This window comes from Brachionichthys hirsutus, chromosome 4, assembly GCF_040956055.1.
Source record: "Brachionichthys hirsutus isolate HB-005 chromosome 4, CSIRO-AGI_Bhir_v1, whole genome shotgun sequence".
In the NCBI taxonomy this organism is placed as follows: domain Eukaryota; kingdom Metazoa; phylum Chordata; class Actinopteri; order Lophiiformes; family Brachionichthyidae; genus Brachionichthys; species Brachionichthys hirsutus.
In genome coordinates this window covers 10,827,806-10,897,777 of record NC_090900.1, presented here as the reverse complement: position 1 = coordinate 10,897,777, position 69,972 = coordinate 10,827,806, and the positions used below count along the sequence as shown (strand labels likewise).

The 69,972-nt window shown below is 42.6% G+C and overlaps 5 protein-coding genes across 6 annotated transcripts in view; 4 read left to right on the top strand and 1 right to left on the bottom strand.

Moving 5' to 3' along the window:
- The window catches only part of fras1 (Fraser extracellular matrix complex subunit 1), a 12,135-nt gene extending 5,045 nt beyond the window's left edge, over positions 1-7,090 (top strand). The window contains exons 12-25 of the mRNA XM_068760877.1: positions 1-10; positions 97-284; positions 668-943; positions 1,027-1,259; positions 1,372-1,532; positions 1,825-2,039; positions 2,260-2,410; positions 2,945-3,052; positions 3,146-3,305; positions 4,044-4,160; positions 4,263-4,429; positions 4,553-4,758; positions 5,613-5,759; positions 6,506-7,090. The exon at positions 1-10 is cut by the window's left edge and continues 191 nt beyond it. Of these exons, the coding sequence (XP_068616978.1) occupies positions 1-10; positions 97-284; positions 668-943; positions 1,027-1,259; positions 1,372-1,532; positions 1,825-2,039; positions 2,260-2,410; positions 2,945-3,052; positions 3,146-3,305; positions 4,044-4,160; positions 4,263-4,429; positions 4,553-4,758; positions 5,613-5,759; positions 6,506-7,090 (2,724 nt within the window). The remainder of the gene's footprint in view (positions 11-96; positions 285-667; positions 944-1,026; positions 1,260-1,371; positions 1,533-1,824; positions 2,040-2,259; positions 2,411-2,944; positions 3,053-3,145; positions 3,306-4,043; positions 4,161-4,262; positions 4,430-4,552; positions 4,759-5,612; positions 5,760-6,505) is intronic.
- Positions 7,091-9,056: 1,966 nt separating this feature from the next.
- On the top strand, positions 9,057-15,175 carry anxa3a (annexin A3a). 2 transcript variants are annotated; one of them, XM_068760964.1, is made up of 14 exons: positions 9,057-9,080; positions 10,118-10,152; positions 10,233-10,280; positions 10,369-10,456; positions 10,733-10,827; positions 11,046-11,159; positions 12,013-12,103; positions 12,297-12,376; positions 12,632-12,688; positions 12,800-12,893; positions 13,008-13,103; positions 13,279-13,337; positions 13,544-13,666; positions 14,944-15,175. In XM_068760964.1, the coding sequence occupies exons 2-14, from the start codon at positions 10,138-10,140 to the stop codon at positions 15,007-15,009; spliced, it is 1,026 nt and encodes a 341-aa protein (XP_068617065.1). In that variant the 5' UTR covers positions 9,057-9,080; positions 10,118-10,137; the 3' UTR covers positions 15,010-15,175. The 2 variants fall into 2 exon arrangements, with proteins under 2 accessions (XP_068617065.1, XP_068617066.1); XM_068760965.1 differs by having other exon boundaries at positions 14,678-15,175.
- A 4,551-nt stretch (positions 15,176-19,726) lies between these two features.
- LOC137893366 (mRNA export factor GLE1-like) lies at positions 19,727-22,211 on the top strand. Its single transcript, XM_068738825.1, has 7 exons — positions 19,727-19,760; positions 19,876-20,019; positions 20,574-20,869; positions 20,957-21,061; positions 21,439-21,521; positions 21,638-21,701; positions 22,042-22,211. Exons 3-7 carry the CDS (start codon positions 20,801-20,803, stop codon positions 22,108-22,110), a joined length of 390 nt encoding a protein of 129 aa, XP_068594926.1. The 5' UTR covers positions 19,727-19,760; positions 19,876-20,019; positions 20,574-20,800; the 3' UTR covers positions 22,111-22,211.
- Positions 22,212-24,106: 1,895 nt separating this feature from the next.
- On the top strand, positions 24,107-57,805 carry bmp2k (BMP2 inducible kinase). The gene is made up of 16 exons (XM_068760788.1): positions 24,107-24,272; positions 36,301-36,419; positions 37,925-38,030; positions 38,449-38,591; positions 41,727-41,848; positions 43,373-43,454; positions 44,825-44,957; positions 45,393-45,496; positions 45,585-45,664; positions 46,017-46,159; positions 46,255-46,418; positions 46,487-46,618; positions 47,840-48,045; positions 48,236-48,409; positions 48,728-48,873; positions 54,767-57,805. Exons 1-16 carry the CDS (start codon positions 24,122-24,124, stop codon positions 56,194-56,196), a joined length of 3,435 nt encoding a protein of 1,144 aa, XP_068616889.1. The 5' UTR covers positions 24,107-24,121; the 3' UTR covers positions 56,197-57,805.
- A 1,234-nt stretch (positions 57,806-59,039) lies between these two features.
- Positions 59,040-64,414, bottom strand: paqr3a (progestin and adipoQ receptor family member IIIa). The gene is made up of 8 exons (XM_068738493.1): positions 64,357-64,414; positions 63,548-63,779; positions 63,289-63,451; positions 62,730-62,885; positions 60,653-60,850; positions 59,963-60,053; positions 59,537-59,717; positions 59,040-59,087 (listed from the first exon to the last, which is right to left on the bottom strand). Exons 1-7 carry the CDS (start codon positions 64,412-64,414, stop codon positions 59,575-59,577), a joined length of 1,041 nt encoding a protein of 346 aa, XP_068594594.1. The 3' UTR covers positions 59,040-59,087; positions 59,537-59,574.
- Between the last annotated feature and the right edge of the window lie 5,558 nt (positions 64,415-69,972).

The window sequence follows — 69,972 nt, the reverse complement described above, 5'->3', positions numbered from 1 at the left end:
TTCACTCCTGGTCAGTCCTAAAATTTCCATTAAAAAAATACTGTAGCTCGTTTGGAGACAAGTTAATATGGTTAATGTTTGTTAAACGTCCTGCAGGAATGGACCACATTCTATTCAAAGTGGAGATTCTATCCAACGAGGACAGGGAGTGGCACGAGTCCTTCTCATTGGTCCTCGGCCCTGACGACCCTGTGGAAGCCGTGCTCGGGGAGATCACTATGGCAACGGTGACCATTTTGGACCAGGAGGCTTCAGGAAGTCTCATCCTCCCTGCTACACCCATTGTAATTAATGACTTTCTCCAGTGGGCTTTGAATAAAAGGTCTTATTTGTTTGTCCTCAAAGGATTTTAGCACCTTCAGACATCCTGAAGCCACAAAGCAGGAACTGCTCCACTCCTGGCAATAGCTCTCGTCTTCTGTCATTCACGATGAGTAACTCTGAAACGGCAGCAGGAGATGTAGGCTGCGTTTCCCTTCAGGTGTTTGGATTTAATACGCGTTGGAGTAGAACCATTTAACTATCGTCAGCTCAGTTACCTTTGGTGTACCAGTGCTTTTTAGCACTTCACTAAGAATCTTGAGGAAAAAAAACCCAAAAACAATATAAAAAAAACAACAATGAAGTTAAGAAATAAAACTCATCATTCCCCATGCTTCGTCCTCAGGTGGTGTCTCTGGCCGACTATGATCACGTTCAGGAGGTGATCAAGGAGGGCAGCAAGAAAATGCCCTCTCCAGGTTACCCCCTGGTGTGCGTCACCCCATGCGATCCGCACTACCCCAAGTACTCATTGATGAAGGAGCGCTGCGAGGAGGCAGGCATCAACCAAACCCAAGTTCACTTCTCCTGGGAGGTGGCAGCGCCCACGGACGCCAGCGGTGCCCGGTCTCCCTTTGAGACCGTCACAGACACCACCCCGTATACAGGCGTCAACCATATGGTCAGTTGTTAATTTGTACAAACTCGTGAGGACAAATGTACGTTTTTAAGCGATGGAAAAGACAGCACTCCTTCCTCTTTCAGGTCCTGGACAGTATTTATTTCAGCCGCCGCTTCCATGTTCGCTGCGTCGCTCAGGCCAGGGACAAGGCAGGTCACCTTGGGACGCCACTGAGGAGCAACATCGCCACCATTGGCACAGAAGGTTCCATCTGCCACACACCTGTTACCACGGGAACCGCTAGAGGCTTCCAGGCTCAGTCCTTTATTGCAACGCTCAAATACCTGGATGTGAAGCACAAGGAACACCCCAACCGGTGAGACCGGAGGAGTGCACGGTGGCTTTTCAGCCCGAGTGAAGGCGCTGGCCTGAAGTGGATGTACTTTTGTTCATGCCATTCCCCTCCTGCTTTGCATGTCTTGTTTTAGGATCCATATCTCGGTGCAGATCCCCCATCAGGATGGCATGCTCCCTCTGGTGTCCACAATGCCTCTGCACAACCTGCACTTCCTGCTGTCAGAGTCCATCTACAGGCAGCAGCATGTCTGCTCCAACCTTGTTACCCTCAAAGACCTGCAGGGTCTCTCCGGTCAGACACACACACACACACACACACACACACGCACACACATTTTGATTGATCCTGCTAACAGAACAACAGGCAAATAGACACAACAAGCTGCAGAATGAAACCATTAGAATGAAAAAGAGTGACAGAACGCGAGCCTCCCGTGGTGAAGGTGCACGATATGGACTAAAATATTTGCTCAAATAGTTTCATTGTAATATGTCTGGATCAGTCGATTATCTTAACTTCATCAGATATTTTGAGACCTATGAAGATCTGTTTGAAATAACAAATTCTGCGTTCATCATTTCAGAGTCAGGTTTCCTGGATGATGTCTCCTATGACAGCATCTCCCTGGGGCCGGGTTACGACCGCCCCTACCAGTTCAACGCCAACGTCCGGGAGCCTAAGAGCATCCAACTCTACAAGCACCTCAATCTGAAGAGCTGCATCTGGACCTTCGACGCCTACTACGATATGACGGAGCTCATTGACGTCTGCGGGGGCTCCGTCACCGCCGACTTCCAGGTACAAAGGACAGTCAGTCAGACAGCAGGGCCAGATCGGAGTCGCATAGAGAATTATGCTGCAGTTTGAGCAAGCCAAAATGATGAGATAAGCCTACTGGCATCTGTGGCAGACACTTGAATAACTCTATCCTGAGTGCTCATATTAAATATGGAACACCAGTGAAGTATGAGTATAATCGGGACAATGTAGCATCAAAGGTTACTGTTACTGCTCCCAGGTCCGGGACTCGGCTCAGTCCTTCCTGACGGTGCAGGTCCCACTCTACGTGTCCTACATCTACGTGACAGCACCAAGAGGCTGGGCGTCTCTGGAGCATCACACAGAGATGGAGTTCTCCTTCTTCTACGATACCGTGCTCTGGAGGACAGGTCTGGACTGAACTCGCTTTCTGAGCCGCATAGTTTAGCAAAAGTCCCCTATTGGACTTTTCACAATGGACACAAGTTATGTTTAATCAGATATCTGTACTGACAGATCTGTGCATGTATGTAAATCAAAAGAAAAAGACGCGTATTAAATAAAATGCCAAAGGAGGTTCTACGTGCATCAATATAAAATGTGATTTGTATGTTTATGAAATGATTCATGTTTACATGTGACGCCCTGCAGGACATTTACTCCCAATCGTTCTCTCCAGATCACTGGATTTGCCAAAGATGAATATAATTACGCTGGTCTTTTTTCTATGTTTTATTGGGGTGGGAAATGTTTTCATTTAGTGAATATGACACGAGACATGTGTTTATATGTTGCATATAGTTTTTTTTATTACATTTGATATACATCATAAACAGACTGAACATCTGACACATTACATGAAGACATGAGTATCCTATAACTGGTTACTCAACCAAGCGTCAGTCTGACCTTTGACCTCCTTGGCTGGTGTTTCTGACCTGCAGGTATTCAGACTGACAGCGTCCTCTCAGCCAGACTGCAGATCATCAGGATCTACATCAGAGAAGATGGACGCCTAGTGATTGAGTTCAAAACCCATGCCAAGTTCAGAGGTCAGTTCAGTGTATCAGATGTGCTCTGTCTGTCTCTAATCGAATAATAGTTACATGTTTATGTAATTGTTCTTCCATTTTTCCTCCATCCAGGTCAGTTTCTCCTTGAACACCACACCCTGCCTGGCCACAAGTCCCACCTGATGCCTCCCGACCACCTTGGGGGCATCGAGTTCGCCATTCAGCTGCTGTGGAGCGCTCAGACGTTTGACTCGCCATACCAGCTGTGGAGGGCGACCAGCTCCTACAGCAGGTCAGTCGGTTCAGCCACACAAATAACCAGAGGAAGTGAAGGAAGACTGACATTCATTGTTGGCTGGAATGGTGCTATTGTTCTAGCATTCCACATTTCACCAAATAAAATGGGAAAAATGATCTCAGATCAGTTCATATTTGGAAAAGTGCAATATTTGCAAGCTAGAAATAAATATCGTTGACCATAAAGATGGTTTAAAATGCAGGAGCGCTTGAATGGAAGTCTAGATGAAATCTTCAGATTGGCACTAACTAAACCGAGCCATCGATTGTCTTGTAGACGAGACGACCAGCTTTAGCCGCTTTGTCCGCCTTGCGGATCCTATCCCAGCTGACTATGGGCGTGATGTGGGGACACAAACAGACAGACAACCGCTCACAATTTGGAGTGATCATTTCCCCTAAATTGCATGTTTGTGGAGGCCTTGAGAACACGGAGAAAACCCACCCGGACACAGGGAGAACATACAAAGGCTGCGCGGATAGGCCTTCCACCCGGAATCTTCTTGCTGTGAGGCAACAGCACTTCATCCACCGTGCCGCCTTTAGCCCTAACTCTACAAACCAAATATCCTAAAGAAGATACCATTTGGACGTTCATCATCGTCAGTGTGTTTGAAAACCCCATCAATTTTTTTCCTCTGGATTCCAAACGTATTCTAGAATGACCCCTTGAATCTTCAGTTTTCCTTTGTAATAATTCTTTTCCCTTGGCTTCATGGGTTTCCTCCTACAGAAAGGACTATTCCGGAGAGTACACCGTCTTCTTGATTCCCTGTACAGTCCAGCCTACTCAGCCCTGGATTGACCCCGGCGACAAACCTCTATCCTGCACAGCTCACGCCCCAGAGAAGTAAGTCCTCTTGTCTCCTTGGGGGACATATTTAGCAGAAGCTGATGACAAATAAAAATCTAGTATGTCCCTGTAATGATGATGCCATTCATCCTCTGACAGGTTCCTTGTGCCGATCGCCTTCCAGCAGACCAACCGACCTGTTCCTGTGGTCTACTCCCTCAACACGGAGTTCCAGCTGTGCAACAACGAGAAGGTGTTCATGATGGACCCGGCTACTGCTGACGTGTCCATGGCTGAGATGGACTACAAGGGCGCATTCTCCATGGGTAGGACTGAAGGGAAAGAAAACTTGAAGCAGATTCTTGTTGCTGATATCGGGAGGTTCCTCACTAAGCTGCACAAACATTATTCATCATGCACCTGGACAAATAAATGAAAACTGTCTGCAGGTCAGACTCTCTATGGCAGGGTGTTGTGGAACCCTGAGCAGAACCTGAACGCAGCGTACAAGCTGCAGCTGGAGAAGGTGTACCTCTGCACCGGCAGGGACGGCTATGTTCCCTTCTTTGACCCCACGGGGACGCTGTACAACGAGGGGCCGCAGTACGGCTGCATCCAGCCCAACAAGCAGCTCAAACATCGCTTCCTGCTGCTGGTACAAATACACATTCTTTAGTTGAATCTATTTTGTCTTTTGTTATTAAAGAGTATCATTTAAAACTATGTTTGCCAACCAGAATGTCATTTATTTACAAAGTTCATATTAAATATAAACAGCGAACAATAAGCACTGCTAACTATCTGTTGTTGTTTTTTTTAAAGAAGTTCATGAGCAAAGACTACCTAATATAATGGTTGTCATAGTGAAAGTACCTAAATGTACATCTCAGTGGCATCAATCCTGTTACTGTTACTTTTGAAAGCGACTCATTTGTGAAGCCGAGCACATTAAACACAATTATTAAAAACTTCACATTAAGGAACTCAAGGACACAGTGAAAAGATAAAAAAGACATTTAAAAAAATTATAGGACCTACAAAAACATGACGCCATGTATGCGATAAAAAAGGACATTAGAAAACAGACCTTTGACTGTCTTTATTAGCGCTAAGCGTTCTTCCCACAACCGGAGAGTCTATGGCGCTAGCCGTCCTTGAGTCCGTGTTGCTCTGAGACAAACCTGCATCTACATTTTCTGTCCTGTAAACAAACATTTTGTTCATTTTTTTCAATCCAGTTCTGATTCTGTGAACCAATGTGCAAGTTTGCATGGCACTCATGCACACACACACACACACAATAGATCATTCTTTTTTCCAGTACTTGCCACACCAGTCTGACCAGTTCTCTCAGTAGGTGGAATGATGCCGGATTGTTGTGCTGTTGTTGTTAACCTGTTTACAACCTTTCGCTATGTGTAAGAGGAATACAGCACTGGATCAGCGGCTATTTACTCATTGAAGCATTCGTCCTATAAATACACTTTGTTCATTCTTCTTGTTTGCTAGGATCGTAAACAGCCTGAAGTGTGTGACGAGTTTTTCCATGACGTCCCCTTCGAAGCTCACTTTGCCTCAGACATCCTGGAGCTGCAGTCCATGACAGCCATGCCCGGGGTTGACGGCTTTACAATGAAGGTGGACGCACTCTACAAGGTGTGTGTCACCACCTGCGCTTGACCTGTCAAGTCAAATTTGCATTTCACAGACTGGCAGATTGGAGCACAGCTATTCAGAAATATTGAGTTACTTTGTTCCCTTAACAGCTATTTTCTGGAAAACCTTTATGAGCTAATAGCAATACAATATGCTGCTGTTACCAAATTTGGCATGGGAATCAGCTCAGAGCAAATATCACAAGACTCATGCAGGAGGATTACATTTTAATTAACTAACTGAATGCTGTCATTCACAACAGAAATGTTGTAAAACAGAAAACATTTTGCCATCTGTAAATAAAAACTGTAAAAAATAAATTTTAAAGCTCCAGTGTATAGGCTTTGGTGGCAGTGAGCCAATTAAAACCAACTTAACACCCTTGTTTCACCCCTACCTTTGGGTGTTAAAAATGTCAAAGGCTCTCTGCAGCCGGCGTTTGGTGTGGTTATTGTGGGCTGCTGTGAAAGCATGACGGACTTCACAGAGAAGTACCTGGTCCCTTTGTAGATATAAAATAATCCTTGCTTGATATACATTATTGGATCTTAATTTTAAATATTTAATGTTGTTAGCCCATGTTTTAATTCACAGTTGTATTTTAAAATCTTTGCATAGTGACTAAACGTGACATTAAAGGCAATGCAAGTGGAATACATTGAACTCATTCCTCTGAAAGAAAGAACTGCTTCCTCCAGTGCAGTAGCTAAGCTGACCCTCCTTTCTCTCCCACTGTGGATAAACAGGTGGAAGCAGGGCACCAGTGGTACCTGCAGGTCATTTATGTGATCAGCCCAGAGTCGCGGTCCAGCCCCAGGATTCAGCGCTCAGTGACCTATGAGCTGAGCCGTTCCAAACGCGACCTGGTTGACCAAAGGGGGCGCCTGACACTGGACGAGTCGCTGATCTACGACAACGAGGGGGATCAGGTGAAGAACGGCACCAATATGAAGTCGCTCCATCTGGAGGTGGGACCCTCGGCCAGTTTCAATGCTCACGTGGGAAGTTCGGTAGGCGGGGGCGTGGCTGCTGTGACCCTTCTGGTCCTTGTTCTCCTGGCCTCTTGTTTTCTGCTCCGCCGTTGCCGACGGTCAGGAAAGAAGAAGAAGAGCAAGAAGGCTCAGGCGGTCTATGAGGAGTATCCCCTCAACACCAAGGTGGAGGTGTGCATGGACAAATGTCTGGAGAAGAACTTCAGCACCAAACACTGCAACGTGAGGAACGTCAACATCCTCAACCGCAACCAGGAATCCAATGGCAAGGCCAAGGTCAAACAGGTCAACCTGGAGGTCAAACTCCACAACAATCTCAATGACGGCACTGAGGTCTGAGATACTGGCAGGGAAGAGGAGAGGAAGAGGAGAAAGTCAAATCAAAAAAGGTATTTTATAAAAGGAAGTTTGTACTTAAGGAACAAGATGTTTGTTAATGTATTTTTGTACCACTTTGAAAAAAGTAAGAGTGTGACTTTGCAGCCTTTGCAGCGTTTTAAGAATTTTGAAACTGGGCTACCTCAGGAATCCACAAACCACTCAGCTGCATGAAACAGCCAAAACATCTGCCTCTAATCATCCAGCCTTCATCTGAGACGATTTTGTTACTGTATAGCATGACGCTTGTGTCTTTTTTAGCACCAACATAGTGAGTGGTAGCGCAGACACTGGTGATTGTTAAGGCAAAAACATTCTCTGCTGCATTGGGTCATTTCGTCACTACCAAATGTCACGACTGCAGTGGTTGCCAGTGTAGAAGGTGTCCTTTTCTGCATTACTCCCAGTCATACACTGTTTCTGCCGATAAATTAATTTTGATAACGCTGAATAAACGGAGCAAATTTCAGCTTTCCTGCTGATTTAGTTGTACAATCGGCTACAGTTACTTCTGACTGCTGTCAAAGTGTTTCATGTATCGTGTGCTGTCGCCTGAGGTTGAATGAGTGTAGAGTGTAATTGATATTAAAGATGATTGATACCTATTCAAGTGCAATTACCGTATGTCAAAACTTTTTCATTTGCATAAAAAAGCCACATATTTCAAGCCTTACTTAACCATTTGTATTGTCTTATTAAAGACAACATAATTCGTTCCAAATTCTACTTGTTGTTTTTACTCTATTTTAACAGCTGCCGAGATTAACTGCCATGCAGTATTTTCACGTTAATTTAAAAATTAATCATCCAAAGTATTTTTTTTTCTCAAGAGTTAGAAAGCATAACTCTCATTGAGTTTCTAATAAATCAGACACCGCCGTTTGGACAGTTCCAGTCCTGTCCACATGACTGAATGCTTTTGCCTTACTGCTGCTCTAATAATCACTTTGGAACATGATGTATTTTATAAGAGATGTGAGTCTACCTGCCTTTTTCTCCACCCAAAGACATAAAATCCCTCACGTATTTATCTGAACTGAAATCTCATGCAAATATAATTTTTATTCATTCATGTATTATTATTTTATAATGTATTATATTAAGCCCAGCTACTGATACCTGTGTTAAAGTTAGAGAAACTTTCTGTATGACACTTTTTGGAGAGAGCACTGTAAACCACTTTCTTCCCATCATAATCTGTTAACATGTCTTTCTCTCCACCCATCTCTAATCCCACATCCTGTTGTCATTGAACCGCGTGCCTATCAAAAACATGGGAACAGGAGACTATGGGAAATATAAGTATATTTTTGGTGCTATGATTTTGTGGAAATAACTATGATGCTATCAACATAATGCCTGTATTTGGTGCCTTTTTAGCAATTAAAATACATTTTAAACCCATATTTGTCCTGTATTTATTTTCATTATTTAAACACAAAATTGTGAAACTATTTTGATGTATAAAGTTTGATGCACTGTCTATTTTTTTTAAATGACTAAATAACTAGATTGAATATAAAACCACTCGCAACAGGTAAGCACAAAGACTTCATGAAGCCAGTAAAGACAGGTGTAGTAGGCACGACTACTTGTAGGTGCTGCAGTATTCAAAGGTTGTGTCAACAAAGAAACGAGTTTGACATGTTTGTTAAGCCTTGAAGTAAAATGTTGAGCTGGTGCTGATGGGGAAAGTTGGACTAAATGAAAGACGGATCCAAAACGGGTGACCGATAGGTTGATCTTCCGATGAAGACGACAGACAGTAGATGACATTTCTCCTCATGGTCAGAAGGAAGACTTTTTAGTGGATATTTGAAATGTATGAGGCATTCCTGAAGGCGGTACCTACCTGTAGAACCGGGGGCGTGGTTACCTGAGTCCCTCGGCCGGTTGAACACAGCGGTTTGAGGTGCGGCGGAACACTTCTCCGGTTCAAGCAACATTACTGGTGAGTGTTTTTCATTGATCTGTTTAAGAGTATTTATTCTGTGTTTCATTGTTGTTGTTAAAACTTCTAATCAGAAATCAGTCCCCTACGAAGATGATTAATACTATCATAAATTCATTAACCTTATTGATCCTTTATAGTCACGCAATGCGTTGAAACTACTGCTTATTAGAAATTAAAATTAATTATTGTCAATTATATTTGTATTTCCTGCTTTAGCCCAACACCCTCTTCCTACTTATATTTCTAAAGGATGTTCAAAATGTGTAGTTGCAGTATGCCGGTGTGTTTTGAACTATTCTCTGGGGTACATATTAGCAGAGTTGCATACAGCAGAGCTCTGGATTCACTGATGAGGAGGGTTTGGTTAATTTAGCTGCTGCAACTTCACAAGAACAGCTGAGCAGAGCAGTAAAAATAATGAGCCTTATAATAATAATGAACTTTGACGTCACAGTCAACTTTCAACTGTTGAGTCAGAATAAATAATGTATCACACATCCTGGTGGAAACGAAACAGACATGCAAAAGCTCACGATTACAGTAACTTACTATGCATTTCCAAAATGTAGCCCTTTTATTAGAATAACAGTGAAATGAGAGTTGGACTGTAGATTTGGAACCATCATTCATTCAATGTTTGTTGTGTAATTATCACCAGTAGTACAAATATTGACTCTAATCTTCATGGAACACTTGCTCATGCTGTTGATTATCAATGGAACAATATAAGGTATTCCACAGAATGAAATGTTTCATATCATCTCAAATAGGCTGCACGGTGGCGGAGTGGTTAGCGCTGTCCACGTGGGTTTTCTCTGGTTTCCTCCCACCTCCAAAAACATGCAAATTAAGTGAATTGGTTACTCCGTAGTGCATGATTGTGTGCGTGAATGGTTGTCTGTTTCCGAACACTTGATTTGAACTTCAGTTCGTGGAGAACACAGTAAGAATGGAGGCTCTGATTGATCTTGTCACCATGAATCCCAAAATATCAAGAAAGCATAACTATGAATGTTTTGTTTTTGTTTTCCCAGAGGAACCTCCTCCTGTCATCATGGCAGATCTATGGGTACGTCCTTTTTATTTTTTTTTGCTTGCATTGTTTTATCAGATTGTGCATTTTGAACACAAGTGAAAAATATTCTGCAGGAAGACTTGGATGCTCTTGTGAAATCTCCATCCTCTTTCTTTGCAAAAGTAGGTCCAAATCAAATATTTATTGATTTTGACACAATGTCAAAAAAAGAATAAAAACAAAACAGACTGATGTCTCCATGTTCTTCAGACTGGTGAGAGAGGAACCATTAAACCCAAGTCTGGATTTGATGCTGAAGACGATGCTGTTATTCTGCGGAAGGCCATAGAAGGGCTTGGTACTTACACACATACACACACACCTACATACACACACACACTCGCATGCAAACAGGTTTGTGCAGCTGCCCTGGTTAGGAATGAGAGATAACAAAAACAACACATACTAAATTGGAGTTTGCATTAAAGTTGGAGTTGAAAATATATTTAAAAAAATATTTGTTTATGCATTTGTCAGTTTGATAGATTTCGTTTAACACTATTTATGCGCTCATTAAAAAAAATAATTGGTGCATCTTTTTTGCCTATTGATGTGTTTCTCGAAAATGTTTCAGGAACAACTGAGAAAACGCTGATCGACATCTTGACCCACAGAAGTAGCGCTCAGAGGCAGCTCATCTGTGAAGCTTATCTGAAAGCCACTGGCAGGGTAAGATGTCGCCCATGTTGTTTCTTATCGGCATAGGAACAACTTGTTCTGGTTGTTAATATGTGACATTGTGTCTGTTTTTAAGCAACATTAAAGTCAACATTTTAAAGCCTTTATTTTCTTGGTGAGAGACCTTTCATTTGCGTGGCTGTGGCTGTGTGTTGCACGGTTACGCCTCTGTTGGTCAGCTGACCGGCTGTGCTTCCTCTCTCCTGCAGACACTGGTGGATGACCTGGAAGGGGACACCGATGGTGAGTTTGGGAACCTTCTGGTGGCGCTCATCACCCCCCCTGCGACGTATGATTGCCATGAAATAATGCGGGCCATGAAGGTTGGTTGACTTAAACTATTTTATGTTTGGTGTATTCACATGACCTGATAGACAGAAGTCAATGACATTCCACACGTGCATTTTTAGGGCCTTAAATGTGTGCATCTCATAATTGGTTTCTTTGTTCATCTGGTTTTTTGGGGGGGGGTTTATGTTACACATGTAAACATGACATTTCTGGTCTTGTTTTAAAAGCTATTTACTTTTCTGGAATGAATCATTTTAAGTTTTCTGAAATTAAATTGCGTGGAGAGATTTTTACTGGTGTTAATCCATGTTCACCTAAAATGCAGTATATTTCTATAGTAGAGGTCCCCCACCAATGCAAATATAATCCATAAAATATGTATGGATACATTCAGTCTGTAGACCACATAACCAAAGCAAGAACGACGAGTATTTAAATCGGAATACTAGATTTTGTTTCTCAGATGACCTAAGTGAAGCCGGAAATCTTGCTTATGCTTTTCAATTTGATCTTAAAATAAAGGTTACGGGATTTCACCTGATTACTGAAGTTGTCTTTATTTAAGTCTATAACTGCCTGGTTTTATGGGAAATCTGTTCAAAAGCATGAATATCAGTCTTTGCTTTACATTCAGCTCCACAAAACTGATGTGATGCACAAATAAACCATCCATATCTGTAAATGGTAGAACTGGATTGTATTCCATTCAGCATTGATTTGGACAGTGAGTGTTTGTCATTCCTTCAGATTGAGGTATTTTGGAGCATAGCTCTGAATCAGTGCACTGTGTGTTTTAAATCTGGCTCATGTTTATTCTCTTCATCTCTCCTGATGCAAAAACAGTTGATCCACTTGGTGTTGTGTGATAATTGTGTAACATTGCAGGGCATTGGAGCAAAAAGCGACGTCCTGATTGAGATCTTTGCCTCGAGAACAGCAGAACAAATCGCAGCTCTCAATGATGTCTATTTGAAAGGTAAAGAATTTAAACAGCAAATATTCTAAAGTGAGGCCAGTTAAATGGTTTGATACGTAAAAATGAAAATGGATTTCATTCGAGGAGAATGACGTGTTAATATTATCTGTTCAAATTCACTGGACCGATTTCTCTTTCGTGTGACTGTCCTGCTTTGTGATTCATTGTGTTGGTAAATTGGTCTTGTTTTTAGAGACGGAGAAGAAATTGATCTTTGACTTGAAGAAGGAAGTTTCTGGAGACTTTGCCAAAGGGTTGCTCCTCGTGGCTGAGGTTCGTCATTCGGATACAAAAGACAACTGAAAAGTTTTTTCATAAATAAACATAATTCATTTATTTTCCAACCGCAATCATGCAAACACTTGTTAACTCTGTTGCCGTGGTTACTCTGCTCTGATTCTTCCACCCTTCTCCTCCGACAGGTTGATAGTCTTAGTCAATGTTGCGTTGTGTTGTGTTGAACAACGGATACTGAAACAAAGCATCCAAAATACCTGCACTGAGTTTTAAGTCTTGTTTTTTTTGCAGGGCAAGAGGGATGGAGGCACCACATTAGATAAAGATAAGGCAACAGAGGACGCACAGGTGCTGCATCACATTTGTTTAATGTATATTCTGTATTAAACTCTGTGTCGTTTTAGGGTTAATCTTAATGTTTAATATTTTAAGCCACATCATATTTCTTTTCCTACTCAGACCCTCTATAATGCTGGAGAGAAGAAGTGGGGCACAGATGAATCTCAATTTATTGACATTCTCTGCCAAAGAAATATATGTCAACTGAGACAAAGTATGTCATATCTCAACTTTATGTAGTTTATATACTTGGATAAAATAAATTCTGGAAAATTCTGGTCAGTTTGGACTAATTCAGAATGTAAAAACATTTTGGCTTTTTCTATAGTTCTTGTTGAATATAAGACCATCAGTGGAAAGACTTTGCAAGAAAGCATCAAAAAGGAGATGTCAGGGGATCTGATGGAGCTGCTGGTGGCTATCGGTATGTGTCCCCATACTTTTGGCCACTTTTGTGTATCTCAATGTCAAAAGTTAATGAGCCTTTTGATATCTAAAAAGTACTTGCTAGAAGTTTATAGAATGTTGTCTAATAAAAATGACGGCTATGTTTGTAGAAATGTTTTTAACCGCACTGCTGACTTTTGTCACTCCTCCAGTGAAATGCGTGAAGAGCGTACCGATCTACTTCGCAGAACGTCTCCGTGAAAGCATGAAGGCGAGTTTAGTGTTTTTATTGCATGACTTCACAGACAAACCTTATCCTTGAACAATCATTAGATTTTTCTGCTAATACAAATGTATCGGAAAGAAATTCCGTAGTAGTGGACAACGACTTCCTCCTATTAAATTAGGTGAATGGAAGGCTAATAGGCTACATTAGTGCAAGTGTGTGGTTGTGCTGTTATTCCCAATCATTCCCAGGGCGCAGGAACTGACGAGTGTACCCTGAACCGGATCATGGTGAGTCGGTCTGAAATCGATCTGCTGGACATCAGAGCCGAGTACAAGAAACTCTACGAGCACTCGCTGCACTCTGCCATCGAGGTCAGGAACCTTTTTAACTCAACATTTCATTGCAGTGAATCCTTAAAGAATTCTCATCCGCACATTAGGTTTCATTCAAATGAGTATCCAGCTGGGCTTGCTTCATCACAGCACATCTCAGTCGCAGATCCTTTCACATTCTGACCACTTCAATCGTTCAGCAGCTTGATTTCAATTGCAAGATGCTCTAAAATCTGTTTATAAGAATAACACAAAACTCCAGTGATCCCCTGAGATGTACAAAGATGTAGAAAAAGACTCGAGTGCAGGATAATCCGAGTTTTGTGAAACCATAATCTGTGCTACCCTTCGATGGTAACTCTTTCAATCACAGTAGACCTCTGTTCTTCGGGTGAGGGCTGCAGGTTGTCTGGGTGTTTTCCATCCCTCACTTTATTTTGAACCTTGTGCTTTCCCAGCTTGGTTTGGTATCTGGATCAAATGATGAACATCTTTGAAAGAGCCCACCTCCCTGGTGCAGCACAAGAGGCAAAGGAAAGGGCAGCTGATCAATAAGTCCACCAGTAGTTGATGAAGGCTGTAAATACATTTATAAGCTTTCTTAAACACTCTGACGACCATCCATCCTTTAGGGTGTGTTGTAGTTCTCATCCGTAACCCTTGCTCAGGGGCCGAGTTATGAGTTGCTGGCTCCTCTATAAAGAACTCTGTGGAAGGAAAAATGGATTGAGTTCAGCCCTTTACCTGGTTCCACTGAAAATGATAATGATGATGCTATACCTGTAATAATACACTTAAGGCTCATTTAAGATTTGGTTATTGAATGCTAACAAAATAATCATGTCAAATCCAGATTTCCCGATCAGTAGGATATTAATACACATATGGGTAGACAACAACAGCATCCTGTAAAAGCTCATAAATAAAAATACGAAATCTTTTTTATGGAAAAACCCATCAACTAGGTTAGCTGGTTCTGCCGGGCCGTCTATGAACTCACTGCTCTGAACTGGACACGCCTCTCCTCGTTTGTGTCGCTGTGTTCTGCAGTCGGATCTTGGGGGGAGCCACGCTGACTGTGTGACGGCCATCTGTGGAGGAGATGACTAACACCTGGGGGGCGAGAGAACTCCTGACTCGCATGACGGGACCTCTTTATTTTCTGTTCTTCGACTTGATTGTCATCTTGCAATTACTAACTGATGACTCTTAGTAGTGCATAAGCACAAGAAACATAGACGTTGCATGTGAAATCAGAAAATGTGTGAAGATCGTTTACCAAGTGAAGGCTTTAATTTGTTGTTTTTTCCTTTTAGTCTGATTGTGGAGGGGATTATAGGAAGACTCTGCTAAAAATCTGTGGAGGAGATGATGAGTCTTAACATCTGCGTCGGTGAAGCTCTCGCTGTCAGAGTCTTTCTTTCCCTTTCTCTTACTCTATTGTTTTCTGAAACGGATGATGCCGTTAGCGATAAAGTTACTAAAGGAATGTTTTACATACAAAACATGAGTTTGTTAAAATAAAAAATTATGAAATGACTACAAATGTACCTGTTTGTAAAGTAATAATTCTAGATTGTAAGTACTTTTGACATTTGTTTAAGTAATGTTTTGCTAATTCTTTTAATTAAATTAACTATTTAAAGCAGAATTTTATCTGTAATGCACAGTTTTTACACCCTAAAATTATTCTTATTGTCCACCACTGAGTGACTATTAACAGAAAGCATCACTGATCTTGTGCAGTTTTTCCTATTCACTCTAATACTCATGAGTATTTTCATTTTATGATACTTTGTATTTCTATTCCACACGTGCAGAGAAATGCTGCTTCTTACTACAGTACATTTTACACTTATATTTGAAAATGAGTTAAGGATTACAAGTTACATATGACTTCACTGCTCAGTGTTGTGATTTTCCCATTAACTCGGGTTGTATAAATAGTCTAATTGAATTGAAAATGGAAATTGACACCTCATCCTGACACGAGCTTGATCAATTCTTTTAGGAGGAGCAGATTAAAGACACAAATCAGGACTCGTTTGCTACAGTCATTTGTTTGGAAAAGATAGAAAATATCCTCTCCTACTGACTCGGGCATATGTGAAGATTGAAATGCTCCATAAAGGCATCTGATATTTATCAGATTTTAGGAATGTTGTTCACCGGACATTAATTTCAGTTTAAAGGGGTTTTATGGAAGAAAAAAATAAACCACTTTCCCCATGTTTCTACACTCATATTTTGGAGGATTTGGGTCATTACCAACTCAAAAACTTGAGTTTCCTGTAACTTTAGTGTGTGCTAAAAGAATCACCTCAACGGTTACCATGGTAACGTGCAGCTGTGCCTTGCTCCTTATGAATTTCATTTTGGTTTCTGACCTGCAGCTTCTGTTTGCTATTTTGGCCAAAGACTGTCACATATATTTTACCGAGTTAACTTGTGGGAAAAAGGGTATAATATTAATATCTGACCTTTTAATGGAATTATTTCAGATAGTTCCAATTAAAAATAAAATGCATCCACAGTGCAGGCTCAATTTCATTTCAAAAGGAAATAAACAAAAACAAAAATGCAGAATGAGAGGCATAGCTTAATTTTTTTTCTTTCTCAAAAGACATCTTTAGCAGCTAAAAGTTGTAAAAACTGCTCAAAAAATAAGTTTAGGAAAGTATCAAATGCAGTCATTATCTTCATAAATTACTAGTATTGGAATTGGGATCAAATCCATTTTCCCTCTAGTTCTTCCTGAAGATGGAGACAAAGTACAGAAAGTTTTAACTGGAAATGCAGGCACATGTGACTGGTACACTGTATTGTATATTTCACTGCATAATAACATATCTTGATACAAATATACATAGCCTGAATATACCTGTAAGTGTATTTTATTTTATGCTGACAATAGTGGGAATTTCATATTTTAGTAGCATTTTGGAATTGGATGATATAATTATCATTCTAATAAAATCTATTGAAACATTTCCCATATTTAGAACTAAAGCTGTATGACCGTATCAGCCTCCAAGTGAAATCCACAGACATGCTCATTGTCTTTCTGCAGATCCTCTTGTCTTTATCTACTCCAGTCCTGCAGAGAGCTGACAGTTGAACTGAGGCCAGACTATTGAGGATGATGAGAGCCTCGGGGCGAAGACATCGTCCTCATTATAGCCAATGTAATCACAGCAGAGCCCTTCAACCTGCACCCCTCTCCAAACAATCCATGTCTCCCGTCTTTATCTGAACTAAAAGGAAAATAGGTAGCAGCCCTCTTGACAGCTTCCACTAGAAATCCCTGTCGAGTGCGGGTCCACGTGGACAAAGTAGTTTATCAGCAAATAAGTGATTTTGGAATACATTAATACAAGCCATCTTTTTGTGACCCATTTAAAATCAGAACTGCTCAAATGTTTTGACTTTACAATAAACCGTAATTCAGCAGATAAAAAATATTTATAAGTCATCAAATGAAGAGAAGGAGATTCGACTGCGGTTCGTAGTCCTTCTTTAAGGGCATGACGGAACATCAATGGTTGCTTTGCTTTGGGGTAATTAAACACTGCGCCCTCTTTTCCTCAGTCCAGAGTGTTTATTTTTAGATCACTGAAACATAATCAAGAACTTGCATTCTACTCTTTGACAGATACGGTCTGACAGTACAAACAGCCACAAAACACATTTGTTTTACATTTATTATGGCTACAGTGAATGAAATATTTTAAAGAAAGAAAAAAAAGCTTAAATTATGTATAGAGGGCAATGAGATACATTTTGGAAGACATTTGATTGATATAAATTGGACTGTTGAACATTCTATGGCATCACTAGTATGGGTTCTTTATCAAACATTAATGTCTTGGGGAGAAGAACTCCTCCACAGAGTTCACTCATCACTCCAGGTTGATTTCAGCCTACTTTATGTAGTCCTAGAGTGTTTTCGGTAACATCATGCATGCATTTCTCATTCCCAAATCAAATTCCCTCAGACATTCCTCAATGAACTGATGCCTTTGTTATGCTAATTACATCTGTGACTAGCATTACAGTGGTTCTTTGTACAGAAATGTGTGCTTTGAAGCTTGTATTTTGTGACTCATGCTTCCGTGATGTGTGCTCTGTCAGCTCTTTTGCATGTTGTGTCCCACTGGTGAAAATGAAACTCACGGCGAAAAACTATGAAACGTGGGCCAGGCTCATTCATACTCAATAAGCTTCACACTCCAGATGCCAAGAGTAAAGTAAAACAGACCAGAATTAAAGAGCAGAACTTTTATCCATCCTTAAATCCAGGAAGTGGGAGCTTGCCAATGCATTTCCTCATTTATATTGTTCCCACGCGGGCCATCTCTATTCATAAACTTGGCTGTCATCCAGAAGTACAGAGTATTTTTGACATAACTTCCCTGCTTCTCTATGTAACGATGAATAGTGAGGATGCAGGAATTTCATTCACCACTTTTATTTGATTTCCCACTTTGTTTCTCTGAAGCTTAAAAAACAAGCAAACAACAACATGCAAAATGGTATCAAATAAGAAATCCTTGAAATTCTATAATTCTATTCTATACAGTACATTTAGATGAATATTTTTTTTTTTTTTGCTCCAGCACGACCCGCAACCCGGTAACGGACAAAGCGGTTCGGAATATGAATGAATGAATGTATTTACAAGCTTTTTGAATAAATTACCAGTACTTCCTACATAATTGTTGATCCTGATTCTCTCTTTTCCTGTCTGGTCTTGGGACACCCACATTACATGTTCATGGTGGTGAGAGGAAGCCAGAGCACCAGGAGGAAGCTCAATGCAGACATTAGCATTTTGATTGATTTGAATTTCAATCCAGGACCTGCTTGCTGTGAGGAAACAGCGCTGCAGCTGCAGAGTAGATCACCACATTACCATGTGTTCAAAATATGATCTGTCTATGAATGAAGTTTTAAAAATAATCTCTGATTATCATTTGGATTCTCATTGAAAATGACCCCCAGATTTTGAATGACTCTTGTCCATTCCAAGCTTTTATGTGTAGCTAGATATCTTATTTTTTCTCTCGAGAAACCCTCCTTAGATTTTTCAAGATTAAAAAAATTATTGTTCATATGCAATTATAAATAAGATGGAAAAATAAGTATTAATGTATCAATTACATTGGTCTTGTTTTCTGCACAGACTTTATTAGATGCAGCAATCTCGCTTTATTAACTTCTTACCATTATATGGGTTGTAAAGTAATCTGGGCCAGATCAATCACTGTGTGTGTGTGTGTGTGTACGGTGGCCCCGAAGGACAAAACACAAGAAATCGTAGCGTACGCAATAAAAAGAAAATCACGACAACAAGAAATCACGGCAGATGCCTACCATTTCCGGCAGAACCTTTTTAGTTTGCGTGATTTTATTTTATTGTGTGTTTTTCCCCTCATGGCCACCGTACAATTTGAGTTCCGCGTTTATGACAGGAAGTTGTTTTCGTTCGGTGGCGGAAATGACGTCAGTATTAGTGTCATCTCGTTCAAATAAAGCCAGTAAACACCGTCTTGAAATTCAGCGGCTCCGCTCTGGTTGTTTACCCGCATTGTGCGCACTTTGCTTCGTGATGTCTCGGGAAGATCTCCGGTGGAACACTTTACAGGCGCTAAAAAACTCGCCCAAAGGAAAAATAGTCTTCGATCCACGCTGGTGGAAAAAGGGAGCGGTGAGTCTACGCGTATGTTTAGCATCTATTAGCTGGCTAGGAGCTCGGGCTGTTAAGCATGATTGAAATGACTAAATGGATTTAAGATTAAACATCGTTGTTAACAATTAAAACCACGTTGCAATAATGTATCCAGTTAGTTCTAAATGACTTTTAACGGGAACCGTTTTCTTGCAGGACATCTTGGCCGGGTCTAAAGATGCCCCCTGCCTGTCCTCCAGCTGTGGGCTCATATTGGAGCATCTCAGCCCCTTGTCTCTGGGCTCATCCTGCTTTCTGAGCTCCAGCTCTGGGGATTTGAGCCCTGCTTTCCCCAAAGAGTTCTCGGCCCCTGCTTCCTCCACAGGGTCCTTCTCTTGCAGCGATGGCAATGCCAGGCGTAATGCAGTTAATGGATCCTGCCGATTAAGGGTGGAGAGTGAGCAGGTAAAGCCCTCGTCTTGAATATGCTAATGACAAAGGTTAGGAGGGGGGGGGGGGGGTTCTTTGCAGTTACCATTGATCTCCCCGTCTCTGTTTCTGTAATGTTAATATGCTGCAGGCTCCTTGTGATGAAGAAAAGGTTGAAGATGCAGAAGTGTCCCGTCCTGCGTCGCCCCCTTCCATTTCCTTGCTGTCACCCAGCGCAACGCAGGTGGCCGGCCAAATTATCAAGTTTGAACAAGAATACCGACTAAAGGCCAAGGTCAGATTCAAACCCACCAGGGTGGGGGGGGCGTCACCATACTAATGTTAATGACTCCTGAGGAGTCTTATTGCCTTGGTGGTTTCTGTCCTTTCTTTGTTTTCTGCTCCAACGCGGGTATAAGTATCTAAACCCTCTTGGATAAGAGGAAAAAACGTCTTCAACCAAACATGAACAAGTCCAGTTGACTTTGTTTTTTGCTCTTTGTGATTTTCCTTGACCTGGATGACTGAGAACCTGCACAGAAGATGCAAAGAAAACTAGTTGATCCATTTTTAACCCAAACAGAACTGATATTTTAACTTGATAGGAGTTCAAAAACCCTGATATTCCATCACAGCCGTGCTCTCCGTCAGTATTTCTCGTGGCTCTTGAGTGACCTTTCCACTCCTGATGAAAACGTTCAAGCGGCTCCGTTTGAAGCGGAGGCAGGAGCACCAGAGCATGAGGGACATGATGGACAGAGAGTAAGAGAGCCCAACAAGGAGGCACGTCTCGGGGCTTTGAACATTGCTCAATGTTTGTTTTTAACTATCTGCTTTTCCACCCTGCAGAACTAAGGAGAGTATCGGCCGTCAAGAGAAGCTGAAGGAAGAGCAGCGACACCGAAATAAGGTATAAGACCTGAACATGTGTAAACAAGATAATTAAGGGATTGAGGCAGCAGCGCCACCTGCTGTGCCATCAAGTAAATCCCCCCCCCCCCTTACATTAATAACAAGTTCTTGGTTACCGTGTGGACGGTTCCGGGGTGGAGAGTCAGGACAGTTTCCTAAAAAGGATGTCCGGGATGATCCGCCTGTATGCCGCCGTTATTCAGCAGAGGTGGCCCCACGGCTCCAAGCAGGGGGTGAGGTCTCTTTAAGTTCCGCTCACCATTTCAAACACTTCTTCAGACCTTTTTTTAACGTGTTGTGTTTTGTACTGGCCGTTTCAGGCTGCTCCTCACGGTCTGAACCACGGCTGGCGCTGGTTGGCGCAGATGCTCAACATGGCGCCTCTGGCAGACATCACGGCTACGGTCCTGCTGGACTTTCTGGAGGCGAGTCTTATTGTGCTTGGCTTCAAAGAGTTCTAGTCCAGTTTGCCTGCTTTGTAGAGTCTTCAGCACCGTGGACCTCCCCGGGGGGGTTGTAAACATTTATTCAATCACCGTGAACCGATATTATTCATAATAGTTGCGCTGTTTTATTGAATCCTCTTTCTGCACTGAACCTCATTCATGCTGCTGGCAGACGTTAATAAATAGGAGCTGCGAGTAAGACGACAACACGTTTGTGAAAATAGCACCTCTAAAAGGTCACAAAACAAATCATAAAGGGCACGTTATTAGATAAATAACGACACATCTTTTTTCATGCATGATGTCTCAGGCCCTTTATTGTATTTCTAAACGGCACTGGCCTTTGTCTTCTTCAGGTATGTGGAAATGCTTTGGTGAGGGAGTATCAGGGCCAGTTCTGGAAACTTCTCCTGCTCCTTCAGGAGGAATACCTCCAGAGGTACGCTCTCGCTTCAGATGTCGAGACAGCCTGTCGCTGTTCACCAGCAGGTCGCGTACGACCGACACAACTTTAACTTCCCGGTCTGATTTTTTTTCTCTTTTCTGTGTTTCCAGAATCGAAGAAGTGACCAGCAGTCATCAGTTGGGCTCACTCTGCAGACTCCAATATTTTCTAGAGGTATGCTCTGCTCACAAACTGCTACTGCCAGTAGGGAAGAGGGCAGACACTGATCTGCACCGTTTTTATAAAATCCTTTACTCACTAATTTTTTGAGAGGACACTAATTGTTCACGATTTGAAAGTAGAATTCGGTCCCGGTCTTGCTTTATTTCCGACTCCGTTTGCTCAGCGGATGACATCTCTTGTTATATTCCGTGTTTCATAAAAACATTAAATTTGACCGAGCAGTCTGGCACCCTGAAACCGTCTGAAAGAAAAAAGATTATAATAAAGTACAATCATGATTTGATACACTGGAATGAAAGACAATCCTAACCAATTTTGTCTCCACACGTAGAATTCACTGCGGAGCCGACAGATCAGTCCGCCCAAAGGCCAGCTGAGCTCCATGTTCTGGAAGTCGTGATGGAGGAAGATGGCATCCCAGCCCCGCCACACCTTTCTAAAATACAATTCACTACAGGCTTTATTTTGTAATTACATTTTTAAACAGTATCTTCATTAGGTTTTGCCATTTTTTTTATTGAAAAAAGATTAAAGAAGAAAACATGAAATACAGAGTGAGTGACGTTAATGTGTTTATGCCACACTGTTGTGGAAATTAGTGGACAACAATGCGTGATCTTTATTGGTGTTCCTGCAAGGTTAAAACGGATGCAAAATGGTCACTATCATGGACCCGGAAGGAATAATACGCTAAAATAACAAAACGTGAGCTGGTGTGGGGTCAAACTAAGAGGAGACACACAGGATTATATGCAAGGGTATCAGTACATACTTTGTAATGACTAGATGAAATACCAGAATATATATCTATATGTATATAAAATATATGATTGTCTTTATTCAAGTAGGTTTGATAGTGGATAAAGTCAAGTTGATGGGTTTTTTGTATTGGATGGTTCACAGCACTGTCTCGGTGGACTCTGCATTAAGTAAAGATCAGATTACTAAATAAAGTTAAAAAAGAAGTAAATAATATTATTTAACCTCCTAAATTCTTGACTCACTTGCTTGTGAGTCAATTGCAGTATGATATATTATTTTGGCAGAAATGACGTAAAAATATCCAGTAATGGAAAGAATTGAAATGGGTCAGATATAGAAATGAAATAGAACATAGAACCCAGAGGTTTTCCAAAATAAAACACCTTGCACAGACTCCAGATCATACAGCCTATTTAACCATCTATAAACAATAAAAAAACAACTGAATCAAGAAAGTTGGAACAACAATAATGCTGTAACAAAATTGGGCATGTGAAATGCTAAGCTTGTGAAATGCTCAAAGTAAAGTATGAGCTCGAGATGATAAAGTCTTGTTGAAACGGAATGTTATCACCACCTGTCTGGCAATGTTCTAGATTAAAACATTTCTGAACATTCGTATCAGAGTGAAAAAAAAGACATACATAAATGATTACTTTGCATCTCATTATTTCCATTCACCATTGCCATAGTAATATATGTAGCCAATAATTTCATTCATTTATTTTTCTGTCTTCCTGTTGCTAACGTGCCTCTATTCTCCTCCTCCTCCACCAATCACAACAATAGGAGGGGGCGGGGACTCGTTAGGTTAGGTTGTCGTTCTCATTGGGTAAATAACAAACCACCCACTTAATTTGTAGCCTACCTTTGGGAGTCACGAGAAGTTTAGCGTAAGCGAACATCTATTAAAAATTACACGGAGGTGAGTGGGACGACAAAGACAAGCCTGTGGAAAGCGGCTAAGGCTAAGCTATATATATATATATTTTTTTTTTTTTTGATGTGAGATTCAGGCTCCTACTTTGTCAGCCCACCTGCAGTCGGAGTGGCTCGTCCTGTGGAAGCTCGTTAGCCGCTAACTACCGCAGCTAGTGGGGCTAACTAGCCGCTTCGTCCTGGTGACGTGAAAGAGTCGTCGTGATGCCGACGCCGCTGAGACGACTGTTCCAGGGCCGCTGATGTGGACGCGTTCCCGGGAGGGATTTGTTGCCATCGTCGCGGGCGCTATCAGTGCCCGTCACAGCTGCGTCGTTGCGCTCTGCCCTCCTCTCGTTGTTGCGGGAGGGTCCCTGACAGCGCACCGAGCGCATGCTAGCAGCTGCTGCAGCCGGCTAAGGTGATGCATCGCCTTGGCTAACGAGCCCGTCGTGTTTTCTTTACTCTTCGTAAGTGGCTGCTCTCGCTGACACTGAGTTTTTGGGAGACCGACGGAGTGCCACCATCCCACTCCCGAGGCCGGTTCTGTACTTTCATGTCGAATCATCCGACAGCGAGTAGTCCCTCCAGAAGAGCCAGACGCAGAGTATGCAGGAGAAGAAAGTACTTCAGATAAGTAGATAGGAGGCATCGGACGCAACCGAGTTAAACTGCATCATCGAGCAGGGACTTCATTTGTTGACAAAGAAAGTAAAAAAAAAAAAAAAAAGATGAAGAAGTTTTCCAGGATGCCAAAGTCCGAGAGCGGCGGGGTCGCAGGGGCGTCGGGGTCCGGCTCCAGCTCCGGGGTCAGCAGCTACTTCGGGAAAGTGTTCGCCGTCGGCCGGTATCAAGTCACCGTGGAAGATCTGGTCGCGGAGGGTAAGTACGGTCGCTGTGCTTTACAGTGTGGCGCTCTGGAACACTTTCCTCAAAGAAAAGCACCATGATGTTTTCTGGGACACACCCGTCATCCCTATTTGGGGAGAATATCTCGCCCTTCAGCCCGGATCCTTTTATGGGTTGGTAATTGGTTCACACCCCCACAAGAAAAGCTCTGCTTCCCTCAATTTCTCTAAAATGCATATGAAAATATTGAGAATGCTCTCTCATTGATGTGAGTGCATTGGCGACAAGGGAGGGGGGGGCAGTTAAATGATTGGAATTCAAGTTGGTAACCTCTCCCCATACAGCTGTAGTTTATATCCTGTTTCAGCTGCTCCAATGTGGGGGGGGGGGGGGGGGGGGGGGGTCCGGGTGCCTCCCTGTGTCTCCCTGTGTCAACACAACACATGTAAAGATCCAGCAATTAAAAATCCGCCTCAAACAAACTCTTCTGCAGTTGATCCCATGTGGAAATGAGTAACATGAAAAGTGTTGTCCCGTTTGCAGTCATTACGAAGTTTGTCCTGAGGCGAACGTAGAGACACACATGTGTGAACAGCAGTTCTTTCTAGATGGTCATGCAGGATGTCTTTCGCAACAGCCCTCCTAGCACAGCTTCTAAAAGTGTCGTAAATAATGGCCTGACGAAGCTCTTTTTTCTGAAATGTTGAAATGACAATACCCTTCACACACGCAAGAAATGAGGAAGTGCACAAACATGTTTGACAAAGATTCCGTGTGTGCAGTGTGTTAGTTTGATTTGTCGAGTTGCCCCAACTAATCCAGATTTGCCATTTGGGCAGCTAATTATTTTACAGTATTTTCTTTACCAGGAATTCCTTAGTGATATTTTATGTAGTTCTTTAGAATTTGGTGATACAAATTAGATCCTACAACTAACATAAACAGTTTTCACTCATCATAACAATAGTCAGTTGTGATATTTTCTGCAAGGAACAATGCCATCGAAAATATCTCTCATTGAAATTTCTGACTTCACAAATATATCTATTTAAACGGTGACATTTTGCAGATAAACGCACTCAACCCTATAAGTGAAGCTAAAACAAACAGAACGAGCGGTCATGAGTCGTTCACCCTCATGCGTTCATGTGAAGTGGCGGTGGTTGGTTTGGTTTTTACCAGAATCACAGGTTTACTTTGTGACCTTTGTTCTTCATTCTATGTAAAGGTGAGAGCAGAGGCATATGATTGTCTAATTTATTTATTTTTATAGCGTCTGCTTGATTTAAAAACAAAACAAAATGTTGAGAGCGACTCAGAGTTGAATGTTGCTCTGCTAGGTGTATTCTAGTTGAGTCTTTTTTTTTTTTTTCTGCACTCCCCGCTTGGTGTTAAGTTTGCTTAGTCGGGAACCGGTTAAAGATTCAGAGTAACGCTGGAAATCTGTCAAACAGAAGCGTTTGATGTGATACTACAGTGCCAAATGGTAGAAATAATGATAATACAAACATTATACCTCATATCTTTTTTTATATATAGCATTAATAATAACAGTTAAAAAGAGCAAAAAAGCCCATTCATCACTGCTCCATCTGATTATGTTCACCTTCATCTTGACACGGTGAGCAACGTCATTAATTACCTTATTAATCGTATTAAACTGCATCAGCGTTAACAGCATCAATGTGCCACACAACTGGGTTTGTTGTGATGGAAGTCTACCAGGCAAAGCCACACTGAGAATATTGATCTGTGTACTGTGTAATCATTTTAGTTACTGGATCTGACAAATTGTGTTGTACAGTCCTCTGTCCGTTTTGTCCAAAAAGGACTTCTTTAGAGGTTAGTCGGTGTACACGTGTTTAAGCGGGCCGGCACACTTCCTTTTAGACCTCTGGGTCACCCATGGATGTGGATCATTTCATATTTTCCAGTTTGCACCGAGCAGCTGTGTCTCAATGAAAAGCACGAGGTTCCCTTGAAACCAAACACACACACACACACACACTGTGGCGAGCTATTTCTCCCTGTGTCGTGTCTTTAGGGCTGGACTGTTCCTCCATTTGAGTTGGAACGAGTCATTTCCCTCCACTCCCCTTTAGCCTCTGCGGTTTCTCTGTGGCGTTATCTACGACCCTGTCTCCAAGAGGAGTGCAGAAACGACATGTAGTAACAGGATGCGTCTGTGAGCATGTCACTCTTTCTCCATTAGCGCCCAGCAGTCGTGGTTCCACGTTGAGTTCTGGAATTAGACATTTAATCAAGCTATTTGCTCAACAGTCACTAAGCTTGTGAAGGACAAATGCATCGAGAGCAAGTCTTATTGTCAGCTTCACAAGTACAATAGCCCTCATGTCAGGGGTAATTTATTTACCATCCCTCATAGGCTGCGTTAATGTTGCACCTAGCTCGAACTGCCTAGGTACAAGGCAAGAAATTCATTTTGGCGTGTTGTGATAATTCTTGTAAAACTGTCACTGGTCCTTTATAATTAACAGGGAGACCTTGGTTCAGTGGTTTCACTTCCTATGTTTGCAGTTTTACAAGTGCTTTAAGAGCAAGGTAATAATTCATCGCTGCCCCATCTGATTAGGGTCACGCCCATCTTCCGACCATCAAGAGATTTGCTGACATGATGCTTCGTGGCCGTATGCAACATTTGATCATTCATCATATAGAAACCTTCAAAACACGGTTGATTCTCAGCTGACTGGTCCTCTCAGTATTTATTGTGCAATGTTAAGTCACGCATGCCAAACGCAGCTCACTGGACATGGCTCAAAACATGCCGACTCGACACAAATGCTTCCTGTTTGCTTGCTGTCAGCGGCGTCTTGGAATGTTGACGCTTGGGGTTTATAATGGCTCTGTTAATGACAGGCTGAGGAGATGACTGCAGTGTTTGGGCCTTGGTCGCTGGGACTCTCTGACCGCATCTCGCCTCAGATGATGTAAACAGGAGAAACGCTAACGTGACTTCGATGCGATCAGCTGCCGTGTTCACGGTGAACACGGAAGCTTTTTTACCTTGTCCTTCGTCGCATTTGGACGGATGCCACGCATTCACCAAAAAGGCCTCTACACTAAAAGAGAGGTACAGGACAAATGTTATCAGTAACAAGCATCCCCTCATGCAACTTACTACATATTGGCCTCACTCTCACATTTACATAAACTACATGTTTGCTGTTTGTAATGCACAAAAATAGAATTGTCAGTTATCATCCACAAGAAGCAGACGATTGTCAGGCAGCGACAATCCTTACTGTAACCCCCGTCGCTACGATCGTGTCCGCTGTACTTTCTATGCGACATACTTTGGAAGTTACAAAATGTAGTGTTGCTTTGCTACTCAATAAATTGTTGAATCAGTTATGGTATTTTGTGTAAAGCAAAGAACTGAATGACCTGGAAGTTTTTTTTTTTGCTTTTTCAGTATTTATTTTATTTCATAATTTGATCAGACAAGAGTGACGAGAACAAGGGAGAAAAAAAGATGACTTGTGGCGCAGGGCCATCGAAGCTGGACCACCAAATATGCACCATCTGTGCCCCTTTTTCTATCTTTAAACCTGGGAAAGGTTTTAATTTTGGTCTATTGCTCATTTCACAGGTCCCAACAGCTACAGAGTATGTTACTCTAAAATGTCCTTTATGCCTTCTCGCCCTCTCCCAGGATAAATGGTTCTCACGTTGGTGATGCTGACCTTTCCTGTAATGCCACATTCAGGTTTAAATTGAAAGAATACTTTGATTGCTGGGGTGCACGGTGGTGCAATGCGTTCCATTGTTGCCTCACAGCAAGAAGGTCACATGTTCAAATCCAACTTTAGGCCTTTCTGAGGAGTTTGCATGTTCTCCACGTGACTGCATGGGTTCTCCAGTTTCTCTGGCTTCCTCCCACCACCACAAACATGCAACTTGGGTGAATTGGTTACGCTAAATTGTCTGTAGGTGTGCGTGTATGCGTGAACGATTGTCAGTCTGTATGTGGCCCTGCGACAAACCGGCGGCTCGTCCGGGGTGTATCCCGCCTTTCGCCCACAGCCACATGCCGTGACCCACGGAGTGGAAAAGCAGTAGAAGATGAATTTGATTACCGGTACTTTTATTTTGTGACAACAGAAATGTCAAACTCTCCCACCAACTATGAATTGTCTGGTGTTAAGTAGTAAATGTACAGTATGTTGGAATGCTAACTACCGGTATGTTAACTAGCTATGACTAACTGTGATAATTGAAACATATTTTGATTGAAACTGTCAGTCCATTTGATTAGTTTCACAGTTTTCATCTGATATTAGAGCGTCAGAGTAACCTTTCAAGGGCAGGATGATGAGAATACATGCCATCTACATTATTAGTACACTGTACCGGTGATGAAAAGGCACATTGTGTCCTTTTGCTGTCCTCTTCCAGCACCATAGAAGGACTGTTGGTACGATGCAGCACTTTGTCCCGTGATGTGTGATTGCTGCCTTTGTGCTTGCTCATGGAGGCCCTCAGTCGCCTCTGCTTTGCCATCCCTCCCCTCTTTGTGAGACAGGAAATTAATTATTTCCCACCAATTCATTCGGTCACGGGAACGCTGGACAGAAGGACATTGATTTGGAAGGCCACTGCAACAACTATGTTTTTAGTCAATGTTTGAATTGTGCTTTAATCAGTCACCCAAATCTGATACATGAGTGAGATGGAAGATTCCTTAGGCATGTAATGAATACAGCATAACATTCAAATCATACGCCGCAGCGAAGGTGAAATTCCAAGTAGCTTCTTCTGTATTTTATTAATTTGGTGGAAGTGCTGCTAAATTTGTTTTTAATGTATTTTATTAACTAGCTCCAAAACTTTGGACAGGTTTTCAACACTTTTATTTTTTTACTGTGACAAGACTGAAGGAATTTTCCTTTCAGGTAAGTTGATTATCCAATATGTGTGTGCTCTTGACTCACTACCTGGAGTCAACTTGGGGCCTTTCTGTGCTTAGTTTTCATGATTTTCCTGTCTCTGCATTGGTTCTCTCTGGGTTCTCCAGTTTCCTCAACTAAAAACATCCAATACATGTGAAACGGGTCACTCTAAATAGTTTCATTTGTATGCTTCGACAACGGACTTGTGTTTGTAATATTTTTTACTTTAAGTATCTTTTTCATCCAGCGCCTCCGTCTTTCTCCCAGTCTCCTTATAATGCCTCCAGCGAGCAGCCATGTCTGTCGGTACAGTTGTAAACACTGTAGAGGTAAGAGCTGACTGCCAGAAGCCTTCAGCTCACTCAACCCAGGATGGGAAAAAGCATACACACACACTCTCTGCTGCGTATTACCTTTTATGGACTAACTTTTCAAAAAGACATGTCCAAGTAGAGGAGAAGTACTTCTAAGTGCCTTGCATTGTTTAACTGAGTCGGGGCACGCCGCAGATTGGTTATAGTCAAGACTCCTGTACTTAACACAATGGATCAGAGTGGAAGAATGAAAATGGCAAAGTGGGATCTGTGCTCTGGGTTGACAGTTTCGTGAAGCATACCACATCTCCAGTGCTGTTGGCTGATTTTACTTTTTAGTGTTTGTGTCCACGCCAGACCTGAGGTGTGGGTGATGGGCCGCGCGGATGTTGCACTCGCTGTGGCAAATTTAACGAGACATTTGAGGAGTCTGAATGCCTGCAACTCCTCTAGCTTCCCACCCAGTCTACGCACCGGTGCGTGGCTGCCATATTTAATCCCGCAACAGGTTCCAACTCTTGCACAGGTGACTCAAGTATTGCAAGATTGTGGGGTCGCTATAGTAACGGAAGCTCACAGAGAGAAAGAGGGAGCCGCTATTGATCACTCGATAAGATGTGTTACATGTACTGAATACAGAGAAGATGAGTCTGAGTTAGATTCCAAAATATTAACACTCACACACAACCTTTCTTTAAAAAACATTGAACTCTATGAAAAAAATGTGTCCTTTAAGACTTGGAACATTGAAAGTAGATTTGCCTGCGCTTGGTGCTCACAATGACACAGCCCAGTTTGAGGTTTTCAGCTGTTGTGTCCCTGAATGCACCTTTCATTTCCAGCATGCATTTACCATCCTGCTATTTCATCTGTGTTTTGTCACTGTGTAATGCTCACCTCTAACATTTTAACATTACCTGAACACCTTGGTCCTCTCCTTGCTGTAGTCGTGCAAACCTTAGTTGGCAGGAAGAACAGAAGTAAAAAGGTTTGTTGTTTGTGTTCTTCCAAAGTGTGTTAATGGGATGAGACTAGTATGCATGTTTGATAGAGAAACGTCACATCTAAAGGGAAAAGCTTGGGAATAAATTTAGAACATTTTGTCGTTGTTCAAAGTTCATCCTCTGTTCAGTTAAATCAGAATTTGTGCCTTGAAAGGTCCAGCAAAGATGAGATAATGGTGTGATGGTCTGTCAGAAAAATGTTCAGAGTGCAGAATCTCTCATCTGCCTGTGAAAAACGAGTTAAGATTCTATTTTTAGGCAGACAACCTTTGCCACTGATGCTTCTCTGACTGTCGCTATGGTCTAACTTTTGAAGACTCTAGAAACTGAACGAGAAGTGTTCTTCACAGTCATTCGTTAGTTTAAAGTGCGTTACAAAGGCTTTGCACACCATGTCCACCACTGCCTGAAGCTCGGCTAACGTTCTGGGCTGCAGATCAGCTCCAAATGTGAGTCTAAAAGGCATCCTTTACATTTTAAACCATTTGTTTCAATGCTACAATTTACTCTGTTTCACAGGATTGTTTTATCTCAAGTTTCATCCTCCAAATTGGAGCATTTGGGCACTACATGACCCAGTGAAAGAACAAAAATCCATCCCACATTAGGCTGCATAATACCAAATCCCAGAGGACTTGCTCGAGCGCTTTAGGATCATTAAGTCTTTATTATTGGTAATTACCCAGAGCAGTTGGCACAGCATGGCAAAACGGCAAGAACAAATGATGATTACACTGTTAAAGATCTGAGAACATCTTCCACCTTTGAAATAAAGCGCAGTAGACGATATGCTTTTTAGATATTTTGTGGGAAAAATTCCAGTTTTTGGGGGAAAATATCTAATTTCAACTCTCATTTAATAAGCCTCACTGGAAAGGAGTCGCAGAAGCCAGTGAAATGTTTTGTAAAGTTTGACTCTTAGCTTTCCACGTGTTTTGTTTTATCGGGATCATTTCAACCAACAATTCAGTATTTAGATGGTCAATCATCTTTTTCACATTTGACACTGTACTGATGGCAAGACATCCTTCCCACTTCCGTCCATCCATCTTCTAACCCGCTTATCCGGGGCCGGGTCACGGGGGCAGCAGCCCAAGCAGGGAAGCCCAGACTTCCCACTTGCTATAATCTAAACCCAGACTTCTTTGAATTGTTTTACGCTAGATACCTTTGTCTTCAAGCGTTACAACTATAACGAACTGTAGTGTTGTGGACTCATGCTTTCGGATGGGGACCTCCAGGAAGAAATGCCTAACCCTCTTCCAAATGTTCTCCAGAAGAGCTACAGCTGAGCAAAGCACTTAATATGGACTGATTTCTTATCATATAACAAAGCCAACCGCTTTAGATGCATCACTAACTTGAGTATAAATCTAAGGATTGCCATGAGTGCCAGAGTGGGAGATGAGAGCATGGTATTTGGTCGGAGCGTTATCACAGATGCTATCACGCTTAAGGGAAGCACATCTGTGCCTCGTGCTCGAGCAGCAACTGTAAATTCATGCTTTTTCTTCTTTTCTTGCCTTTATCACGAATCACGCTGATTATCGGTTTCACAAAGGTCATTGGGATTCTCTTTCAATCTTGTCATGCGGGCTGCCTGTGACTGTAATTAGTCAAGCTTTGCAGAGATGTCAGTGTCCCGGTCCTCGATGTGGGGCTGGGGCGAAATTCTCCAGCAGTAACAGCCCTCCCACAGTACCAAACTTTAATAGCACTACCCCCTCCTTTCTTCCTTGGCCTGATGGATCTGGGGTTTTCCTCCAAACTGTTGGTGGCAGTTGGGAGGAAAACCAACTGTTAGAGCTGTGTGTGGGTCCAAAAATATTGTGCCTGAGTTAGATAAAGATTGCTTCAGATATAACGACAAGAGAAGGCAGGTAAATCATGAAATAAGAAAATGTTTATTTAGCCAATGTTTCTAAGTGCTCTTCAAAAAATGAGCTCCAGCGTTTTGGCATTCTTTTAGATGCTAGTTTTAGGTTTATGATACAACTGTCATAAGCACTGTATTTTCTGGACTGTCACACTTTTTTATAGTTTGGCTGGTCCAGCGACTTATACTCCAAAAAATATGGTAAGTTATTTAAGATGTTAATGACTGTCACAGATGACATTCAACAGTTACTCAGATTTATTACATATTTGACTCAATCACTGTTATAGATCATAATGTGTTGTGAAGTCGATTCTAATCAGGTGATGGTAATCTTTAAAGAAACCTTTCAGATATTTAAACTCTTCTGAGGTTGCCGGTAGTTACAACTATAATGATCCATAACAGTGATTTTGACTCGAATGTAAATGTCTGACCTTCAGTGTAAAAAGGACCTCAGATGAGTCTCAGTTTCTGATGCTCTCCACAAACAAGTCTGTTAGAACTGAAGAAGCCTCTTGGATGAGAAGTGAAACATCTTCAAACCCTGAACAGAAGGGCTCAGATTCAACCTTCAAAGGAAACCAAATGGTTTCTACATCACTTCTTGCTACTGAAGATTCCAGATGTTGAGCCCAGCAATTTGGAATGCAGTATACCTCAGCATACGAGTGTTCTGAGAAACGAGCACACCCACCATTAGCGCTAGCGTCTGTCTCAAAGTTAATCTCATAATAAAACCATGTTTTATATTACACTAATACTGGATATAATGTATTATATCCATCTGTGTGTGTGTCTATATTGCAATTAAACATGTTTTTCCATTGTTATTATTGTTGATTTGAGTGTTTTTCGACTGCCGGAACGGATTAAATAGTTTTCAGTTATTTTGTATGGGAAGAATTGATTTGACATAGGAGCGATTTGAGTTATGAGCTCGGTTCAGGAACAAATTATACTCGTATGTCAAAGTATTACTGTAGATTAAAATGCAAATGTTTTTGTATTGTTGCATTGTTTCCCTTTCATTGCCATAATTAGACATCCCATTGTATAACTAGCCTTTTCTGAGTTCTGCTCATAATAGTATTTGTATTTGTCACTCGAGTTCATTGATTGCATTTGTGTTTGCATCGGTCAGTTGCAGACAGCTTTGTTGTTGTCATTGCTTGAAGTCAGTTCCTTGTACAATGATGAATCTGTTTATTGCTCTTTTATTCACCCAGGTAGTTGGTATGCTGGGCATAAAGCCCCTGTAAAACAAAAGATGCCATCCAGGGCCACTCAGGAGAATAATACACCCAATAGTGTCCTACTTCTCTTGCTGGCGTAGTCATGGAATTTATCAAAAGCCCCAAGGGTGGTGGTTTAGTGAGAATCTGATCCTCGAGCATGTGGCCCCAGTCAGTCCCAGAGCAGGCCAACAGACCAACATAAAGGGTTTGGTCGGGTGGCTTTGGTCGTGGGCCTCCGTTTTGACTTTCAAAAATCCATACGGCCTCTGGAGACTAGGTAGTTGTATTTTTTAATGACGGTAACAGCTGCTGTTGGAATCTCACTGAGTGTCATTGTCTTGAGCTGCTGCAGACTTTGACACCAGGGTTTTCAAGATGCTTGTTGGATCATCTTTGAGATGTGTCTGACATCAGAGACAAGTTGATTATTTACTCTGGTTATGGATCTCTCTGACTGGAATAATCTGGTAATCACTCTGCCATTTGCAACCCCCCCCCCCCCCCCCCCCCAGCGACAAAATCAACCACTGTTCTTCTTTTAAGTGTAGCACACTGTAAAGGTACATCGTTCTCTTGTTTCTTGTCTCTGTTCTTTTACGGCTCCCTTCTTTCAGCCTCTTGGCCTGCTGCCGGAGCAGATGGATTTTGTCTTGTAAAATCTGTCATCTAGCCGATACAACCCCAAATTTCCTCACAACGTGGTTGTCTAAGTTACACCTTTACTTTTGATGCATCCTACATAAGTTACGTTGTAGGACGACATAAAGCTTGACATTTGAACACATGACTCACAGAAGGTCAAGGTCATACACACAATTCTGACACATAATTGGGTTTCATCTTGTAGAAATTCTTTACAAATGACTGAATACAGCTGTTTTCACAAGAGCTTCACATCCGTCTCCTCAAGCTTCTTGTTGGCTTTGTGGGCAACTGTCTTGTCACAGAAAATCAATGAAAGCCTGGCCCACAGTTTCTTGAGACACCATCAGCTAACATTAGCACACGTGCCAGACCAAGGCGAATCAAAGAAAAATATACAGCAGGTGTTCAACACTTGTACTTTGTCTCAGTAGTATTACGGTGGCGTATCGTTTTTGTGATGCTATGGGGCTGAGGATGCAAATGCAAATACGCAAATCCTTTTTATTTTTTCTACTATTATAGTTGAGCCTCGTGTCTTTTACTTTTTAATTAACCAATTTATTTTCTGGTATTTTCTTTCCCTTTTTTTTGTAGCATTCTTAGATTAGTTTCGCTTATTTTTGGTCTTTTTTTGTACACATTCCACAAACTGATCTGATGACTGTCAGTGGTAGACTTGGTTATCGATCTTGATGTGATTGATGCAGAAATATGTTTGGAACAAAGCAAAGAATGAGATGAACTGGTAGACCCTGCTGCGACATCATCAAACTGTCACTTTGCTTGGGGTAGATGGCAGTTTATTTTTTTTACACTGCTGAATGCTCCGCCTGGCTTCATGATGAACAACAACAGGTTATATTTTGCCCGAGACAAGATGTGAAGTTGAAAAATCTGTTTTATTCAATTCAATAAACTGTGTAATGTAACATATTTTGGTGTGGTAGACCGTGACAGAAATGAACATGTGGTGAGAGTGTTTTTTGTGATACCCTGTATGGCCATCGCACCCCCTCTGGATGCCAGATTGGCCCTCTGTGCTACAGAACACAAAACATTCACCTCTTCTCACGTAATGTGTTGCAGTAACTCGCTCTGTTGTGACCACATACAGTCAAATGCTTTGCTTATGTTTGTTTTTGCTTAACGTCCTGCTGCCATGCGTTTACTGTCCCTGTGGTTTAACCTGCATGAGTTATTTGCAACACAACTGCTGAAATCTGTTTAAACAGTGTGGATAAACTCCCGATTAAAGGCCTTTGTGCCCGCCTGCCTCTTCTGCTCTTTCCCAATCAGAAGCCACACATTTTTTCAGATGATCTGAGGTAATTTCTTCAGGACTAAGCATGTCATTGTTTATATGTCTCTTTTTTAGATGATAGACTTTACTACCCTCCTCAGTGACAGTGAACACCTCCTAATGCAGGCATGGGCAAACTACGGCCCGTTGGGCTTTCTAATCCTGCCCACTGAACTTGCCCAAATTATATAATTAAATCTCATTCATTTGACCTTTTCCCTGTAATTTGTACAGTGACCTGTAAAGGGCCAAATGCTTTCATGTAATGACTTTTGCATGTCACTTATATTAGTTCACACAAACACTCCATCCATATTTACCTGACCCGGCCCCGCTGTCAAGTTTTAGAACCTATTTGGCCCGTGAGTCAAATAGTTTGCCCACCCCTGTCCTAATGAGCTAAAGGTCTAATCAACAGTCTTCTTCTACAGCAGAAACCTCACTACCCACCAAACATTGTCACACTCGAAGCAAGTTCAGCTCCAAATCTCATACTTTAGCAAAGAGATGGCTTAATGCAGTCTAGGTTCACACCCAGTAGGAGGGACACTGGTGCACACTATAAGAGCTGAGCCTACCTGTGCAATAAAAGGCCAGTCGGCACCTGTTGAAATACCAGCTCCTGGTGACGTATTATAAATGCTAACTTGGTTTACAACTTATCTGACTGACTGACGTGCTTGTTTTTGTTTGAGGGTGGATAATTCTTGTGTGTGGAAAAAGGCTTTATATTCTGTTGAAATGTTAATTTGTCCTCCTGTGTTTTCCCAGGAGGCTTCTCGGTGGTGTTTCTGGCCCGTACGCACAGCGGCGTTCGCTGTGCTCTCAAAAGAATGTATGTCAACAATGTCCCGGACCTAAACGTCTACAAGAGAGAAATCACTATCATGGTGAGAGCAGCATCATTTCTATACTTGTTCGTTGCAGTTTGACTGACACAAATATAACTCAAAGAACAGGAAGCTATAAAAAATACCATATAATATGTGAACAGAAGTTGCGTAACTTGTCGCAGCCATGTCTTGATAATTAACGTAATCAAATGCACCACTTTCTCGATGTAGTTCTTGTGCGGCCATTGTCAGCGTAGGGTTGTCCTGCACATTAGAGAGTATTGAGTTGAATGTATCGGTTGAAAATTAAAGTCCCAGCCCGCTTTTATGCTGTTCTGAATGTGATATTTTGGTTTTGGTCAGCTCAAAAGCAAAAATGTTTGTCCTTTCCTTTGCACTTGAGAATATGGTTCCATTTATCTCCTGACTTCATGAGGGTATTCTCAGATGACAGGTTTTTAATTTGAGCACATAATTTATATTCATACACAAGCCCTCTTAAGGAAGTTGTGAATAAACCACTTCATGCCGTCTGCCTAATACATTCCAATTTTCCAGCATTTCCAGTTTGACAAGCGGGAAGCCTCTGACTGTGTGCTGGCTGACATCGCATTAATGCACCTGGTCCAATGACATCACACACAGCTGGGACTGGCCACATTACGTCAGATAATTCAAGTCAATCAAAGTTTAATAATCATGTAATTCTGAGATTAGCGCAATGCAACGTGAACGATAGCCTCGGCTGTCTGACCCACTACGTCAGTAAACGGCTCACGCTGATCTCGCTTCGTGTGTCTGCGCTCGGCTTCATCAACTGTGCATTGCTCGGCCACACATGCGTTTTTAATCCTTTTTTAATCCAGCTGGCTTATCAAGTGAAGACAGATTTCTGATACTGAACGATCATTATGGTGTAGAAACACGCAAGAGCACAAAAGCATTGTTGCCACAGTAGCTTTGCCTGGAAAGACTGAGCTGAAAGGTGTTTGATGTTCAAAGGCTTTTGGGTTTGTTTTCTTTGAAGCACCTGCATTTTCTTTTTTTCAAATTTGGATGAGGTTTTTATTCACCTGACACTGCTTATGCACAGTGCAGTCGGGGGGTGTGAGCGCGAATCTAAGCATAAAAAAGTTCAACAGTTTGTTGGTTAATTCCCGCTAATCAAAATGTGATTCGATTGTCTAACGGAAAGAGTTTACTGTAATTTATGGAGCATGATTGGTTTGTCTGTCTTTGAAATAATTAATTTGCTTTGTATTTTACAGTTTATAAAGAAGCAGCAGAGCCTTGGGTTTTTTCTGACTTTGTGTTAAATGGTACATTGAGTAACGGCGTCCTACTGCTGAACAAATATTACAGAACTGCTGCACGAGTCCAAACATGAATACTCCTCAGCGCTGTGTGCGCGTGTGTGTGTGTGTGTGTGTGTGTTGACGATCCACATGCCCTTTGTAATCGTCTCCATTTCTGCTTCCCATTTCTTTCACACAAGCTAATAATTAAATACTTCTTTTTTTTTGTCTATCCCGATTGGTTCCATCTTTTCATCGCATCTGTAGAAGGAGCTGTCTGGTCATAAGAACATTGTCTGCTACCTGGACTCCACAATCAATGCAGTGTCAGACAGCGTCTGGGAGGTACTGATCCTCATGGAATACTGTAAAGGTACAGCCTTTCTGTTTATATGCATATTAATGTACATTTATATGACCACCCATGTTTTATTCACCATCGTAATACAGTTGTATTGAAGATGAAGCAATGCTTAAAGAACTGTTTGAAGTCCTTTATGTTTGGTCTTGCACATTTGGTTATCATGTGTATGTGGTCCATCCTGCATGCTGTGATGGTTATCATAAGTGATGTTTGGGAATTTTGGAAATTAAAACAATGCTTGTCATTAAAAATCTGCATCATTTGAACTGACTTGTGTCCATAAGTCCAATTCTTGGTTTTTGCTCTTGTTTCTGGATTGAAGATTTTATATCCAGCAACTGAGAATGATCGGAAAGACATTACATTGTGGCATATTCAGTTCACATGAGAATGTATTTGTAATCCTGTGCTCCCTCATCTCCTGCAGCGGGTCAGGTGGTGAAGCAAATGAACCAGCGGCTGAATGTGGGCTTTAGTGAGGCGGAAGTCCTCCACATTTTCTGTGACACCTGTGATGCCGTGGCCCGGCTGCACCAATGCAAGACGGCCATCATCCACAGAGACCTCAAGGTAAAGAAAGCATCAAGTCTCCCCAGATACCAAAACGATATCTGGAACACATGCTGGATAAATTACCGGAAGCTTTTATTGCTTTTAAAGAACACATTGTTTGTATTTTTATTGTTGAGTCATTAAAGCTCACCTTTAAATGAAACCATGACCGGTTCTCTAGCGCCACCATCAGGCCGAACTTTAGAATTTGGCCGAGTGTATCAAATATGATCCACCGCGCTTTAAAGTTAAATATAATTTCTAGTCAGGGACTTTAGAAACTGGCCTGGCACCATTGAACATCTACCAGATAACTGAACACGCACCAACGAAGCTGGGACTGCCTCATGACCTACAAAGCCTGCCTTCAGGAGCAGATGTTCCATTTAAGATCTGAAGATGGAGACGGCAATGCATGCAATATGTGTTCAGCATATTAAACAAGTACCATCAGGATCATTTTATGCTTAATCAATTGTGCCCATCAAATTAGGAAAAGTCATGAAATACTAATTAAAAACATATGAATGAATTAATGGATGGTGAGGCTTCTGTGATATACCCGGCCTCTCCACCCTAGAAAAGCTGGAATAGGCTCCAGCAACAGCCGTGACCCACAAGGTAGGTGAGGCGGACATGAAAATTAAAGATGTTTTTCTTTTTCCACATTTGCATACGTGTAGGCCATTTATACTGTACGTCGTCGCTCACAAAGCCACAGCCAGTGCATTCCGCTCGTCGTAACAGCGATTCCTTGTTGCTAAATACACACTTTTACATTTTCCGTAAGCCCGTCGTAACTCTCGTTAAACGAGTACATCATTAAGTGAAGACCACTCGTACTGTATATTTAACTACCAGTCGCCTGAAAATTCTTAAAAAAGGGTAAAATAAATTCCTGGAAGTGGGAACGGAATCCGTAAAGAAATAACTGGTTAGATTCTGTGAGCAGCTAAATAATCTTTTTAAGTAGGAACGTCCTAAAATAAGCCCCGTTTGAGATAGAGATTACATTTCTGAAGAGTCAAATCAAAAAGAGGAACTTTTGTATTAAACTGTATTTCCTGCTTCCTTTCCTCCCCCACTTCCTTCGCCAGCTTGTTCTCCTATTTCCTCTCCCTCGTGTCTGTCGTCCTGTTAGTTTCTCATCCTACTCCTTTTCCTCCTCCTCCATTTAACTCCTGCCACACCACAAAACTAACTTTTTATACAGGCCACAGTAAATGGAAGTCAGTTTAACTTGGATTTTCAAATCAAGGCTTCCACGAATCAGTTGTGCCCTTCTTTTCCTGAGAGATGGCTGGAAACTCCCCCCCTGGTTGAATTCTGCTCAGTGCCCCCCATCAGTGGGCTGCTGTGCTCTGTCCATTTGGACAAGCCTTGACACAGTGCAGTCCCTAGAGCTCCACAGTCCTGTCCTTTGTTCACTGTCTCATCTGTCTGCCCAGCCTACACAACTTACATAATATCACAGGGACACAAAAGACCAACGGAGGCCCAGTCACGCATTGCCGGTGGAAGTGAGAGTGCAAAAAATTCCCCTTAACCCTGAGCTGTCAGCAGCATCTACACGCTGTTTGCTCAGTATTACTTTGACGGTTAAACATATTTTTCTCTCCATCCTCTTTCGTTTCACCGTTCCTACAACTGATGCTCAATATTTCAGAGAGCACTTTATGTCCCTTTTTCTTTTACTTTCATATTTTCTCTGTCTTTCACTCCGTTGTTCCCCACACCCTTCTTTGCTGTTTTTGTTCATATTGTTCCTCAGGTCTTTAATGTCTCTTTCTGAGGCCCTAATACAAAAATATTATTTAAAAATTAAAGCCTGGACCACAAAAGAAATCCATCTGGTCGCCTTTAAATAGGAAACAGACCTGTTTTCAGGCTGTCGTCGAAATTTGCCTTCTGTCTAGCAGGAAACCGATGATGACGAGGCTCTTGTGGCAGATTTACTGCAAAGAGGGCTGGTCTCACTTCTCGATCACTGTGCCTTAAATCAGTTTTGTGCGTGGGATTTGGGAGTTTTTAGAATCAATTGTATCCTCTAATCGTCATCCCTGCCCATTATGACTTCATTAGAAATGAGATCCAGCTCGTTTGTCGGTTTGTGCGACAATTAGTTCAGTCATAGCGAATGTGAGTTTTGATGGAATGGTGCGTCTTAAAACAAGTACAGTAATTCCTCGACATAAGAGTGCTTTGACATGCGAGTGTTCCGAGACATGAGCAAACTTGCAAACAATATTTTGCTTTGAGACACGACTGTAGATTTTAGATGCGAGCAACTTCCAGATGCTGGTGCTAAGAGAGCGCAGCAGCACATGTACTTCCTGCGCCGGACGATATGTACAAACTTCAAACAGAAGGATGCTATCAAGAACACAAAGCCTTCCGAAGGCAGAACTATTACCGGTGTGTCTGAGTTTATGTAAGTCTAGGTGTAAAGTACAATTACCTCCCCTTCAGCACTCCGCTGTTAGCGCAATCGTCTGTCTCGAAGGTAAAACTCATTTTATATTCCAGTAATACTGTATCATTTATTATATAATATATCATTGTGTGTGTGTGTGTATATAGCAATTAAAAATGTTTTTCCATTATCAGCGTTTGAGTGTCTTTACATGGATTCAATTGTTTTCAGTTATTTTATATGGGAATAATTAATGACATGCGAGCCTTTTGAGTTACGAGTTATAGTACCGGTACTGCATTTGGTTACTGTAAGATCAGCTCCTCATAAAAGCAAACTAAGAAAAGTTGACAGTTGCAGCTTTGACATTTTAAAGGCAGTGTGTTTGAAAAGAGGCAACATTTACTCCTTCTGTTGATTATCTACAATTATGTGGCTATATATGCATAATATTGCACTTTTGTTTATCAGATGTGTGAATATTTTGCAACTTATTTCAGGTGATTGTTGGTTCTGATTATGGAAATGATCGTTTCCATCAGCATATTGATGCTTGCATCTCCAGTTGTAACCCGTCGCTGGCGTGTTTCTTTTCGGAGTGGGAATCCTGATCCTACATTTGTGCGGGTTGTAACTCTGTTCTTAAATGATCAGTAACACTGTTCTCATCATCCATTCGTTGAGATCGGGCCATGCGGTGCTTTTGTTATGGCCTGAAACCTTGTCTGTTCTTTTGCCAGGTTGAAAACATTCTGCTGAATGACCAGGGGAACTATGTGCTTTGCGACTTCGGCAGTGCTACTCACAAGATTTTGATGCCACACAAAGATGGAGTGACTGCCGTGGAGGACGAGATTAAGAAGTGAGTTCCTTTTGTCGTCATTGAAAGTTTTAAGCTGGAACATGATGTTTGCTTGGGATCTATCAGAGTTCGTACTCGTTGACACCACTGACTGGTAGAAATGATGCCTCAAGATTATTTCCATCCAATAACTCGGCCTCCTGATACAAGGCATGAGTTTGAGCTTTCACATCAGTTCCGAGTAGCCTCAGTTCCTGGAATTACTTGGTCAAAAATGGCCATTAATTGATAAGCGTGTTTATGGATAAGGTGTTTCCTTCGTGCAACAATCTACCATTTGGATTTTTGCCATCCCAGGCCAACAAGCCGGCCTGCAGAAAACACATTTTACTTTGACGTCTGTTTGGTGAGCTGATTGCCCAAGTCACCTAAATAGCTCACGGTTCAACCTGGGATATAAACATAGAACTGCATCTACGTACACTCGCATACCTCTGCAAGTAAACCACAAATATGTGCGAGGGATTGCCGGCTGCCCCGAGGGCAAGTAAAATATAACCTCAGTTCAATGAAATATGGTGAGTCACTTAACCTGATCGGGCCAGTTTTAAACAATAAAACCCTACGACTGATGAAAATAAAACATCCCACGTGTTTTTCATCTATGTTGAGGTGAGAGATGAAGCTAGAGGTGGCGGAGATGAAGATGCTGAGCTTGTCCTTGGGAGTGACCAGGTTGGATAGGATTAGAAACGAGACAATAAGAGGGACAGTGAAGGTTAGACGTTTTGGAGACAAGGTCAAAGAGGACAGACTTCGATGGTTTGGACATGTCCAGAGGAGAGACAGGGACTATATCGGTAGAAGGATGCTCAGGATGGAACTGCCAGGGAACAGGGCTAGAGGTCGACCCAGGAGAAGATACATGGATGTAGTGAGGGAGGACGATGCAAAGGACAGGGTGAAGTGGAGAAGGTTGATTTGCTGTCAATTCCGTATTGCTGTCTTGAGTGGAGCGCCGTTGCTAACAGAATTTCCCTCTGGGATTAATAAAGTATTCTGATTGACAGCCTCATACATGATCATGTGTCGACTCTTTCTTGACTGGACGGTGGCGACTCAGACAATCTTTGTATTTTCAGAACTCCTCAGGGTTTTCCTCCCGACGCAACCAGCCTATTTGATTGTAATCATTGTTGGCACTCTTTCATAAACAAAGACTGCAGCATTACTCTTCTACGACACTTGGGTTTGTTTTCAGCAAAATAATTACATAAACACTGTAAAAAATGACCCATTTCAACACCAAATGATAGACCTGGAGTGAGAAAGTAGCTGGGAACCAGTTCGCCAGTTCTCAGCTGGAGAGGCAGACATTCCCTCCACTGGAAGTGAGTGAACTCTGGACACAACTCCCAATGAATCACAACACTGCTTGTGAACAAGTTTGACATTATAAGCCCGTGAGGTAAAGGATGTGATATTTTGAGAACTTGATTAAATGAATAAATTTGTCTTAAAGCTTCGGAGCTTCATCACTTTGACCGAGACCTGCCATTGACTACCTCTTCCTGTTTGTTCCAGGTACACAACCCTTTCATATCGTGCACCAGAGATGATTAACTTATACGCAGGGAAAGCCATCACCACTAAGGCTGATATATGGGTAAGGGCTCTTTCTGAATGCGGTCTGTGTGTGTGTGCGTGTGTGCGTGTGTGCGTGTGTGTGTGTGTGTGTGTGTGTGTGTGTGTGTGTGTGTGTTCTGCACCTTGCTGAGCTGGTTTGTCCTGCCAGTGGCCTGGGTGTTACTCTGCCCTGACAGCCTCCTCCCTCGTTTTCTCTCTCTCTCTGTCTCTCCGACTGTTTTTCTCCTGGCTCGCCCTGGGCTGTTTGCCTCCACCAGCTCTCCAACAGTGTTTTTCCCTTATAAAACATTAAGCAGTATCATTTTCAACAGAACCAGGCCCCTGCCTCCCCCTGGTCCTCCCTCCCTGCTGCCTGTCTTCCTTTCATTTCAGATCATTGGGGCCCAGTTGAAGACATTGATAAGTTTGAATGAAATCGGCCTTGGGTGTTTTAGAGGTGCGAGGAAGAGGGATGAGACCGAGGGCTTGGACAGCATCCATTTTTAAGAGTGTTGTAAATTGATGCACTTAAAACCCAGGGAGTTCTAACAGCCAGGATATAACGATGCGATACTTTCTGCATATATAAGCGTGTGCCCTTCACACGGACATGTTCTGTTTGTAACTCTGAATCAAGTAAAGTATTACGGAAGTGAGATGTTTTTGCAAACCAGTGTGAATTAAAACATGAATGAAACGACCTACCTAAAAGCACACAATGCAAAGTTCTGATGTCTGTCAGACCTGCAGGCCACAGGATTACAGGATGTTTACAAATATGTTTTAATTGTAATTTTTAAACCAGACTGGCTAAATTAAAGTAGCGTAATCGCACACACAAGTCTGCTGATAAACTGTTGGCTTGAGTCATTTCTGCCTGCGGCCGCCGAAGCCAGTCGTGCTTCTTTCTCGTAAATCTGTTGCTGTGAGTAAAACTCTTTGTGTTCACGTTAACAGATGGTTAAATGGGTTTGAAGGGAGACGGTTGCTGTTGAACTGTCAACAAAAATGGTTGTTTCCTGTCCCCCCCCCCCCCCCCCCCCCGGCTTTCCTCTTCCTGTTCTATGTTTATCCACTTCTTTAACTGCTCTGTTTTATGCATTGACTCCTGGACACAAATGCAATGCGCATTTTAGCGTTGTTGGCAGATATGCTGCCCAGTTTGATTGAGACTGGATTAGAGGATGACTGAAGAATATCAGTCTTCAGAAAGAGCTCTGGGGTGAAAACTTTCTTAAACCGTGTCGCTGATTCCCAATCGCTTTCATGTCCAGCTGCGGTGTCAACAAAAAGATTCTCCAGCCCGATTTAGCAGCAACTGAATATGATATTTAGATTTTAAAGTAACGCCCTGCTCTAAGACCTAACCTGGTTGATGTTTTTTTTCCCCCCAACACTGTTTCTCCACAGGCACTTGGATGCTTGTTGTACAAGCTGTGTTTCTTCACACTTCCATTTGGGGAGAGTCAAGTTGCCATATGTGACGGAACCTTTATCGTTCCGGATAACTCCAGATTCTCCTTCAAGTTGCACGGTTTGATCCGTAAGTGTTGATCTCGATGTGGATCGAGTCCATAACGTGTATTTGGATGATGCAAGAACTTCTAATTACATCCAGGATCACTTAATCCCTCTTCTATCATCGTTGTATGAATACAGCTCAATAGTTCAGGAATCTGTACATTGAAGTCTTCCAGAAGTCCCGTTTTTTGGGTCGTCAGCTAGACTGTAATTTGCACCCAGACTCTTGTGCTGCTTCGACGATGTTGGACCGCAGAGCGATCTTTTCTTGGTTTGGTCGTCATGCATTTCCACAACCTCACCCTGTTTGAACCACTTGGGGACCTCCTTTGCATGGATGATCTACTCTTTAGTAATTTGTCCTATAGCTCCACCATGTGGCCACAGATTAAATCACCCTTTTCTGCAACAGCTTGCGTGAAGTGACCCCCCCTCCTCCCCCCTCTGTCTTTTCCAGGGTATATGCTCGAACCAGACCAGGAGAAGAGGCCTGACATTTACCAGGTCTCCTACTTTGCCTTCAAATTAGCTGGAAAAGAATGCCCAGTGCCAAATCTCTTTGTAAGTCACCAGAATGAAACGGTTAACATGTCTTTAATAATTGCAGTTGCTTGCTTTTCAACATAACCGTCCTGTTACCATTTTTCAGAACTCTCCCATCCCTACATCGTTGCCGGAGCCGCTAACAGCTAGTGAGATTGCTGCTAAGAAGAGTATGACGAAAGCCAGGTACTGCAGACTGGATCAGAGGCTTCTCATTTTAGTTTCCGTAAGATGGAGACCAACAGGGTTCTAATCCTCCGAGTGGTCGTAATAGATACTCTGAATAAATGACTGTTTAAGACGTCTCAGCTGCATTACAAGTAAAAAAAAATTGGGGGGGAAAATAAGTGACATTGTAGAAAAACAATACTGTTTTCCGACCAACCTGTGGAACATCGCTACCAAACAGATTTAAAAACTGTGTCCCTGAGTTTACATATTAAGGCATAACAGCGACACATCCAGGTGCAAACCTCCAGATGCTGACAGCTGCGCTTCATTGGTTCAAAGGAAACAACTTGTAAATCCTTCCGTCTAGGATAACGGACTCTGTCGGACCGACGGAAACATCCATAGCTCCCAGACAGAGGCCGAAAGCAGCCAACAATGTCCTGCCGCTCACCACCGTCACTCCTGTCAAGATGACTGTGCCTTCAGCGCCCGTCAGCAACGGCCAGAAAGGTTCGTCGAGCAAAACATTTTAGCCTTGGATGCCTTCATCATGTGATTATAAATAATGGCTGTAGAAATTCAATTGGAACTCCCTGTGCTACCAGCTCCGACCCCTGGCTCGGGGCAGCCGTCCATGCAGCCCCAGGCCAGCAGTCAGCAGCACAGAGTCCTGCAGCAGCTGCAGCCTGGTGACCTGCGTCTGCAGCAGCTGCAGCTGCAACAGCACCACCAACAACACTTAAACGCTCAGCAACTCCAATACCTCCAGGTATTAACAACACTTCCAGCATCACACAAGTCAGTTTGGGCCTCTAACCTCTTTGCGGCCCTCCTCAGTACCAACAAGCTGTGCAGCAGTCCCTCCAGCTTCAGCAGCAACAAGCCCTCCTCCAGCAGCAGCAGCAGCAGCAGATGATGATGCAGCCGATGTACCAGCAGCAGGTCGCTCAGGCTCAGTACGCAGCCATGGTGGGTTCCATCAGAGGGCTGAAGCTGCCAAGCTCGATGGCTGTTCTGACGACTGAACTAAAACTGAACTAACTTTGCATTTATTCGTATTCAAGCCCATTCAAGGGCTTCAGGATGCTACCAAGTAAAAATCATGACAGAATTTCAGAGCATCTAAAACTGTAATAAATCTGAAACTGTAATGAATAGTTTGAGCAAGTGACGGTGAAACACATGGACACGCAGCGTGAAGAAGAGGCAGAACTGAACACTTTATTTAATGTCAGAATGCCCTGAAATGGCTCTCTCTGTTCCAAATGCTGGCAGCCTGTCGTCTTCAGTCGAATCACTTCTTCTCTGTGCCAAGCAGCATTGGAAGCAGACGCTCAAACTTCCTACTGACTCTGTCCAAATATTCAGAAAACTAGTATTTACACAGCTACTGAATCAAACACACAAACACGGGTCCTCTAAATGTGTACTGTTAGCGGCGGTGCAATTTTTAGACTGTTTCCCACCGAACAGGCACCATCTGTTTTATTTCATAGGCAATCTGGTCTGAGCGAAGCCACGGGGGGATAGAACAGAGGGTGAAATCAAGCAGCTTCCTCTGTGTTGCATTCTGGCATATGAAGGAGTTCACAGGCAAGAGAAGAGGGCACCTCTCAAAATCGCTCTTCTTATTCCCACGATGCATGTTAACAACATTTTCTCTGTGATCTCGGGCCGACTCGTGGTGAGGAAGCTTAGCGAGGATGTTGTAATATGGGTGAATGTTGTCAGTGCACCTCAATTTTTTTGTAGTGCTTTAAAGGTGCAATAGAGGTTTGTGCAGAAGTGTTTTACAAATATTATTTGTTGAGAAAACTCCAGAGTTCGAAACAAAACATACCGGAATCCGGCTGAATGGCAAAACGTGTGCTAGTTGTGCTCTCCCAATCCTGGATGTGTAACGTGACGAGCTCATGATAAACAGAGTGCGTCCATTTATTATTGTTTTACTCAAGTGAAAAGCGATCCTTAGCCATAATATTTAGCCGTAATTAGCTCTGCTGAGTTTCCTACATGCTGTTTGACTTTGATCCCGTTATCCCCTCCCTCCACTTGGTCCCCAGCTTTCCAAATCCAGAACCGGTTTCTAGCAACATCTCATCATCTTGTTGAAGCCATTGGGCGTCATGAGATCAAAGGTCTGCCCCTCATTCCCTTCCCCTTCTTCTCCCTCTCTTCCTTCCCCAACAGCTGCACCAGTACCAACAGGCGTTTGTTCAGCAACAGCAGCAGCATCATCATCATCCTGCTCAGCAGCCTCTCCCCTACATGTCCTCCTCCCCTCTTGAGTTCCAAATTCCTCTCAACTCCTATAATGTGACCACGCCCACGGCCGGAGCTGGGCCTGTGTCGATGGGGGGGCCGTCGCCCGTGGATCCTTCATATACTAACCCCAGGTATTGTCCCCCGAACGTTCCATATAGCGTGCCCCCCAGTTTCCATTCTTATTCTACAAAAAAAAGCTCTTTTGTGTTCTGAAATGAAATCGAACCAGTCCGTCTAATCTGTCGTCATCGCAAATAATTAAATCCCAACAAGCGTTCCAGAGGTGACTCCAAGGTCATCGCTGTCTCTTTGTGTCCACAGCAGAAACCCCCTTCTTGCTGCTGATGGGATCACCCCACCCCCCCAGAGCAGCAGCAATCTAGTCACCAACCCCCCCGATATGTCGGGCTGGAATCCCTTTGGAGAGGACAACTTCTCCAGACTGACGGAGGAGGAGTTGATCGACCGGGAGTTCGACATGCTCAGAGCAAGCAAGTGACCCTAAACTGATTTTGTTCCACACATTGTTTCACAGTTTTACACTTTTCATTTCTGATAACTGATGGCATTTAAAAGATGTCATGATTTTGTGAAATCATTGTTTTTTTTTTATATAATATCATTCATCATCAGTTATCATTTTCATCCAGTGGCAAAGAAATGAACTTGCACTCAAATTGTGCATTCCGTTCCTCTGGTTGTGTTCGTTTTGCCAAATGAGCAGATAAAGAGCTCAAGATTTAAACCGTTCTGAAATACATTCAGTTTTCTAGTCTGGCATTCGTTGCCATAGCTGTGAGTTTGTACAGACAGAATGGTGATTAAGTTTAATTCTTTCTCTGACCTAGCTGAGAGAACAGCTAGCGTGGAGACGGACGGACCGAAACCTGCTGCCTCCACGGCCAAGCCCCTCCCACCAGAGGACCTGTTTGGCTCAATCCCGTTTGTGGCCAGCGCAGGCAAGTCTTAAAGGAGTCACTAGCCTGAGGACCCAACACTGTGGAGCCACCTGCCCCCTCTTTGCCCCCTTCCTGACCCCTCCTCTTTTCTACCTGTCCAATTCTTCCATTCCCAGCTTACCTTCCACCAAGATCTCCTTTGACCCCTCCCCCCCTCCCCCAGTGGGGCATTATTACCAGTGATCAGTCAGATTGGTGATTTTGTCGCTAAACATTCAGCAGTTCATCTCAATTTGTCCGAATGAAATATAATGAAGCCAAGCTTCTTGCTGTCCTCTGACCTTATTACAAGGAAAGGTGTGTGCAGGAAAAGCAGTGCATCGGTGAAATGAGAGAGGACTCGCACTGCCCTGGTGTCCTCCTGGGACTAGCAAGGCACTAACGGTACCTGGATGCGGGGGGTTACATTCCCTCTCTAGATCAATACGTGTTGGGATCGTTCACTCACACGCTCATCATGAGGTACTTTGCCTAAAATGACAGCTTTTACTTTTGTGCATATGAAGCCTAAAAAGCTCCAGTTCCAGTTCACTGTGTCCATCTGGGAGCACGGCAGGATAAAGCTGCTGCTGCTCCACCAGCACTAAAAGCAACAGGAGCACAAGGCGACCTGTCGCTGCTCCTGATCAGGGCTGAGCGATGACACACACACAATCATAACGACAACAATCATAGAATGTTGTCGTCCCTTCTGTTTACAACATTTACACATGCTAAGCTATCTAAGTAAGGGCAATGATTATAACAAATGCCGTGAATCATGATTAAAGATGTCGGCTTCGTACGGATTGAAATAAGTTGCAGATCTCCTCCTCCGGTAATAAACACTCAACTGTGGCCGGAGTGTACAACAGAAGGAGAAGGTTAATTAGGTAATGGATAGGAAATGATATCTGTCCAGTCTAATCCCTGATCTTGTCTCGTAAGACGCTGACCCTGTTGGAGGTGATCGGCTCCGAGTTGCACAACCCGGCTTGTGGTATTTTGCAGTGCGTGTGGAGAACCTTTGGGGTTACTGGGTAAAGTAATAATTCTGGTGTTGTTATAGAACCTTCTCAAACCACGCTCCTCCCCGGTCGGTCCATTTTGTGTCTCAGTTGATTTGGTGCAAAGCTAAAATGTCACGCGTCGTTCCACGCGCGAGTTAAGCCCATCAGAAACCAGTTGTACCCAAACAAAGCTCAGCGTTGGTGCGGCTAGCTTACATGGGGCGGGAGCTTTTAATTCCAAAGCCATTCTTTGCTGTTTACATTTAAACGCTTGGACCCTCCTCAGCCATTAAAACTGCAATGCAAACGTTCCTTCTGGAACGGTCATTTGAAAAAAGAAACTTGCTGTGACGAAGCCTCAAATGTTCTTGTGTGGACTTTGCACTTTCCTAAGCAGGCAGATTCACATCCGCTCGAACATAGCTGGTCAGCAAGTTAGCTCTTATTTGGCTTAACTAACCGTGTGGTTTAATCGTGACGCATCTTTACCTTGATCTAACAATGTGAATATCAAAGTGCAGTATTTCTACATCGGTGGCAGCAATAAGCGTCTGTGCCTCTGTACTCTTTCCCTGCTCCTTAAATGTGAATTGGTTATGTTTTGATAGGCCATTTAGAAATGCTTTTTGTTACCAATAGTCTATATTTAATGATGAACTGTATAGTTGCTGAAACAAACCGATTTTCTAGAGGAGAGTTGTGTGTGTGTGTTTTTTTTTTTTTGTCAGTGATTTCATCTCGTATTCTAAAACATGCAAAGCGAGTCCCGTGGTTCCAGTTTAGAGTAGATGAAGGCAAGACCGTGATGCGATATAACCCTCTGAGCACTTGAATGTAGGTGTGGGAATATTTTATTGTCTTCACTTCAAGTTGGGTCAAAGGAAAACCAAAAAGAAGCCGATCAGTTTGAAGAGAAGGCTGTTTAGCATTTAAATAGCATAGCATGTTTTTGTTTTATTTGTTTTATTCCTTCAGGCTGGCATGAAAAAAAATATATGAATTTTGGTTCCGCTGTTTAGCTTCCTGTCTTCGTGCCATCAGTGTGTCATTCGGCTATTTATATTCCAGGTGATTCTTTGGTCGCAGGTGTCAAATGTTCCTGTGCAAACACGCCGCCGGCAATTTCTAGAAACACCTTGTGAACATCAGGCAGTCAGGATTTCTTATTTTTATATTACGCTTCTGTCAGTAAAATAAGTGTGATTTGCACTCGTTGTGCGGCGGTACAGTTTTGTAATGGAAGTAAAACCTTTTGCTAAAGCCCACCCTGCACGCCCAAACGGTGCCGACTACGTGATGAATCCAAGCGCTAAACTTCAGTTTTCTTGCAAATCTAAAATACAAGTGCGTCAAAGATTTTGCACAATGAAAACTGTTCTTGCATTAAGCAGCTGTATCATGTTTCGAGGTCTTATGACGCGTGTTTTAGGTCTCAGATTGAACTTGGATCAAACAGAGAGGACCGTTTTCTGCTTGGGTAATGGAAGCGCTCGCTAACGTGCAAACCAGGACAGACTATATGACAATAGTTAAAGTTGCTGGCGGTGTTGAACCCCATTTTGGATTATTTTTTTTCCCCCCCTTAGTTGGTTATTGTTTTCTAAGCGTGCGGATTTCCTTCTTAGTTGCTATATTTCAGTTTCCACATGTAAATACACACGATATAAAGTGCCTTTGTGTGGCATGTTTTATTTACCTGACCAATAGACCAACAGACATTTATTTCCTGCAGTTACCGTGAAATAATGTCACTTTTTTTTTTCTATGTATAATGGAATCGTTCGTCTTTGTTAAATTGGATTACCGGAACCAGCTGACAGCTGAAACAAAGACGTCAATCTCTAGTGCGGCACTAATATTGTATTAGTACTTTCCTCTTTCTGGCGAACCAGCCAGCAATCAGTTGTTGTCTTCACTGATTAAAATACTCGAGGCTGTTCTTCCCTGTTGGGATTGTTATTCCACTTAATGTAGATCTTCTTAGTGAGACTTCAAGCTTGGCGTTGAAAGTGAGGAAACCTTTCTGTTCTTCATTGTCTCGCTGACGGGACACTCAGTGGCGTAAGCGTGAATCTGAAAGGAGCTCTTGATACTCACCATGATCGTTTCAAGTATACGGTCCTAATGCTTGCTAATCCTCGCCCTGTTGCTGTTATTCCGCCTCAGAGCAGCAAGTCATTAATCGCGCTCATCCATGCAAGCATATGGGTCATGCAGCTTTGTTTGGATATAGAAATAGAATTAATGTGTTTAAGTGACGGTAAGTTTGGAGAACAGTTAATGGTACTGGATTCTTCTGCTCCGCCTTCCCCACGCACATCATCCTCTGCTTTTATTGGACCTTAATTTCCTTCCATTGCTTTGTTTCTTTCTATTGTTCATGCAGTGAGACAGCCACACTCAGAAACATCTTGATCATGTGTACTGGTGGATGGATCTGTAGTTTGAAAAGGCTAACCATAAAAGCAAAAAAGTGAAAGGGATGACCAGAGCCATTTACTGCACTTTACTTTCTTTTCTTTTTTTCTTTTTTTTTATTAAAGTGCAAGGAAATGTGAAATATTATCCCAGTGTGGGAGTATCTAAACGTAGTTGTTACCTAGTGTTTACATTTACGACTGTTGTGTGCTTTTTCCGTTTCTTAGTTTTTCTTGTTCGCTTTACATCCTGCTAGAAGCCACAGAACACATCACTATTGTTTGAAGCCATTCTCATTAGGCATGTTGAAAAATGCTGGCTTTAGTTGTGCTTTATCAGCAGCTTCAGTCAAAGCGATAGATCAGTAAATTGTCTTCTATATATCTTGCTTTTGCGGCGGATTATGTGACAGATCCTGTACCATCCTGTGTGAATGTATTCCTTTATAGAATGTTACTGATAAATAAAAAAAATATTCAAAATCCAATATTCACTTTGGTTTGTTTTTTTTATTTTTTTATAGATAATACATTTTGGAAAGTTAAGATTCTCCACCACTACACCACGTACAAGATGTTCCTGTTACTCACGTGGCTGTCTCTGTTTGAGCTCGCGTCGTCCAATCAGACTGCAACACAACAAGATTTAATGTTTGGGGCGAAGGTCACAGTAAATGTTAATGCAATAAAAGAATCTGGACAAGCGGGCTGCTTAACTGGGAAACATAAGCAGCTCACGCTTTAAGACGCGGCCTGCGTTTGAAGTCCGGTTAGTGATGAATCATTTCAGTGTGGTCGAGTTCTCCAAACCGGCGGATGTTTTAATCCACCTGAGTCTAAATACGTTTAGTTTGTAAAAGGCTGGAACCTCAGGCTGTCGACTACTGCAATTATTTCTCACTGGGATTATAGACATTTTAAGGATGACATGTTCAACTTAAATTTTACAAATCCTTTATTAAACTAAAAACATTATTAGATTTATTATTAACTCATTCAGTGCCATTGACATTTTGAAACCCAAACATTCGCTGGCAACCCTGGCTTTACAATCAGCCTCTCTACAACCGCCAATAACTCTGGGACGAAAAATGGTCGAAACACACTTTTTTCCTTCCTGGTGAAAGAGGAGACTTGAATCGTTCATTTGGTAGGTTCTGTGGGGGCTTGGAAAACCGGGCAAAATAAGTGAAAACTGGCTGGCAATGAATGAGTTAATATGTCCCAAATAAATCCTAAAGTCTAACATTTTTAGACGTGACCGCAATCTCGGGTATTTAATATTACAATTTCAAAACATTTTGCAACACTGAAGATGGAAAATATTTATTTGTGAAGCTGATAGTAAATTATTCTTTATAATATCTTGATTCATTAAACGCTGATCAATGAGCTCTCCTAACTTAATTGTGCTCAAACTTTCTGTAATTTTGACAAGTGATTTTTAACATCATATTGGTAAAGAGAATGTGAACCTTTTGGATCTGACTCACAGTTTCCTAAATGTTCCTTTTTGGGGTCGGCATCAGCAAATGAAAGCTCAGCAGTAGCTACTGCATGTGGGGGAAAGAGTTCTCTGAGCTCCTGCTTGGGGTCAGACGTCTCTAACGGGGTCAGACGAGGCGTGTCTTTCAGCCTTTGCTCACAGTAACACTGACGAAACCGATCTGAGGCCGTCTGATATCATCTGTCGCGACTGAAGAAATGTTTGTCACGCTCTGAAAGGTGAGAGGGGGGGGTTACAAGTTGTGGTCCGGGTCAAGTCAGCAGAGCGAATGGATGCCGGTTTCCTGTATTCATATTGTATTCAAGAGACTTTTATTCTTTTGTCACTGCTTCGTTTAATTTATCAAAAACAAAGGTTTTGGCTAATCTGTCGCCGATGGCTGCCAGTTTGGACGGTTGAGGACGTGGAGAGATTTCCATGTTCACGGCAGGGGACCTTTCTCTGCTATCTAATGTAGAGCTTTTGATGAACAATAAATTGGCTCGTTTTGAATGGTGCAATTTTTTAACCAGTATAATTGGAGGCTGTCCACTTGCTAATTAGGCTGGGTTGCCATTATGCACATCTTTTGGAAGTAAATCTACATGAACTAAGTTTTCACATGTTGAATTTTTATAGAAATGCAGAACTGAGGAATGATAATTGCAAGACTTTGTTTAGTTTAGTCGAAAAGAAATGATCGACGACTCCGAATCTTGGAGCTGCTTTCTTCTGCCTCTAGACTTGATCTTCTTTTGGGTCAGAGCGGAGGGTTGTCGCAGCTTTACCTAACCCCAATTTAGTTCTATTGAATAAAATGTAGGGATTTGTCTTTGAGGACTTCCAAACATAAATCTTTATTTCAATAATATGACTATTATAAGTCAAAGGCCAAATTTTCTTTCAGAAATGAAACTTCTGCTGACGTCAAGGTGTTCTTACTAATATCTTGTCCTTTCTAAAATCTTCCTTGACCTTTGGTTTGTGTCGTCTTTCTGCAGGTCCCACTGTGATAAAGGCTGAGCAGGCAAACGATGAAGTGAGGGTACCTACCCCCCCCTCAGTCGCTCCAGACGGTCTGGCACTCGCAGAGGTCAAGGAGAACAAACCGGGCAAAAAGGGCAGCGGCAGACCAGGTGAAGAGTCCGATAGCGACTTTGAGTCTGATCCTCCTTCGCCAAAAAGTAGTGAGGATGAAGAACCAGAAGAAGAGGAAGGTCTGAACAGCGAGCATGGTGAAGACACAGAGCCGGAGAATCTAGGCCAGAGGCCTCTACTTATGGACTCTGAGGAAGACGGCGAGGAGGACGAAGACAAGCACAGCTCTGACTCGGATTACGATCCCAGCAGGGTCAAGACCCGCACAAAGAAACCGCCGGTGGTTAAAGCAGCTTCAGCCGCCGCCGGGAGTCCCCTGAAGGATCCTGGCATGACTCTGATCACCCCTCCTGAGTCGCCCAGCAGATCAAAAGCTGCTCGAGCTGTGGATGTTTTTGGTGCCGCTCCTTTCCTCGGGGGAGCCACAACTGCCGGGCCTCCAGAAAGTTTAGACATCTTTGCCAAAGCGCCTTTCAGGCAAGCCAGCCAGGAGGAGAAAGCTGCTGATGACTTTGATGTTTTTACCAAAGCCCCTTTCAGCCGGAACCTCTCCAGGTCGGGCAAGAGCGGGAGCGACGTTCCCGTGGGCCAAACGCCGCCTATTTCCCCTGAGGGCATTGACATTTTTGGCTTCTCTCCTTTCCACCCAGGCACCACTGAGCCGCCTCCCACCACCTCTCGAAGCGCAGAGGACATCTTCAAGACATCTTTCGAGGAGTCAGCCAGCCCTCAGCAACAGAGGCTGAAGCAGCGCAGCCTCCAAAAGCTGTCATCACGCCAGAGGAAAACCAAGCAGGAGGCCACCGCGGCCGGCAGCAATGGCAAACGCCACCACGGTACGCCGACAGGCGGTCGGAAGACTAACAAGCCAACTTACCGCACGCCTGAGCGTGTCCGCAGACACAAGAAGGTCGGCCGGAGAGACTCTCAGAGCAGCAACGAGTTCCTGAGCACCTCAGACTCCAAAGAGAACATCAGCGTTGACATAACCATGGCCGAGGGGAAAGACAAAGGAGCTTCTCGGCCGGTAGACGAGGCCCTTCTCGACCCGTTTGGGGCCAAACCTTTCCATCCGCAGGATGGTAGCAGGCACGGTCACTATCAAGGGCTCGCTGACGGCAAGTGCGACGTGGCCACTGCCAATGGCAAGTCCCGGACTGGCTCTCTGCACAGCGCTCTTGGAGAAAGCAGGATTATGGATGATTTTGGGGCGGTGCCCTTCACGGGAACGGTTGACCACAGTGGATGTCAGCAGCAACAGCAGGCGCCGCCCCCCCCACAGCCAGGGGAACTTGACCCGTTCGGCGCTGCGCCGTTTCCTTCAAAGCAGTGACTTTCTCTCCACTCTGACCTGTTGCTGTTAAATGACCCCTGAGCTTTCCTTGGCTTTGATCCAATCGTGAAACAAGAAGTTAAAAACTCAATTCTGATCTTCTGTTTTTTTTTTTTAAAGACTATTTTAATATACCTGAATCCTGTGGCGTGCGAGTGATGTTTCCACATATCTTTCAGCTGTATCTGTTTTCTGAGAAGCCTGTAATGCTGCATTCTTATGCTTTGAAAGACCAGGGAGAAATAGAGACTCTACTGAAAATGTACTGTTAGAAGCTTAGTGTTTGACTCGCTGCAAAACGCTCCATGGCCTTTGAAACTACCAACATGTTTTTAGCACCACAAAGCCTTACTTGAGCTGGGCGCTGCCTTGCTGCACAGTACCTCAGGACTCCAATGTGGGCAAAGCCTTGGCCCGTCGTGTTGTTGGAATCCTTTGGGAGTTCACCCCAACCACTTTGTTTTGTCTGTCTTTCTCAGACCTTCCTCTATGCATCGGTTCACAGTCGTCTTTACACAGCCAGATGTGGCCGTCGTTTGTGTTGCATTACACTTTGAGTACCAGAAGGGATTGAATTATATTGTACTTCCTATAATAATTTTTTTTGACTTTGGCCGGGTTTAACTTGGGGTTCTATCCTATCTTCTTGATTTAACGGTAAACTTCTACATAAGTACTGTTAACTGTTACATCGCATTTTGTTAGAAATTAGGGAGAAATAAAACACAAAACCACATTAGTCAAGGTTTGTTTGTTTTTTTAAGAATTTTGATAGATACACAGCTTTACATTAGAGCAATTTTTAAACTGTTTAAAAAGAAATGGGAGTGCATAGACAAACGATTAGGATGCCGGCATTCCGCATGTCAACAAAATCCACGTGAAGCTTCCAGTTTAAGCTGCGTGTTGCTCTTAGCCCCGAGTCCATTCGGATTTTCATTTTGAGATACGTTTCTTCACTTTCTTGCAAAGAGAAACTGGCAGTATAACTTACAAAGTAAAGAAACAAGGAAATGGCAAGCTTGACTGTTGACACCTGTAAAGGTTGATTATTTTTTACAAGGGGCTGTTTCTTTACCTGGACAGTGACGTCCTCCTGGTGACAATTGTCCAGAATAGAACTGATAAAGGAGATGTAACGGCCGTTGTTAGCATTAGCTCAGTCTAGCTTCGCCCATGCTTCCCGTCGTTATGCTGTGACGCCAATTAGCTGCAGCTTTGAATTCAGAGGATCTGAGAATTTTCTCGTGTCTTAGTAAGAAAGTGAATAATTCTATCCATGTCAAAACCTGTTGGTGCACGCCGTGCATGTTGATCAGTTCACTATTGGTTTCAGTCTTTGTTTGCAGTTTTCTTTAACACATGGCTGTCCACTGCGGAATGTGATTTAAAGAAGTCTAAATCATTCAAGACCGATGGAGGAATCTGTGACATGAAATCAGTGTTTCACGAATGTACTTTTATAGCACTAAATTGTGACGGCCTTAAGCGCTGCATTTACCTGTGGCACCATTGGAACATTAAATTGAAATGTCCACACTGTATTCACCTGTGGAATTATTTGATAAAACTTTATTTTGTTATCCTGTTGCAATAAAGAGGAATTTCAATTCAATTTGAGACTGATACAAACTTTATTAAACATTCAAAGCCAAGTTCAGTAGTTTGATGTTTCAGATATGAAAAGCCAAGATACAAAACAACACACATGTGATGTCTCAGTAATGGTTTCTCAGACATTGTTTGATAAACTAAATAATTTAAATATAGAATGACCAAAATGTCACAGGTGACAAATGTTCACTCCTTAATGAGACAGCGGGCATTTAACTGTACATTAAACAAAGACAAACACTTATGGGATGTGCACAACTGGTTTAAGCATCAAGACTGTTTTAGCAAAATAATCAATGTTCATGTATTTTTGAGCAATTATGGTAAGAACTCGGCTCCATGGATGTTGAATTTTAGAATGAAGACAGTTTACCTTTAACATTGCACATCACCCTATTTACATAATCTGTATTTTGCTGCAGTTCACGCAGATAAATGCATGAAAGTCTAATGCAGTTCCAACTATCCTAACCACAAGCGGAACAGTAAAGTACTGTAGTAAAATCACCTGAAGGTACAGTAGATAATATTACATGGAAACCTTGGATTTAAAAAAAAAATCAATTCTGTAAAAACAAGTGTGGACTAACTTTTTTTTTCCCGGATTAATTCTAATCTCACTGTCAGGTAAAATTAGTTGAACTGGGACATCTTTATGGCTTTAGAGTCGCATTAGCAGCCCCTAGAGGACAAGCTGCTCCATTACACCCTAAATCGACACTCAAAACTCACATAAGCCCACACTTTCACTGATGAAGGCTGAACAGCAACAGAATAGTTTAATCTGATAGGTAGTGAGGGCTTCTCCCAGCTCAGCTGCAAGTACCGTAGATCTAAAGATGAGTCACGGCGTCATGACGAAGCATTTGATCCTGGAGCATCATCTGCACATCACAAGTCTATGTAGCACCTATCAAGAGTAACTGCCGTTCACCTTCCTTTGATGAGACTCAGTGATGGTTCATTAATAGGCACTTACAAAAAGAAATTCGACTTGAGCTTTTGTTTTGTATGATTGCCACCGCTTTGAAAAGAACGGAGTTCCAAATGCAGTTTCCTCGCGTTCTGAAGATTTTTGCACTTTGCACGGTTGTTCTGTTGAGGGGAAATGCCACAAGGAGGAGCTCCTGCTTTATTCTCAGAACTGAAGAACCGAAGTGCGTCACCTCACCCCTGAAGGCCACAGGTTCGATTCCTGTTCCCAGAGACTCATGGAGAGTAAGGAGTCAATCCGTGGTGACAGCCATCCGCTGGAACACACAGCAGCCATTCGTCGTCTAAAGAGACAAGAACATGATACGATAACAAACCGGATGGAGTTCTGGAGAGCGCAGACATCTGCTGAGGCCCAATAGTCCAGGTATGTGTGTCCCATCAATCAAAAACAGCCGTCCTCATTGCCATGTTCAAAAAAATCAATACAAAATCATCGAGCATCCACTCCAGCGTTGCAGTTCTTCAGTTTTTGTATCATCCTGCTAACGAACAAAGAGACGCTGAGGAAAATGACCTTCCTTTGTGATTTCAAACCTCGATGCTGTCGGTACAAACCAAAACGCGGTTGTTTTTTCTTCATCCCTTCATTTCATTTGCGAGTTGGCATCAAGCCTCTGAGTCTGTCTTTTTAATCTGATATATCTCCATAAAATAAAACATGACTTCACCTACACGTCTGTGTAACTTTAACACTTAAAGTAAAGAAGTTAAACGGTACAATAGCTCTTACAGTTCAACGGTCTGGGATCCCAGCCTGCACGGCGGCATCTAGGCGTGTTGGGGGGCGTCGGGGCACGGCTGGCTGTGTCTGTACGCCATGATGAAGCCCGATGACTGGTGCCACCAGTAAAACATCAGCACCAGCAGCAGGTGCCACACCTGGTGGCTGGAACCCAGGTAGTTCAGCTGACCTGCAGCAACGTCACGGAGGCAGGAAAGAGGAAATAAAAGAAGAGCGTTTAAATCCTCAGTGGTTAGAAACATAACCTACTAACGTCTCCACTCACAATAAAGGCCTGTGATTTGTGATCATTTATGTTGCACTAGGATGTTTTACTCAATCTGAAGCTTTAAAGGCCTGGACTACACACATATTCTATAGATGCTCAAACAGTGACTTGGAATGCTGTTCCTGTTTCAGTTAAAACGGTCTCACCTGGAAAGTAGCGTTCAGGAACCTTTGATACGTAGAAAATGACAGCTAACGCTGCGATGAAGTACATCCCCAGGACTCGGGGAACAAAAGCCTGAAGAGATGAAAACGATTAAAGTGATGTTTGTGTGCAAAAGTCAACAGCTGCTGCAAAACCATCAAGATACCTAAACATGAAACGACCTTTGTTTTGGCGAGTTATTAGAATAAAACCCATTAATAGACTAAGGCAAGAATTAGTGTGAATGGAGTCTCTGTATATTTGTAAGTACAATGTCATTTAAGTTATATTAACTTAAAAGAACAACTTTAGCTAGTTAACGTTTAGTCATCAGGTGATCATGAATATTAAAAAAAACTATTAGACATGATTCTAGAATTTTTAAGGATCCACAGATACCCTGGTATAGCAACAGGTCGTCTTGTTAGGACTACTTAGCCTGCAAAGCTGGGAAGCAAAGCTCAGGAAAGCAATTACATAAAGGTATAAATATTAAGACAAAACAAAAATAGCACCACCTTGATTAAGACAAGACGGCAGGAAACGGGACTTTTCTCCACAGCCGTCCCCCCAACAGAAAGACTACAGCATACAAGCCATCTCCACGAGACGTCAGCCAAACACTCGCAAACACAGTCACTCAAAAGGCAAGGTACGCTGTAGTCATGGTGACCGTGCGGGTGAATGCTCACCTGGACGAGCTCCGAGGAGAAGCCTCCTGTGATCCAGATCCAGTGGACGGTGGGGATGAGGCCGTATCCGGCCACCGAGCAGAAGATGAGCGAGCGCAGCTGCTTCCCCTGCTTGCTGAGGTAATGCGGATGGATCTGAGCGAAGAACACAGCCAGGATCATGGCAAGGACCGTCACAAGGTACACCTGCCGCCAGTACTGCGGACAGAGGAAGGTCAAAGGTCAAATCACCCCATCGACACTGTAACGCAGTGGATCATTTCCCCCTCTGCATCTGACTGTGACTTCATCAGTTCATCAAGTGAAACGCTTGTGCGTTCCAGTCTGTCGGGTGTGAGGATTTAGTCTCACGCGTTCATATCAAAATACAAATCTGCATGTTTTTGTTTTAGACTGGTGGCCCGAAGAAGTTAAATTCAACCTTTGGTATCTTGCGATTGATTTTTCTTACGTAAAGTCTCTATTGTTGCTATTTTTGGAGCATGAAAGTTTATCGTGAAGCACTTCTAATTGGTTTCATATTTCGTGTGGCTTCATTGGTATAAGGAAACTACACTTGAAAAAATGAATAAATACATAAAAATGTCCAAATATGATGACGATGGGAACGTCTGCTGCTTATCTGATTAAGAATTATCGTTGCTTTTTGTGATCCAGACCGCTGAAGGTTTGACTGACAGTTTCAGTTTTCCTGCTTCATTTAATCCACTCCTCGGCTCTCGTCTCTGCTCTTTCAGGTACAGGATAACGATTTTGCGGTAACCGTGACGATCTACATGTCTGCAACAGGGCCTGTTAAACATCCTTGGACCTGCAGTCCTCGCCGTTCCTTAAACTTCTACAAGTCGCTGAGCGCAGTCTGGACAGTCGTCTCAGTCCCTTCTGTCCATGTGTCTGGACGCAGGCCTCCATCCAGTCACTCGTCCTCGTGTAATGAGTCCTGCTGAATTTCACAGTGAATAAATTTACACCAGAAACAAGGCCCCGCTTGGTTCTAGCCAATTTTTAAGCTCTTCTCCGAACAGACACCGTGTTCTCTTCCTCCAAATCATGCCCACGACACTCCGATGAGGCGCGGCTAAATATAAAAATCATTTTTTCTTCGTGGACTTGGCGTGCCACAAGAGTGGTGCCACGCTGAAGCTGAGCCCTAGTCTTGGCAGGAACAGGGGGGGGGGGGGGGCCTTCGCTGAGACAGCTCCCAGACTTGCGAGCGTCATATGGTGGGGAACAGGAGTGACGGACCGCTTAGAGGACGCAGCCATCTGGTTTGGGCTGGAGCAGATTTGAGCTGCGTTCGTTCTGGGGGCAAAATAACCAAGCGCTTCCAATACGCGGGAGAAAGCGAACGGTGAGGAGCGCAGCCAAATACTTCAGGAGGAGAGAAAATAAAGTATTAAATAAAAAGGAGGACAAGAGAAGAAGCCACCAGAGGAATAATAAATAAGTAGCATGCTGGCGGGCGGCTGGAATCAGGAAATGAACAGGCTGATGCCATCAGAGGCCGCTTCCAAAACGGCAAAGCGCAGCAAAGGTGTCGCGTTGCGGATTCACCAGTAACAATGAGCAAAGCCACCGAGCCAGACTGCGGGTCCCACTTCAGCCTTACTCAATTACAGACGAAGATGTGGGCTGGAAGTCTCTTGGGAGGAGTGTCGTGATACGAGCAGTGAAGTTCACACAAACGTAGTAGCCTGCAATGTGCACGAGGGTGCAGAAGTAAAATGAGCTTCTTCTCCGATCACAGATGATTGACGTGTGAAACGTCCTGCACTCGAGAGGCACCGACTCAAAAGTGTCCATTAAGTTTCATCAAGCACCTAAAGCCTCGTCAAATATTCTTCTTCCCGTTATTATTTCTGACCGTTTCGACCCAAAAAAAACAACAACATTCTCCCGTGGAGCTAGCTCGTGATGCCGCCGTGGACTTTTCAGTGCCGAAGGATGAATAAGAAGTTAAGTTGACTTTATTTGATCTGTGATGACGGGACAATTTCACCGCCTACATGGTCAGCATAGGGGAATTTAGATTGGAAAGCAATCATAGAAGTGACATTCTGTCTGAAGTTGAACTTACATTATTACAGTAGAAGGTGTAGAAGACTCCAGGAACGTAGCAGCCCAGGATGCCGATGGAAATCCCAGCGTAGTCCAGTGCCATCCAGCGGCGGCCGGTCTTCTCCGAGCGGTGGCAACAGAACAGATGATAGCCCACCGAACACAGCATGCACAGCTGAAGATGAGCCAAAGGAGGCGACAAGAGGAGAGACGGGGATTACAAGAGCAAGAGATGCGATCCACCGAGCAGGATTTTAACACCAGGCACCCGTTTCATTTCAAAATCCTGCTTCTTTTAATTAAACGTATTTGCCGTCGGGCCAAGTCCAGCCAATTTCTGGACTGTTGATTTTTCATTTGGTGACTATATCTGCCAATATTTTGCATCAGGTCTGATGTCCTTCTGTAGCCACTCAGATTACGGTAACACCACGAAACTGCCACACAACGAAGTTCCAAGATATTTGACTAATTTGAAATGAGCAGACTGCTGCTCATTTCAAGATGAGGCAGAAATACATCTAGTATTTGTGTTTATTTACTTTAGCATCATTAACCTAAAATAACTAGTCCCGCACCTGGAAGCAGAACAGTCCGATAGAGTAGATGACATAGTCCTCTTTGGAGGCGCCGACGGCTGGCAAAACGGAGGCCATGTTGTACACCCCGACACAGAAGAAGAGTACGAATCCCAACAGATGGCTCCAGATGTTCACCGTCTCATTGGACAGAACGAAGAGGCTGCACAGAGGAAACGGAGACTTTACAATGATCCCTTCAAATGAAAACGTCATTCTGCTCCAAGAATCATATTTTACTACAGCGTCTGTTCCCTGCCTTTTGATGCACAGTCTGGAGGGCAGGTAGGCTCTGTAGCCGTCGGTGATGTAGGGGTTCTCCCTCAGGAACACTGGGATCTGTTCGTAGGTGTACAGCCTGATACCTCGAGGAACCAGCACGGGCCAATACTGATACCCCCCCAGCTCAATGTAGTGGGAGGCCTGGCCGCTCTTCTGCTGTTTCTGGGGCATGGCGGAGCCAGAGTAGCTCGCTTTAGCCACACCTGAATCTGAGAAGAAAAAAAAAAACGAGGCCTGACGTAAAACATGGTGGCATGTTTCGATTGTTCGTAGGACAATGATCCCGAGGGAAGCGTTCTATTATGGTCCAGAGGAGCAGGTACACGCAACACCTGACCCACTAAATGACTTCCCGAGTCAAAGAAAGGAAGACCGAAACTTTAACTTTGATTATCATCAACGTCAGAGAAAACACATATATTCTGCGTAAAAGTAAAAGATGTGAACGTTCATTGTATAAACGCGGGTCAAAGGTTTTTTTTTTTAGGAACGATCCCACTCCCATCACTTCCCTTCCCGAATGCCCAGCGTTAGTTTTTGACCGTGCTTCTGTTGACATAACGTGATTTCTGTGTAAATAATGCTAAGCCGACTACACACAAATAACAGGCTACGTCAAAAATCATCTTAAAACAAATCCTAACGTGTAAATAACACCAAGTCTTCAAAGCCATTTCACTGGTAGAATATAATTACTGCTTGAGAGCCGAGCTGAAAGGCTGGAGCTAAGCTAACAGGCTGCTAGTTTAAATGAAATGACACTCAATAAATGAAAGATAAACTCACCGTTCAACTTGGCATATGCGTAATGTGAGCCATTTGGGGGTTTATGATAGGTACGCATTTGTAAACATAGAACACAACAACGCAGGGGACCAGTAAGTTTCAGCTATTACATCTTCCAAGTCACCACATACGTCATCAATAATGGACCCCTCCACGGCGACCAAGGGCTGCCTGAGTAAAATAAAAAAAGAAAACGGAAGGAGCGAAGATCGCTTTAAAACGGAACAAACGCATCGAATAAAACATGTTAGAGAACACGAATCAATTAATTATTATTTAATTGCCCCCCCCCCCCACATTCCTAAGATAAAGCGTGAACTCAACGATTCTACAAATTTCTGACAAATTGTATTGATTAAATTTGCGGAAGCGCAATAGTCAGTACAGATCATTAGTCACAAACCGTGTAATTATCTTCACTTCCAACTGGATTTATTGCTTTCAAGTTCTGTGTATTTTCGTTAAAGTGTATTAATTAAAATCATTATACAAATATACTTCTTACGTCACAGATACTTAATTTCATGGTATGTTGCCACCTATGCGGTAAAAAACGAAGCACGAGCAAACGGCATTCTTTTTATTTCTAATATTAAGATGGTAGTTTTACTACTCTTTGTTTCCTATTGAATAATCTCTTACTTGTTGTGTTATAATGGTTTTTGATTTATTTTTTATTATTAGACTGCATAAAGTAGAGAGTTACAAAGTCATGTCAAGGCTTTACTCGAGCTTGGGACATTGCAATACAGTTTTAGTATTAATTAAGCTTACTTGTAAAACAGTATTCGAACTGTGAAAGCAGCAATATAATTATGGATTTCTGTCCTGTGGTCTTCTTGCAATGTCTTTTCATTTCCCAAATGTAAAACTTAAAAATGTGAAGGAGTATGCAGGTGTGGAAAATGCTGCCGACAATTCTGCGCAGCTCGCCTGGCTGTCATCCTGCTGGCCCGGGCCACCGTGTTACATCCTCCTGTCGCTAACTGTCATCAAGAATCCTCATCAGAGGGAGAGATGTTGGACGACTCCCTCAGGAGGGACGTCAAACCCGAGTCCTCCCTCTGCTGTTTACGCCCCTACTTTAATTACCTCATTCTCAACTATAGAAGTGTGTTCTTCATTATCACTTCTAATACGCCTCTCAGCACATCCACTGTTGCAAAAGTGTCAGCTGCCAAGTTAAGACAGTAACTCATGCAAGCACCAAGAATATCCTGCTGCTGCAGTCTCTGTTCAGATTTAATTGATTTAATAGGGATTTCCTAAAAGGGATTTTGATTCTACAAGAAGAAAACAGTGAAATATATCAAATGTCATTTGTTCTACGTTGGTTTTCCTGGAATTATGAAACTGTTATAAAAATCTATAAAAATCAAATAGCTGATACAATATAGATCTAAATAAGTAAGAGAGAGAGAAAATTCACCACCTCTAAAGAGCTCTAGAGGTTTGTGTGCTGCTACTGATTAGACTGTAAACACATTGTATTTGCCAAGCATTTCTTTCAGCTAGCATTGTTACTCTGCAAATAAAGAGTTCAGAGGTTCTGTAGCTCTGAGCTCGCTGTCTGAAAATGCTTAGATGTGTTATATGTTCCTTGTTACACACTGAAACATTAAAGTAATAATCTCTTAGAACTATTCATCTTATAGCCTTTCTCCCAGTACCTCTATGCAGCTCATGGTCTGGTTGCAGCCGCAATGACAACATTCTGAGGTCACAGCACCCTCGGAAAACTTGTAAAACTGCTTTTATATGATTACAAAAATTGAGAGACAGATTGTTATTTTTTGAAGTTGAGATCATGAAAGGTAAACCTTTTTTTTTTGTCTGTTTCCTTTATGATAACGTGGTTGATTATTTCCATCTCTCTTGAGATTTGACCCTGATATGTTCAGGATGGATCCCCTCCCTCCTCACATCCTCTGAACTGTGAGGGAGGTATTTAATAAGGATGTCTCTCTTTTCATGGCCTCGCCACCTTCTCCCTGACTCCTCAGTGATTCACCATGACAACCTGTCCTCTGCCCTTTTTAATGAATCTTTGTCTTTTATTTCTGTCCTCCATTTTTCTGCCAGAGGTAACACAGAAAAATGTGCCACAGTGTAATTGTGCACTTTGTCGGCGTGTAATGGAACATGAAATTAAAGTGCTCCCACTTCTACTCTGAATGTTTCTTATAAAAGCTCTGCTTGATTTGTGTATCGGCCATTTTACGAGTGTTGAATTGTCACATTTGTGATGATTATCAAAGAGGGACTGGGTGTGTTTCATGCTATGGGTGACTTTGGATATTTGCTTTGATGAAATGCTAACTGGGGATGCATTCCTTTGGTGAAATTCTCAATAAAATAGCACTGCATGACATCTTAATTGATGTTGCCTACACCATCTTGGCAAGTTGAAGCGTCTCCTTTCCAAATGTGGCACTGCTAGACTGGGTTAAATAGAGGCCGACAGGCCCCTGGGCTGCCGATGTCCTTTGGGATTGTCAGGGTCATCGATGGAACACGAGACGCCCCTGGTGCACTCCTTTCTGTCTCTGCATGTAATGACACAGTATATTATGATATATAAATATGTTCCTTGTAATGCTTTTCCTCGCTGATGTTACATGCACGCTAAATTGACTACAGTAATACCTCGACATTTGAGTGTTCCGATGCTATCAAGAGCACAACCCCCCCCACTGTAACTAACACTGCTGTTAGTAATACTGTATATCATTTATTATATCATTGTGTGTGTCTATATTGCAATTAAAAACGTTTTTTCCATTGTTATTAGCGTTGAGTGTTTTTAGACGGCCGGAACGGATTCAATCTTTTTCAGTTAATTTATATTGGAAAATTTTATTTGACATACGAGGGATTTGAGTTACGAGTTCAGTCCAGCAACGAATTATACTCGTATGTCGAGGTACGGATGACATGCTGTCCACTGAATGCATGTTTTCATTTCCTCTCACTACCGAGCGTCCTTTGTGCACCTCGGCGGCCTCTCTTTCCTCTACAGCTTGCCCCCACGTGGTAAACAGCTTTGATTGAAACCTTAAATCTAGGAGGTAAAAGCGTTATTTCCCCCCCAAACCCTGAACACAAAGCTTACAGGCATCACAGCCTTCAACACGGGGCCCGCCAAATGTTAGTCCGCCTTCCATGCCAGGACTAGACAGGCCCTTTGCAAAGCTAACACGGCCTCGCGGCGCCTCGTGCTCGTCAGCAGCCGGCTGGTCTCATTGGCTTTATTTATAGTCGGCGCCACAAGACATCTGCTGGAGACAAGACTCCGTCCTCTGTGTCCACACAGCACCGCACAGAGGGAGCTTGTCAACAGTTTTTCGAAGGCAAAGTGTTTGCGAGGACCTCGGTCAGAGGAGGGAGAGACGGCTGCAGCCTCCTCTAATGGGATGGGTGTCCCCTTCGATTGTGTTCTCCGCAGTTCTGATTAATGAGACCGGAAGACAGAGGGAGGACTCGCGACGTGTCACGTCTCGCGTGTTAGCCGGTGTTTACTTGAGCTGAGAGCTGTTGTTTGTTTGGTGTCTTCAGTCTGGTCGTTGCTCGCCGCTATTTTGGGACAGTGACACTTGGACGCAGCTCGGCAGTCGTCTGATGAGGCCTTGCCTTGTCGTCCCTCCATCCCGCCTCTTCCTTTTCAGTGTCACACAGAGTTTCTCTTCCTCTCCCAATCTCTTCTCTTCACATCAAGGACATCTGGACGTCTGGACGTCTCTGGCTGACCGTGCTTCAGGCCTTGACACAAAGTGCTAGGGACAGCTCTTTGCTCTTCCCTCAGAGCGGGGGGGTTAAAGTCAGACTGCCGCAGAGGGAGGGAGTGTGAAAATACTCTGCTAACATGTTCCTCAAAAGTACCAACCCTTCAAACAATATCCAACATCAGGCTAAATCTGGTTGATCTCCGCTACAGTGGTCACTAAATGCAACATTTGTGTTCACACCGAACCCGTGCACAGCACTTTGCAATTCAGCGATTGGTCACTTGGTTAATACTCAGCCGAAATGTGAGACAGGACCGCAAAATGTTCACGGATATTACTTCTCGTGAAAAACTATAAAGGAGACTAGATTGTGAACTTTATGAAGGGGTTCCACAGGGGAACTGAGGGCTTTTGACGGTTCGTCCACGAATGACTTATTTTTGTTTTTATGAAAACGGGGTTGCAAATCATCTGCTCATCTCAAAAATGAACACATGATGTTTCCCTTTTGAATAATCTGCATTATTGATGAAAGTAATTTAACAATCATCACCGCAAATATAAACAAGAACTATCACACAACAACAAACCTTATCTGGCTCGGCTGCCATGAGAGGAGCAGTCCATCACAAGCTGGAAAAAAAGAAGTGAAAATGAAATGAAATGTTGCATTAACAAATGTTCTGCCTAATGTCTCAATCTATGCGTGTAGCATCTGGACCACTGAGCTCTTCCTGAGAATGAAATGACATTGCTGCTTGCACATTTTTTTCCCTGAAAGTTTCATCAGTATAACAATATTGAAAGGCATTAATCTTAATCTCTGTGCTTCCTTTCACTTTTTTTTTTTTGTCTCAGAAGATACATCTGCTTCCCTAACTTCTAATTCCCATCGGGATTCAAAAGAAAAGCAAAAGCAATTTTAAAAACAACGGCGGGATTAAAGGGGAGAGCAGGATGGTTGTTTCAGGATATTTAGCTGCTGCTGGGAATAAGATTAATATTATGAACAGCAACAACTGCTTATATGTGTCGCACTTTTTACAGCTAGACATAACTTATTGTAATCCTTAATGGATCAGAGGTTGTAAGTCCATCTTCATCTTTGAGAAAAACTGTTTTATGCTTTTAACATAAAGAGTTTTTTTCTTTTTTTTATTCTAGAACAATACTAAAATAAGGCCTTTAATGCAGCCGATTGCATTAGACCTGCACACATACTCAGTTATCCGCTTTCTGCAGGGTTACATGGAATGCAGATTGCTTTCCTTGATTTTTACAAAGAAGATTACGATTTTAAAAATGATGTAATTATGTCTTTTTTATGATCAGACATGTTTTAAGTGATTGTTACTTGTACTATTCAACCTTTCAACAACTCACCCAAAAATCTTTTTTTCCATTTTATTGTAATGCCTTAGGTCACATACCTGCATCTTAAATACTTGGAACAAAGGTTCTAGAAATGGCAGATTATTGACATAATGCATGAACTTTATGTCAGGTTTTTAATTAGAAAATTTGCAGACACAATTTTATATTCTGAGATGCATGTCCCAAATTACACCTTTTAAAAAAAAAATCGTCAAAAATTTGATACTAGACAGAAGAAATTGTGTCCTAATAGGATTTTTAAAATTTTATTGTCAGTTGTTATTAGACTTAATATCTTTATAACAATTTCAAGTTATACTGACAGGTGTCTAAAAAAATAAAAGTAATACAGAAATATATCACAGTCTGCATGACACTCCCTTCAAAGCCCTTCAAACTTCAACGCCTCCCATAGCTGTTTAGTTAAAATATACAAGACGATTCATGGAAAAAGTAATAAGTAATAGTAATAATTCACATTTACTGATGACCATGAAAATTAAAACTTTCTGAGTGT

Bases quoted from the DNA above. Each gene is read 5' to 3' on its own strand.
- paqr3a (XM_068738493.1), bottom strand. From the start codon at position 64,414: ATGCGTACCTATCATAAACCCCCAAATGGCTCACATTACGCATATGCC. The intron at 63,780-64,356 runs GTGAGTTTATCT...TTTTCTTCTCAG, and splicing joins CGCATATGCCAAGTTGAACG to ATTCAGGTGTGGCTAAAGCG. The intron at 60,851-62,729 runs GTAAGTTCAACT...CTCTGTCCGCAG, and splicing joins ACACCTTCTACTGTAATAAT to TACTGGCGGCAGGTGTACCT.
- bmp2k (XM_068760788.1), top strand. From the start codon at position 24,122: ATGAAGAAGTTTTCCAGGATGCCAAAGTCCGAGAGCGGCGGGGTCGCA. The intron at 41,849-43,372 runs GTGAGTTCCTTT...TGTTTGTTCCAG, and splicing joins GTGGAGGACGAGATTAAGAA to GTACACAACCCTTTCATATC. The intron at 46,419-46,486 runs GTATTAACAACA...GGCCCTCCTCAG, and splicing joins AGCAACTCCAATACCTCCAG to TACCAACAAGCTGTGCAGCA.
- anxa3a (XM_068760964.1), top strand. The intron at 10,457-10,732 runs GTACTTACACAC...AAAATGTTTCAG, and splicing joins GAAGGCCATAGAAGGGCTTG to GAACAACTGAGAAAACGCTG. The intron at 12,377-12,631 runs GTTCGTCATTCG...TTTTTTTTGCAG, and splicing joins GGTTGCTCCTCGTGGCTGAG to GGCAAGAGGGATGGAGGCAC.
- LOC137893366 (XM_068738825.1), top strand. From the start codon at position 20,801: ATGTCCGGGATGATCCGCCTGTATGCCGCCGTTATTCAGCAGAGGTGG. The intron at 21,522-21,637 runs GTACGCTCTCGC...CTGTGTTTCCAG, and splicing joins CAGGAGGAATACCTCCAGAG to AATCGAAGAAGTGACCAGCA. The intron at 21,702-22,041 runs GTATGCTCTGCT...CTCCACACGTAG, and splicing joins GACTCCAATATTTTCTAGAG to AATTCACTGCGGAGCCGACA.